This window comes from Callithrix jacchus, chromosome 18, assembly GCF_049354715.1.
Source record: "Callithrix jacchus isolate 240 chromosome 18, calJac240_pri, whole genome shotgun sequence".
In the NCBI taxonomy this organism is placed as follows: domain Eukaryota; kingdom Metazoa; phylum Chordata; class Mammalia; order Primates; family Cebidae; genus Callithrix; species Callithrix jacchus.
In genome coordinates, this window is record NC_133519.1 from 12,154,780 (window position 1) to 12,219,687 (window position 64,908).

Here is a 64,908-nt window from a genome sequence, read left to right on the forward strand (position 1 = left end):
AGGAGAGGGATCAGTCAGCCTCACAACTCTCCAAAGACCCACTAAGTGAAATTCCTTTTGTGGGGTGGGGCAGGGTGGGGTTGCTGCTCTCCGTAGGACACCAGAAGCAGATCTACTGATTTGGGATGCAGAGACATGGTTCTGGTGACCTTCCGCAGACCTGGCAGTGGACAGCTGGGCTGCCTCAGCCTCTGAAGGGCAGCGGTTTGAGATTCAACTCAGAGCTGGAAGGGGGGAGTGTAATTAATTATTGCCCGGCCCTGTTACCCCTTGGGATTCGTTTGTCAGGAGAAGGCAACTTGGAGGCGAGGGGGCTGGAGCCTTTTTTCTCTGCTTCTGTCTGGCTTAGCTACTGAGGGAAGTCTGAGAGGAGGAAAACCCAGAGCTGTAGGCAGCTGCTTCTCCTTTGAATTCCCCCCCTCTTTAGAAGGGACAAAACAAGAGCACACAGCGCAAAAAGGCTGAGGAGCTCCAGGGAGTTGGATCACCCCAGTTCTCCAAGTTGGGTCAGCGTGAAGGAGAAAGTGCCTCCCAGCCTGCCCATGGGTAGAATGGTAGAATCACAGTTCTCCACAATTGGAAAACACTTCAGTGTTGAGGCAATTAAGGCCTGGCTGTACCCAGCATTGATATTCAATAATTCATCAGCCAGAAAGGACGCTGGCCTGGAGTTTTGGAGGACTCTGCGGGGCCAGGCATTAACTCTTTACTCTCTGGATCATGGAGATGTGAGGAGGTCTCAGGCCCTGGCCCAGAGGTGGGACAGGGACACTTGGGGGACTTGGAGGAGCAGCTCCTCCCCCACCAACATGGAAGGGCTTCAGTGTTTGAATCACTAGCATGGTTATGCTCTCTACTCTGGTTGTCTTAATTTTTCAGAAGACAAATGGGATTCCATAAAGTAAGACAACCAGTTTAAAGAGGAACCAAGCTAGGGTTGGAGATCAGAATGAAGTTCCTGCATGATCTCTATGTTTTCTCTCCTGCACACACATGTGCGCACACACGAGCTTGAACCCATTACCCTGACTGAAGTACCCCATGCCCTCCTGCCCTCAGCCTGCCAATTTAGGGCTTCCTACCTCCTCTCATAGGAATTAGGGACCACCCAGGCCCAGAGCAGGGGCTGGGAGACACTACAGTGAGAGAATGGGGGAAGGAACAGTGCCTGGGCTGGAAGGGAGGAAGAAACCTGGCCATGGCCCCCAGATTTGTGATTTCCCTCCCTTGTCCACGAAGCCCTCTCTTTATCTTCCATTCGTCGTGGGAGATGAGCTCAGGTAGAGCCCCCGCAGCCTTCCATAACTAGTCAGGTTTTGGGATGGGGCTGGGTTTGTGATGAGGATGGGCAGAGTTAAGCAGGAAAGGGAGCAGCATGGGGCTTGTCTCCTAGACATGCAGCCCAGTAGCTTAGGATATTCCAACAAATTTGCTTGGGGTAGGGAGGTGCCGTCTTCTTTCCCCTTTGGAAATATCTGTGGCATCCAAGTGGGGAATCAGCAAGGGCAGAGAAGAAAGGAGAGAGCCAGTGCAAGGCTGGGCGGCAGCCACTGGCAGCTGCTCCCTGGCACCTGGAGAACCGGTGTTTTGACCTCCAAGGAGCACATGGAGGAGAGACAGTGGGTGTTGATGATTTTAGAGACTGGGGGTCTCACTCTGTTGTTTTTTAGAGACGGGGGTCTTGCACCTCAGGTTGGGGTGCAGTGGTGCGATCATAGTTCACTGCAGTCTTGATCTCCTGGGCTCAAGTGCTCCTCCTGCCTCTGCCTCTGAGTAGCTGGGACTACAGCTATGTGCCACCACGCTGGGCTAAGGCAGTGTTGTTTGGAGGGGCTCCTTCCCACCTGCAAACACCTAGAGGTGCTGCCAGGGCCTGACTCTCTTTGACTCTTCTTTCTGTGGCAGCAATAGGTAGGAAAACAGAGGGCCTTTGATGAGAAGTTGGCTGGGAAAGTGTATTTTCTCCTGGAAGTGGAAGAGGGAGCTTCAGGAATCAGATGCATGAGGATGGCTGGAAACATAAACTGAGTTGGTTTTTAATTGGGACGGGATGCTGGAGCAGATAAGCCTCCTTGAAAACAATGATGAGATCCAGAGAGGGAGGTGCAGAGCAGGAGCCAACCCTCTCCCTCCCCTCCCCTCCTCTGTGGCAGCAGAAATCCTCCCTAGAGCGTGGACGGTTTCAGCTTGGAATTTGCTATCTGGAGAAAGAAGGAAGTGGGAGGGATGGAACCCCTTTCCACTTGCTTTGCAGGCAAACCTCTCTCCATCTAATGAGCTGTAATTCTGGAAGCCAAGACGCCCTCAGGTTGGGGAAGCCAAGCTGGGCTAATTTCTTGTCAGCAGATTCTCAGGAGCTATGGAAATGAAGCAGCTTGGTGTACAGAGCAGATCATCAAAAGAGGCTCAGTGGGTGGAAGGAATGGAGTATTTCTCTAGTCGTTCAATATTGATCACAGTGGGAGTCCCGGGCATTCAGTCTGGGGGTGTGAGTGCACATGTGCACGTGCGTGAACATGCATGCCTGCAGAAGAGTGTGAAACTTGGGTTAATTTTGTCAGTCTTGACAGTGTAGTGCCAGGTATACTGCACGTGGATGTGACTCTTTAGGGGACGCTTGGAGATGAAGCGGTGTGGAGTTGTCGCTATGAGGTGCTGCAGGGCTGAGGATGTCTCTTGAACCACAGGAAATCTCTAAGTAGGTGCAGAGACGAAGGCCTGGAAAACGGAGAGGATCTGCTTCTTTTCTTTTTAATGGATTGGTCTCGGGACTTCCAGAGTGCCTGCCCCTGGCACTCCCAGCCCCTGCCCCATACACAGTCTTCTTAAGCCCGGGACTGTGTGTTTTTCATGTTTTTGCTCCTGCATCTGGCATATTTCTTAATTTGTTTTTAAGTAGAATGATCATAGCCATGATCTCTTGTGCATAAGATGGTCTACATTTTTGAAAGTTTATAGCTATTATTTCATAGAGTTAATATATGTGCTGGTGAAGCAAACACTGTTATTTCATATAGGTAGAAGGTACCTCATTTACACACGAGAAAACGAAGAGTCCATGACATGACGTCACATTGCTAACTCAGGTTGGATCTCAGACTGCATGTCTGGCCCTGCCATGCTTGTTTCCATTGATGGCACTGCCTTCGGGGCCAGCCTCATAGTGGTTAAGTGACCACTTACTGGACTGCCCTGGAGTTTAGGGCTGCTTCCGCCTCCCCCACACAATCCCCTGTACCGCCTGAGATTTTCCCTTCTCTTGGGCGGGATTTGAGAGATCCTTTTGGATATGTATTCTTGGATTCATAATCATGTGTATTTGACAAATGGAAGCCTTTTGACATCCCAAAAGGAGTAAGAGAGGAAGGAGAACACGGATTACCTATGCTTGTTTCCCTTTTTAACGTTCTGCCTCTTGTAAGTTCTTCTTGGTGTGTAACTGAAATGAAAATCTGCCATACCGTGCAGTTTACTGGCAAAGGGAAAGAGCCCCCAGCTAGACATTCTGTGTGCAGACTTAATTCCGAGGATTTCAGAGCTCCGGATGAGCAGGGGAAGCCCCTGAGCCTTCCTTTGTTCCTACTCCCTCATGCTATCTTTACAGGGCATAGAAGTAATTTAACTTGCAGCTTAAGCAAAGGCTGTGGGAGGCCCCTGAGCTCAGCTTGAAGAGAAAGCGGATATTTTTGCCTTCTAGAGGAAGAAAGCTCATTTTCCCAAAGCACCCCTACCCCCTCCTCCTTCCGTGCAGATGAGCTTAATTTTCTTCTCCTCCTACTGAAGGTGGATTAAAGCCAAGCTACATATTCAGTGGGGATCTAGGGAGGGAAGCTGAGTGAGGGGGCGAGCGGGCAGAAGCAGAGCTTCTCTCATGGAGAGGAAGTAATTAATTTGAAGAGAGAGCTAAGATAGGGAAGCCCTTGGTGATAGAATGTCAACCCCCAAATGCAGGTGGTTAAACATTAAGTCAGGGCTGGATAATTTTTTTTATTTATTCATTCATTCAACAAATATTTATTGAGCACATATTATGCACGGGCAGGAACCTCAAGCGGGCATCAAGAGAGGGCCCAAGAAACTGGATTAGGGACAGGGAGAGGATGCGATCTGAAAACAGGCCTCCTGTCACCAGATAAATCATTTGCCAAAGTCCCAGGAAATAGCTGAATATATTGACCTTCTGGATTTAAGATTAAGCTGTTTAAATATGAGCAGCGGTTGACCTCAGTTATGTTACCAGCTTGTCTCATTATGGGTTAAATAATAATGTCCATTTGTTTTTCCATTCACTGATGACATTATTCCTGATCAAGTGCTTGAACCCAGGGGGCGGAGATTGCGGTGAGCCGAGATGACGCCTTCGCACTCCAGCCTGCGTAACAAGGGCGAAACTTAGTATCAAAAAGCAAACAAAAAAATAGTTAAAAGCCCTGTGTGGAGGACCGCTGATGTACAAAATAGCCCCCTGCTAGACGCCTGCGCTCCGACTAACAAGCACTTAGCCTTCTGAAGAACAAGTGATTAACACCTGTCCCAAAAACAAGTTAAGCGCCCAAAAGCAAGCGATTATGGCGAAGCAGCGGCTTTGCGTATCATTTACACCACAAAAAGCCAGGGGAAAGCACGAACGCAGTCCGCTACTATCACAAATTATGCAGCCGAGTTTTCCACATTTGGGAAACAGCAGAAATCAGCACATCCGGAATGCAACGGATAAGCCTTGCCCTGGGAAAACCACTTTTGTGATCACCGTATCGCCCCTGAAAGATAAGTATTAGTTCCTTTGCCTCCACCCGACACAGCCTCATACGCCTCACCCTTTACCCGCACGGTCACTTGCCGCGGGCACCGCACCCCCAGCCCTCCTAGCCCGGACACACAGCTGGGATCTCGGGTCTGACCAGTGGTCCTGGACTCGCTCCCACAGCTTCGTCGGGAAGCAGCAGGTGGCCAAGCAGCAGCCCCTGCGCTGCCTCATCTACATAGAAGTCGCCCTCTCCGTGATGTCACCGAAGGCGCCTTCCCAGTCCCCGTCTGCTCTTCTGCCACTCAGCCGACCAACCCGGGTAAGTGACGGCCTCTCCCTTTTTTCCATGCAGCCCCTGTCCTTTGGGGCGGTGCGCCGAGACCCCGAATCTGGTCTCCACCAAAGAGGAGGGTACTTGACCTGTGTCCTGCGGAGGACCTTTCTGGCGGCCAGCTGGAGGCTTGTGCACGCATCTGCAGATAATGTCTTTTAATGGGCAGACTAGAACCTTTAGGATTACAAAGAAAACCGGTACCTTTCAAACCTGGTTATCTCTGTGATGTTGAAAGGCGTTCAGTGTCAGAGAGAAACTGTATCTATGAAACCGGAGAGGCTGCTCAGATGACTGCAAACCAGCCTCCCTGACGGCTTTTACCACTGTAAGTGTTACAAAGACAGTTGTCTAATTTCATGAATCTTGAAGGTTTTTTTTTTTTTTTTTTCAAATACAATATCCTGCAAAAATATGTGGCCCCCGCAGAGATGACTGGACAGTCTCAGGCATGGACTTTCGTCTCTTCACGGCCATCTCCAAACCTCACTGCGTGCCTCGTGTTACTATTTCATATTCTTTAAAGACACGAAATAATCCCAATTTGACCAAAAAAAAAAAAAAAATCTGCAGTATGTCTTATTTGAGGCCCTTAACAAATGACTGGATCATCTTCCTTGTATGTAACCCAGAAAACACTGAAGTAGAGCAAAATGAGAACCCGAGTCAAAGACCATGTGAACATTTACAAGTAGATTCCATTCTGTTGCTCAAATCACAACACATGACATGGAGTGTTCTCGGGAAACCATGAAGTCTGTGACATGGTGGCCAGTTAGGTCACTGGAAAACATGACAAAATATCGAAAATGAGGGACTAGGTGAGAGTGTAGCAACTAAATACTAAATGCTTGACCCTGACAGGGAGACAGGCAATATTGGAGAAATGCTTTCTATAGTGTAAACCACAAATAAAATTCTAAGCTGTTCAACTATTTGAATGCACCCTTCTTCTCAGCCAAGGTCATTCCAAAGTTAACCTGAAAAACGAGTCCAGGCTGTGATGGGAAGTGGGCATCAGATATGCCTCATTATACCCTCCTCCCTTTGGAATTCAGGCACAACTGACCAGCACATCTGACCAGGTGCAACTGTATTAAAACGGAGATCTTAAGACTTTTTGTACTAATGAGTCACCAAATGATTCTAGTATAGCATTACATTACAGATAGCAGGCCCTGAAAGAAAGAAAAATACTGTACCCCAAAATATATATTTTTGTCTTATTTTGGAATGCTCCTACAAAGCTGTCTCCTGTGGGGAAAATCTACAGGCTATAGGAAATCCCTTTCCAGGTCTTTTCCCTAATTCAGGCACCTTTTATGTCTGATAAGAAACATTTACAATCTATTTTCTCTGAAGCCTGCTACTGGAGGCTTCATCTGCATGATAACCTTGGTCTCCACAACCCCTTAACACAGAGACTCCCTTCTATGGATTTCAGGACTTCAGATAAACTCTTTCAACCAATTGCCAATCAAAGCATCAGAAAATAATGGCTTGTATTTATTTAATTATGCATACATATCAGTAGAATTTTGGGAGGTGGGCACAGTGGCTCATGTGTGTAATCCCAGCACTCCTTGGGAGGCTGGCAGATTGCCTGAGTCCAGGAGTTCGAGACCATCCTGGGAAACATGGTGAAACTCCATATCCAAAAAAAAAAAAAAAAAAAATTAGCCAGGCATGGTGCTGTGCACCTGTGGTCCCAGCTACTCAGGAGGCTGAGGTAGGAGGATCACTTGAGCCTGGGAGGTGGAGGTTGCAGTGAGCCAAGCTTGCAAACACTGCACTCCAGCCTGCGTGACAGAGGAATGGGCCTTCACCAGATACTGAACCTGCTAGCAATTTAATCTTGGACTGCCCATCTTCCATAACTGTGAGCAATAAATGTTTATTGTTTGTAAGTTACTCCGTGGTATTTTGTTATAGCAGCACAGCTGGATTAAGACATCAACCTGACCTTAAGAATCATCTCAAATCGGTCTTGGCTCTGACGGGAACCAAGAGGCACACTCAGATGTGTGATTTAAAGAGAGTTTTATGAAGGGAATATTTATAGATATACGGACAGCATCAAAATCACCCAACAAAGGACTGAGAGGCACTCAGAATCTGGGATCGGCGGAGAAGCCGTATTGCCGCTAGGACTGGATTGTTGTATTAGTCTGTTCAGGTTCCCGTAACAAAATACCATAGACCAAGTGGCTTAAACTATAGAAATTTATTTCTCACACTTCTGGAGGCTGGGAAGTCCAAGATAACGAAAGGTACAAGCAAAGTGATTTCATTCCAAGTTCTCTTCCTATGGCCTGTAAGTTGCTGTAGTTTTGCTACATGTGGCCATTTCTTTGTGTACCCTAGGGAAGGGAGAGGAGCAAACTTTCTAGTGTCTCTTCTTATAATGGCATTCATCTCAGCAGGAGGGCCCCACTCTCATAACCTCATTTAATCCTAATTACCTCTCAAAGGCCCCAGCTTCGTAAACCATCACATTGGGAGTTAGGGCTTCAACATACACGTGTGGGAGTTGGTATGCATAACTCAGTCAATGGACATGAAAATTGAAATGGGAATGGAGAACTGTAGTTGCCAGAGAGACCTATTGTCTTAGGATCACTGGACAGGATATGGTCTGGAGGAATCAGTGAGTACAACTGACAAAGATTCTTTCTGTGAAAATAATTATTTTAAAATGTAAGATGTTGGAACTCCAGCTCCCAGGAGGCAGAGGTTGCAGTGAGCCAAGATCATGCCACTGCACTCCAGCCTTTGCAACAGAGTGGGACTCCATCTCAAACAAACAAACAAAATCCTGCTACCAATTAATTTGTTGTAACTCTTTTTTTTTTTTGAGACGGAGTTTTGCCCTTGTTACCCAGGCTGGAGTGCAATGGCACCACCGCAACCTCCATCTCCTGGGTTCAGGTAATTCTCCTGCCTCAGCCTCCCGAGTAGCTGGGACTACAGGCGCGCACCACCATGCCCAGCTAATTTTTGTGTTTTTAGTAGAGACGGGGTTTCACCTTGTTGACCAGGATGGTCTCGATCTCTTGATCTTGTGATCCACCCACCTCGGCCTCCCAAAGTGCTGGGATTATAGGTGTGAGCCACCATGCCCAGCCAATTTTTTGTATTTTTAGTAAAGGCGAGGTTTCATCATGTTGGCCAGGCTGGTTTCAAACTCCTGACCTCAAGTGATTTGCTCACCTCAGCCTCCCAAAGTGCTAGGTTATAGGAGCAAGCCACCACGCCCAGGCAAACCCCTTCTCCCTTTTCCCCATCTTTCCGTGGCTAACTCCTCCTCATTTTTTAGGTCTCAGTGTGGACAGCACCACTATCCTGAAGGAGTCCTGACACTGCCAAGCCTCAGGCAGGAGACTAATCTGCTGCTTCCAAAGCTCCCTGTGCTCCCTCATCACAGCGTTTCCCAACTATGTTTCAAATTAGTCTGTCTTCCCCAACTAGACTAAGCCCCATGAGGGCTGAGACAGTGTGAGCCTGTTTTGTTCATGTTTGCACCCAAGTGCCTTGTGCACAAAAGGCACATGATATCAGTTGACTAAATATGTTAGCAGATTTTTTTGTATGGTTTTGAGGAACAGGGAGCTCGTGTGTGTTTTGGAAAAGTCTGGACTCCTATTGATACACCACCATCCCTGCTGCCCACTCCTCCTCGAGAGCTACTGCCCTTTATGCCTGTGGCATGTATCAGATTATGTTTGCAGAAAAATATTTGAAACATCTAAAGGGCTGTATTTGGGTCTGCACTTCTGTGTATCAGATGTATTTGGTCCACCTCTCTTGTAAAGGCTTGCCAAAGAGAAAACTTCAGACAGTAAGGAGGGGGTATTATCCTGAACTTTTTGCTCCATTCTCACAAGGCTTTTCTTGGTTAATTCAAAGCCTGACTCACCCAGTAGGAGCTCCCTTCCCACCATTTGACTATAATGAAAGGGAAATTATAGCTTCTGCTACTACTACACAACAGCCTTTGGATGCAACATTCCTCCATTTATTTGTGCAACAAAATACACTTAATATTAACTGATCTCAAAGGGCTGAGAAGGTTTTAATGTATATCCCGCTAAGGCCCTTCAGGCCACCAGGGACAAAATAAGTGATGAAACCGTCTCCGAAGTAGGGAGATTCCTACGCTTGGACACTAAGGTAGCGTTCTCAGGGGCTGGGGCCTGTCCCTCTTCTCTTTCCCTTCCTCTCCACACCTCCACAGTGGAACAGAAAGCAACAGTTGTGCCCCAGAAAAGTGCCCCTTGGCCTTCAGAGCCCTGGGGTGAAACAGTATCATTCCAGGGAAGTAGCTTCAGACATAACATTTTCTCTTATTACCTGCCTGTGTTCTCTATGTTGTTCTTTAAAATAGGGGCGGCATTTTTGTCTAAAAATTCATGTTCCAAGATGAAAATGAAACACTAATTTATCCAGAATGTTGCACTTATCTGTTCGCCCAATGAATGTATATTGAATATTTATATGCAAGTTCCTGTGGGTACTTAAAGATACAATTCCTGCTCTCAAGTTGCTTATGATCTAGTGAGAAGAAGGAAACAGTTTAGCCTAAACACTATGATAGGATTATGCATTTATGGCCAGAAGGTGGTGGAGGTCAGGGGAAGCTTCCCAAGGGAACCAACACTGGCTTAGTCTTAAAGTTGGGGTTGACTGAGCAGAGGAGGGTGGAGGCAGGTGATGCAGAGTTGCAGGCAAAGTGAACACCAGGTACAGAAGCCAGGAGGTTATAGACGTAAGCCCTTGCTGAGCACTTATCCTGGGATGGACACTACATCAAGAGCTCAACCACAGCTCTTTGAAATAGGTCCTTTTCCCCCTTTCATAGATGAGGAAACTGAGGCATGGAGGGGCTAACTAATATATTGAACAAAGTCACAGTCTTCTTAATAAGTGATGAAGACAGGACTCAAATCAGAAAGTTAGAGTCCAAAGTCGTTGCTCTCCACCACTTCCTTACCTGGAACTTGCTATTGGTGTAAGGTGTCTTTTGTAAAGGGAGATAAGATGCCCCAGAGAGCAGGACAGGAAAAGAGATTAGGCAGTGGGCAGAAAAGCACACCATGAATGTAGAGTTTATGAGCCATGTGGTAACACTTGGACTTATCTTAACAGCAACACAGACCCAAATGATGAATTTTGAGAAGCCTGTGGACTACTCCGTTAGCATTGAATAGTATAGATGGTAAGGGAATAAAACTACCATTAGGAAGAAGACCACTGACAAACTATTACAGTGACCCAGGCAAGAACTGATGAGGACCAGGAAGTGAAAGCTTGAACTAAGGTGAAGCAGTGAGGATAAGGATGAAGAAGTGGATATGGAGGGTGTTTCAGAAGTGGAACCAACAGGACGTTGAAACTGAATCAGTGCAGAGAGTCAGGAAGAAAGAGCAGTCACGAATCCCGTTCTTTGTTTTAGAGATAGAGTATGGAGGAGGAGAAGATTTGAATGAGAAGATAATTAGGGTGTGTTTGGGCGTAATGGGTTACAGATGCTTGTGGGAAGATTCAACTAGGCAAGACAATGGGAAGTTCACTTTACGAGTCTAGAGTTAGGAGTGAGGCCTGAGTGGAGATACACAGTAGAGAGCCATTGGAACATAGGCTGTCATTGAAAGCATGAGAATGATGAGATAAACCAGAGAGGGTCTCAAAAGATAAAAAGACTGAGGGTGGACACTAGGGAAACACCAACACACAGAAGGACAACGGGAGGCAGGAGGCAGAGGAGGAGGAGCTCAAGTCGGAGAAAAATTGTGCAGCCATGCCACCACTGAAGCGCAGAGGGGAAGGAGGTTTAGAGAATCGGGCTGAGTGCGGTGGCTCACGCCTGTAATCCCAGCACTTTGGGAGGCTGAGGCAGGTGGATCACGAGGTCAAGAGATCGAGACCATCCTGGTCAACACCGTGAAACCCTGTCTCTACTAAAAAAAAAAACAAAAATTAGCTGGGCATTGTGGTGCACGCCTGTAATCCCAGCACTTTGGGAGGCCGAGGCGGGTGGATCACGAGGTCAAGAGGTCGAGACCATCCTGGTCAACACGGTGAAACCCCATCTCTACTACAAATACAAAAAATTAGCTGGGCATGGTGGCGCGCGTCTGTAATCCCAGCTACTCGGGAGGCTGAGGCAGGAGAATTGCCTGAACCCAGGAGGTGGAGGTTGTGGTGAGCCGAGATTGCGCCATTGCACTCCAGCCTGGGTAACAAGAGTGAAACTCTGTCTCAAAAAAAAAAAAGAAGGAAAGAAAGAAAGAAAAATATTTAATACAATTATATCACAAGTGAAATGGCAAGGGATTTAAAAGGTGAGGTTTCTACTTTTGTCTCGAACTGATAGAATATGGACACCAGCAGATCTTTGTGGTGATAAAATAGTTCTGTTATCTTGATGGCAGAGGTGGCTGCAAGAATCACAGGTGTGGTTAAATGGCGTGGACTGCACATTGTACCAATGTCAGTTCACCAGTTTTGTGTACTATAGGGCAACATTAGGTGAAGAGCACACAGGACCTCTTTTTACTATCTTTGCGACTTCCTGTGTGTCTAAAATTATTTTAAAATCAAAAATGTTTTTTAAAAGAGGACTTAAGAATAAAAGAGAACTGAAGGGGTGTCAACACAGGCGACTGGGGAACTCCCTTTTCAGTTTGGAGGCCACACATGAGGAGAGACGGTGCTCAGAGGACACAGGTGTCTGGACTGGAACGTTTGGCTCAGACCCTAATGCACCCTCCAGTGACATCGCAAAGCCTCAGAAGCCCCACCCCATCTGGAACTGTCATCTGTGTTTGTATCAGAAGCAGCTGTTCAGCCTTGCTGAGCAAACATCCAGGACTTCTCCATTACATCCAAAGGAAAACGGCCCCATGTGAAGACCAGAATCCGTAGATGTCTGGTCGCTGTGCCGCATCCACTCCTAGGATGTAACAAAAGCAAGGCCGATTCTCTTGGTGTTTCCTTGGTGGTGTGGGCAGTCAGCGTGCACCGCATCTCTATCTTGGCTCTTTCTGGAAGCTTACGTCCTCCCCACAACTTCCAGCCTTCTTCTCGGACATGGGTTCACTCACCACCGCCATGTGTAATCCTGCTCACCTGGTAAAATTTCTCTTCTTCGTTACACTCCTGATGACTCTGGTCACTCTACTTACCCTGGTCTGGAAACTAACCGAAAACAGAAGCAAGAGAAATAGAGAGCCACCCCCAAGAAAGGTGGCAACGTGGCTGGCATAAAGACCTCGACCTCTTGGTGGGGACTCCATCGAGGTAAAGACCCGGCTGTACAAGAGGCAGGGCCCCTAGAGCTGTCTCAGAGCCCAGAGCCGCTTTCTCCCCCTATTCCTCCACTGCCTGATGTCCCCCGGGCCTCATTGCCTTCCTCCACCACCGCCCATCTTATAATGCACGCCTCCTGCAGTTCTTCGGCTTTTCCCAGCTTCTGAGTTTGAACGCCTTTTGTGTGTGTGTGTGTATCTTCAAGACTGAAACAGTAAATGGCTCTTGATTTCTGCACTGAGGAAAGAAGTACATGGAAGAGTAAAAATTGATTACAAAGCCTACATTTTCCTCTATAAATTGGGCATGTGCCGACCATGGGATATTGAAATTATTGGGAGCTCACAGCATCTCAAGTTACATAATGAAGCTATTCTGGACGCTCATTTCCAGGAGATCCTTGAAATGAAATGGCTCACTCTATGCTGAATTGTAGGTAAACTCTTCCTCCTCTTCACTCAGTGCTGGGAGGAAGAAGTATGTGTTTCTTAAGAAATGATTTGAAGCACCATATACTTTTCTCTCCTCTTCTCTCTCACCCTTCAACTTAGCGGGTTGACAAACCTTTAAAATATCGTATTCTAAAATGATAACTTTTCTTTTTCTTTTTTTGTCCTTTCAGAATTTGGAGCAAGTTAATTCTTTTTTCAAATGAAATCCAAATTACAGAGGCAGTTTTTTGAAAAATCAAACTCTTATCCAATTTGATTTGGGTTACCCTAGGGAGCATTTGACCATTTGCCTGAAATGAATGATATTTTTCAAGGAGAGGAACCTCTTTGCCAGCTCTATTGTTAACCCTTCCTTTTGGAAATGTCACCTCAGGTGTCCCCTGGCCTGAACCCTCACATGCACATGACTCTGGAAGTCTTAAACCAGGGCTCTTCCCTCCAAAGCTTTCCCAGTTGTTTACCATCATGGAACTGTGCATGGCCACTGGAAGAATGTGTCACTCCAGGTATGTGGGCCATGCACTCTGCATCTCAAACATGGGTCACTCTTTCACTTGCACTTTAGCCCCTAGATATTTAGAAGCTTGAGCTGGGCACGGTGGCTCAGGCCTGTAATCCCAACACTGGGAGGCCAGGGCAGGTGGATCACAAAGTCAGGAGTTTGAGACCAGCCTGACCAACATGACGAAACCCCATCTCTACTAAAAATATAAAAATTAGCCGGGCATGATGGTGCATGCCTACAATCCCATCTACTCAGGTGGCTGAGGCAGAAGGATTGCTTGAACCTGGGAGGCGGAGGTTGCAGTGAGCCAAGAGATCACACTACAGCACTCCAGGCTGGGTGACAGAGCAAGACTCTGTCTAAAAAAAAAAAGAAAAGAAATTAAGAAGCTTGGTCCCTTGGTGCTGTGGAGAAGCGAGGGTGCTGCCAGACCCAAGGGGAGTCCACCCCAGTGAGGGCTCCCACCTGCCTCCTCGAATGCCTGTTGTCAGTGGTGGTGGCGGGTGTTTGTTTCTGTGGTTGACCAGCTTCGGCAGAAACAGACCACTAAGTAGCTGGCAGATGAAACCAAAAAGCCTCATGGCTGAGAAAGATATAGCCCTGTTGCCTCTGACAGCTGAGGCCCTCCATTAAAAGCCACTAGCATTCCTCCCAAGCTGGCTATCTTATTCCTTCTCAATGGAGCATGGTGTGCTTGGAAAACAGCGTGAGGTAGGGGTGGGATGGGAGTGGTATCTAGACATGAGTGGGCACGGGTTCCATGCCTCTCTTTGTTGGGGAGAATTTCCACCAAAGTTCTGAGCATGTCTTTGAACTAGCAGAAAGATCTTCAGCACTCCTAACACCCTTCAAATCTTTCTTTCCTATCATGCAGATGCCTCTGTTCACGCAGCAGAACTGAGCTCTTACTGTGCACTAGACCCTGTCCTAGGTGCTGGGGATACAAGAGTAACAGAAAGGTGCCCTGTCTTCTCTCTCCTAGAGCCTAAACAGCACAGCGAGAGAGACACATGTTAATGAAACAATTGCATACTCTGAAAAAGGAATCTGGCTTTATGAGAGTATATATGAAAGGAATCTGATCTAGACGGAGAAGCTTACCTGAGGAAGTAATGCCTGGGCTGAGAACTGAGGGATAAGTGGATGAGAAACAAGTGAGGGGTAAAAGGAGAGGGGTCAGGCCCCCCAATAGACAGCACCGGGCAAGGCCTGTGAAGGGAGGAGTCAGCTACATTAATGGGATAGAAAGGCAGTCAGCAGTTCTGGAGCACAGAAATTGAGCACAAAAATAAAGCATTGGCTGGGCGCGGTGGCTCACGCCTATAATCCCAGCACCTTGGGAGGCCAAGGCAGGTGGATCACAAGGTCAAGAGATCGAGACCACCCTGGTCAACAAGGTGCACCGTCTCTCCTAAAAATACAAAAATAAGCTGGGCATGGTGGCGCATGCCTGTAATCCCAGCTACTTGGGAGGCTGAAGCAGGGGAATTGCTTGAACCCAGGAGGCGGAGGTTGTGGTGAGCCGAGATCATGCCATTGCACTCCAGCCTGGGTAACAAGAGTGAAACTCTGTCTCAAAAAAATAAAAAAAATAAAAAATAAAATACAGGGTTCTGTATCAGGGTTCTGTATCTCACAGAACCCTGGTGGGCAGTAATCACAGGTGACTGAGCTGTAGAGGGAAAATGGGGATAGAGCTCTAAGGCTCCTTCCACTTGGTTCATTTCTGCATTTACTAGTTAGGTGCATGTATTAAAAGACTCCTGGGCCAGGCCGGGCATGGTGACTCACAACTGTAATCCCAGCACTTTGAGAGGCTGAGGTGGGTGGATCACAAGTTCAGGAGATGGAGACCTTCCTGGATAACACAGTGAAACCCTGTCTCTACTAAAAATACAGAAAAATTAGCCAGGCATGGTGGCATGCACCTGTAGTCCCAGCTGCTCAGGAGGCTGAGGCAGGAGAATTGCTTGAACCCAGGAGGCTGAGGTTGCAATTAGCCAAGATTACCTCACTGTACTCCAGCCTGGGTGACAGAGTGAGACTCCTGTCTCAAAAAAAAAAAAAAAAGAAAGACTCCTGGGCCACATTGTTTCACACTTCCCAGGGACTAAAAGTTGCCCCCTCCCAGGGAGTCAGAGTCATTTCCTTCCATCCTTCTGGATTTACTTACTCTTCAAACTCCTCAAGCCCCTGACATTCTCCTGTTTTCTGTTACTGGGACTTAATGACAAACCGGCCAGACTGCATTGTAAGCTTATGTCCATTAGATGGCAGCAAAAGATCAGCAAACCTGGTCCTTGCAGTACCAGCATAGGCAGAGACCCAGCTGGGTAGTCAGTCCCTCCCTCCACCTCCATAAAGGACTATAATCAAGTCATCCACAATAATGGGAATCTCTTTTCCAGAAGATCTCCTGGGCTGGAAATTTCCGAATTTTAAAAACATCTGTTATATATTGAGCATCAATTATACACTGGTTCTTTTTTGTTGTTGTTTTTGTTTGTTTTTTATTTTGTTTTTGTTTTGAGATGGAGTTTCTCTCTTGTTACCCAGGCTGGAGTGCAATGGCGCGATCTCGGATCACCGCAACCTCCGCCTCCTGGGTTCAAGCAATTCTCCTGCCTCAGCCTCCCAAGTAACTGGGACTACAGGCGTGCGCCACCATGCCCAGCTCATTTTTGTATTTTTGGTAGAGACGGTGTTTCACCTTGTTGACCAGAATGATCTCGATCGCTTGACCTCATGATCCACTTACCTCGGCCTCCCAAAGTGCTGGGATTATAGGCATGAGCCACCGCGCCCGGCCTATACACACTGGTTCTTAAGATGCGGTATCTTTTTGCTACCTAGCTATACAGTGAAAAGGGCATTATACCTTGTATACAACGAAAATTGAGGCTCAGAACATCAGGGAGTCTGGTTATCTGTTCAAAGGCCCATAGCAGAGCCTGAATTATTTTTCTCTCCCATGCTATGCTGCTCCCAGCATTCATTGTGGAATAAGACATCCTTAGCTTTGAGAAAGCTCTTCTTTCTCTATCAGAAATTGTTTTGTTCTAAAATGCTGCTGCATGAGTTTATGGTATTCTCCTGAGGGAGATCCCCTGCTGGGGGTGCCTTGTGTCTGCCTCCCTTGTCTCCTATAGCTTTTCTCCAACACCCTCTGAGAGGTTTGTCTGCAGCTCCAGCTCCTGCACCTGTAGGCATCAAGCCAACAAGCACTGACCATCAGAAAGCAGCCAGTGAGCAATGGGGGCAGTGGGGGGAGGGCAGAGAGAAGGTGGTGGAGAGGAATGAGATGTTAATCCCTTCTTCGGGGAGCTTTCATTCCAGATGTGGCTAAGAGCCTCCCTTGGGCAAACAGCAGCCGCAGGTGGTTTCTGAGAAAAGCCAAGGATGTGGTGTTGGTATCTAAAGCCAGAGGGTCCTGCGGGCTAGAGCAACCAGGGAGAGCATCCTGAAGCCAGACGGTCCTGCGGGCTAGAGCAACCAGGGAAAGCATCCTGAAGCCAGACGGTCCTGCGGGCTAGAGCAACCAGGGAGAGCATCCTGAAGCCAGACGGTCCTGCGGGCTAGAGCAACCAGGGAGAGCATCCTGAAGCCAGACGGTCCTGCGGGCTAGAGCAACCAGGGAGAGCATCCTGAAGCCAGACGGTCCTGCGGGCTAGAGCAACCAGGGAAAGCATCCTGAAGCCAGACGGTCCTGCGGGCTAGAGCAACCAGGGAAAGCACCCTGAAGCCAGACGGTCCTGCGGGCTAGAGCAACCAGGGAGAGCATCCTGAAGCCAGACAGTCCTGCGGGCTAGAGCAACCAGGGAAAGCACCCTGAAGCCAGAGGGTCCTGCGGGCTAGAGCAACCAGGGAGAGCATCCTGAAGCCAGACGGTCCTGCGGGCTAGAGCAACCAGGGAGAGCATCCTGAAGCAGCTGCAATGTTAGGGAAACAGCTGGCCTAGACTTAAGAGTACAAGGAAGTTCATGAGACATGACAAGGGGACAGCGAGCCAGCTGCATGATGCATGCAGGGGAACAATGGGGAGTCAGGTGAGAAAACAGCACTCGCCCATGGGAGAGACCTTGAATATCAGGCTAGGGTGTTCAGTTTCAAGCTAGAGGGAGCCAGGGAAGGAAAGTGACACATGAACTCAACATTCAAGGTTAATCTGGCGTGGTTGATGAATAGGGATAGGGAAAAATTAAGTCAAGAAGATAGGCTAAAATGCTTTAGTTTTATCATTAACGTGTCCAAAGTTTTATCAAAAACTTACCAAAGTTCTCTAATTTCTCCTATACAAGGAATTGAGAAATTAAGTCAAGAAGATAGGCTAAAATGCTATAGTTTTATCATGAAACGTTCCAAATTTCCTGGTTCTTTCCTGTTTCTCTAACTTTGCCTGTTGTATATTTTCCACCTGAATTGCCCTTTTTAAACATTTCTCTGCTCAGTAGTTTTTTTGAGACAGAATCTCGCTCTATTGCTCAGGCTGGAGTGCAATGGCACCATCTGAGCTTGCTGCAACCTCCAACACCTGGGTTCAAGTGATTCTCATGCCCCAGCCTCCCAAGTAGCTGAGATTACAGGTGTGCACCATCACGCTCGGCTAATTTTTATATTTTTAGTAAAGATGGGGTTTCACCACGTTGGCCAGCCTGGTCTTGAACTCCCGACCTCAGGTGATCCACCCACTTCAACCTCCCAAAGTGCTGGGATTACAAGCATGAGCCACCAGGTCCAACCTTCTCAGTAGTTTTTTAAGCGTGTGTGTGGAAGAGGTAGAAGTGAATTTAGAGGGGGCTATCTTCAGAACTTTGCCAAAAAGCAGGAGATAGCAATGGGGACCTATGTCCACTCCCATATTCCTAGCTTGGAGCTCCAGCTGGCTGGGTCAGTAGCTGAAACAGGTCACAAATTGAGGATGGGTTGAGACACCTAGAAAAGTTTGGGACTCACAGAGTTGTCTTCTCAAGAGATTGGGAGATGCTAACTGTCCCAGCCCACTGACACTCAAAACCTGTGGATTCCCTAAGTGGACAAAGGCAGCAGCTCTAGAATCAGCACTGCCCAGAGCTGCCATCATCCAGACAGACTCATGGAGTGTCAGAGCCAGAAGACCCTCGGGCCACCCAGAATTCCACTCTCATTTTACAGAGACCTCTGGTGCCCAGAGAGGGTAAATGGGGAAGCCTGAGGGTGGAGATGTGGCTCAGAGAAACTGGGAGTGGAATACTGGCTCCACCCTTCATACCAGCTATGCATCCACAGCAGACTACCTAAACCCGTGTTCTCAATGTACAGTTCTGGGATACCCCAAAACCCATGGATCCCAAGTGAAAATTATTTTAATAAAAATATTAAGTTTTTTTCACTCTTATTCTTTCATGAGTGTACAGAACAGCTTTTGAAAGACTGTATGATGCATCTTAGCAGGGCGCAGTGGCTCATGCCTGTAATCCCAGCACTTTGAAAGGCTGAGGGGCAGATCACGAGGCTGAGAGTTTGAGACCAGCCTGGAAAGCATGGTAAAACCCCATCTCTACTAAAAACACAAAAAATTAGCCAGGCCTGGTGGCGCACCTGTAATCCCAGCTACTTGGGAGGCTGAGGCAGGAGAATTCCTTGAATGCAGGAAGCAGAGGTTGCAGTGAGCCGAGATGGCACCACTGCCCTCCAGCACAGGCGACAGAGCAAGACTCCATTGCAAAAGCAAAACAACTACTACCAAAAAAAAAAGAAAGACTAAAAACTGCATGATGCATCTTAAACATTTAAAACACTGTCATTCTTCTTTCCAAATGTGTTCTGTTAATATATAAAAGTTTATCATAGTTATTTTTTTTTTTCGAGACGGAGTTTTGCTGTTGACTGGAGTGCAATGGCGCGGCTCACCGCAACCTCCGCCTTCTGGGTTCAAGCGATTCTCCTGCCTCAGCCTCCTGAGTAGCTGGGACTACAGGCGTGCACCACCATGCCCAGCTAATTTTTGTATTTTGTAGAGATGGGGTTTCACCTCCTTGACCAGGATGGTCTCGATCTCTTGACCTCATGATCCACCCGCCTTGGCCTCCCAAAGTGCTGGGATTATAGGCGTGAGCCACCGCGCCCAGCCTATCATAGTTATTTTTAAATAAAATAAATATTTTTTAAAGTTTAGTGCTAATTTTTAACAAACAGAAGCTCCTTGGGATCCTCCATAATTTTTAAGACTGTAAAAGCAGATTGAAAGTAAAAAGTTTAAGAACCGCTGTTTTAAACCCTTCAGTTTAAATGTTCCATTTCTTTATCTGTAAAATGGGCACAACAACACAGACAGTTAAGGCTTTAAACAGACGTCTCATGTAAAGTGCCTAGGCAAGCTTTTTGGAACACTGCTCTCTCCACCATCACCTCAGAGTGTGCTTGGCTTTCCCTGGCATTCAGAGTTAAGATCTGGGGTCTGGGAAACAAAACGTTGTGGACTATGGAGATGTTTTCCTGCCAGAAGCCAAGGCCTGCGTGCACAAGGTCCCTCTTTATCTGGGGAAGACCCACGTGTCAAGAGCACCACACAGTGGGTGACAGTCCCTCTAGACACACCACAGTGAGGTACCAATCGGCAATAGCTGAGCTCCCCAAACCGGCTAGCACACCTGGAGCTCACCTCTCTCACCACCTGAGGGCAGAAACCCCACACAAATAGAACAGCAGAGAGGGCTCAGGACAAAAAGCAAAATAAGCTCTTCCAAAAAATGGGTACTTCCAGAACAGGGAAAGCCCCTTCAGATAATGTGTCCCTTCAACAGCTGTTTTAGGAGCTGCGACATTTCCCAACCGTGAGTAAATCGGGGCAACGGACCCAGGCATGGGGATGATAAACACCAAGGATGGGGACACATCCCTTCAGAGTCAGTTACCAGTCTTCCTTTAAGCAAGAATGATTTTCATATTGTAACACCTCCCCAGGCTTTTTTTTTTAAATCACTGTCACCTCCACCCCCAAATCTCCCAAATGAGTCTGTCTTTTTTTGTTTTTTTTTGAGACAAGGTCTTGCCCTGTCTCCCAGGCTGGAGTGCAATGGTGCAATCTCGGCTCACTGCAGCCTCTGCCTCCAGGTTTAAGTGATTCTCCTGCCTCAGCCTCCCGAGTAGCTGGGACTTCAGGGGTGCACTATCATGCCAGGCTAATTTTTGGCATTTTTGGTAGAGACAGGGTTTCACCATGTTGGCCAGGCTCCTAACCTCCAGTTTTCCACCCGCCTCAGCCTCCCAAAGTGCTGGGATTACAGGCATGAGCCAGTACCCTCCAGCCGAATGAGTCTGTCTTAATTCTAATTAGACACTGGAAGGAGTCAGAATATGAACTCCTAGACTGACCCGGCCACTAATTCCCTGTATAAGTGAGCTTCAGTTTCCCCTTGTGTAAAATGGAGAGAAAACAACCCATGTTGTAGGATCGTAAGGAGCTAAGGAAAGGGAGAAAGGATCTTTGTGAAGTCTACGGTGTATTTCTTACAACTGTCTCAGGCAGGAAAAGCTAAATAGTTAGATCCTTTTTAATGCATGCAGAAAAATCAGTACGCCGTGGGTTCAGAAGGGGGCAGTGATTTAGCAAGAGCATGTTCCTTGGAGTTCAGTTGCTCTCCTTGATTCAGTCAATGCTCAATCTGAGTAAAATGGTTCTCGAAGACAACCATACAAACGTGATCCGGGAAACCTGTACTTTCCTGTTAATAATGAGTGACTAATGCTTGAGAGTTTAAAAAATGATTTTACCTACCTTATTCCGACTCCGCCTAAGAATACTGAGAGGAAGCTAGTCCTCTCTCTAAAACAACAGGCTCAGAGAAGTAAAGTAACCCGCTAAAGGTTTCAGAGCAAGGCAGAGTTCACCAGATCTGCTGAGTCTGAGACTTGCAGTCTTTCCACTGTTTGACTCCAGAAGACACCACCTCAACTCCCAGTGAGATGATGTGGCAGCTACGGTCACCAGTGGCTTTGTACAGTGAAATTTACCCAGTCTGCCAGAGGAGAACTAAGAGGCCTCTGACCCCCACTCCCTCATCTCCAGTAAATGCCACTGTTGTTTTGGTTCCAAATGAATGGTGACCCTGCCTTTCTCTTCAGCTTGAAGGGGCTTCCATAGCTCCTCTGAGGCCAGGTTCCTCCTGTCACCCAGACAAATATCCCAAGCAAGGTTTCCTCACAGCTGTGCCACAGTGAGCCACATGGGAGGCACCACACAGCATGGAGGAGTAGAGGAGCAGGGCTCAACCAAGGAGGCAGAGGAAGAGGGGGACCCAAGACACCCTGCCCAGGGAGGTGGAGGTCACAGAGGATCAGAGTCAGGGGCACTGAAGGGTTTGAGGCCTGCTTCCCAAGCTTATGCCTTAGGGCTCTTGGACAGGTCCCGGCCTGGTCCATAAAAATGGCCCAGGCTCCATTAAAATGCCTTGTGGGCCGGGCACGGTGGCTCAAGCCTGTAATCCCAGCACTTTGGGTGTCTGAGGCGGGTGGATCACTTGAGGTCAGAAGTTGAAGACCAGCTTGGTCAACATGGTGAAACCCCGTCTCTACTAAAAATACAAAAATTAGCCAGGCGTGGTGACAGGCACCTGTAATCCCAGCTACTCGGGAGGCTGAGGCAGGAGAATTGCCTGAACCCAGGAGGCGGAGGTTGCGGTGAGCCGAGATCGCGCCATTGCACTCCAGCCTGGGTAACAAGAGCAAAACTCCGTCTCAAAAAAGAAAGAAAAAAAAATTCAAATAGTAATTTTCACTGTTTTTTGTTTTTGTTTTTGTTTGTTTTTGAGACAGAGTCTCACTCTGTCACTCAGGCTGGAGTGCAGTGGTGATCTTGGCTCACTGCAACCTCTGCCTTCTGAGCTGAATTGATTTTCCTGCCTCAGCCTCCACAGTAGCTAGGATTACAGATGTGGGACACCACGCCTGGCTGATTTTTGTATTTTTAGTAGAGACGAGGCTTCACCATGTTGGCTAAGCTGGCCTCAAATTCCTGACCTCAGGTAATCTGCCAGGCTCAGCCTCCCAAAGTGCTGGGATTACAGGTGTGAGCCACCACACCAGGCCTTCACTGTAATTTTTAATTTATGATGATTTCATATTGACCAACATGGAAGCTAATCAAAATAAAATAAGGCTATAAGCATATTGAGCTTTTTTTTAAAAGAAAAACAGACTGTTGGAGCCCAGGGATGCTAAGATTCAGTATTAAATCTTCCCAAAGCTGAAGGGCAGCCTCAGCTTCCTCATCAATGAAAGGGAAAAAATGCCGTCTTCCTTGGAGGGAGGGCTTTCCGGGGTGCAAGGCATACTACGTCATTTCCTCATTTATTCAGGGAGCATCTGTTAAGCACCAATGGAATGCCTGGCTCTGGGCATGACATACTTCAGTCTGTATCATCAAAGAGAAGAGCTGAATATGTAAGAGTCCCCCCGGAGGAGCCACCAAGGCAGGAGTGATTGATGTCCTCCACTGGGGGGTCAGGTAGAGCTTCAGTGAGGAGGCTTTGTGATCAATACTTATCTCTTGGGCCATTTTAGCACTGAGCTTGACCTCTTCTAGTCCCTCAAAATAGATTGCTCCCTGCCAGACTCCCTCTCTCACTATATCTGTATAAAGCATCTCAGTTTCTTGCTCACCCTCCCCTCAGCTTTCTCTGAAACCCCAGGCAAGATTAGCAGCCATCTCTGCTCCCACAACCCCACACACTGACCTTTAGCTTATAGTAAAATTACCTGGGTTGTATGTGGTCCCTACAGGACCTCTGGACCTAGGGGAAGGAATGGCTTCCTCCTTCCCCAGCTACAGCCCTCCCCCTCTCCCTCCACCCCAGCACAGAGCAAGTTCACAACCACAGGTGAACCGAGGGGGCCTGTCCTTGGATCAGTCTCCTCTGGCTCTGTCCTTCCTGCTCTCCCTCCCCACTCTGTCCTCCTTCTCCATTTGGCTCCTGCTCACCCTCCTTCTTCCCTGTCTGCCTCCTCCCTGCTCCTTTGTTCTTGTGGGTAAGATCTGTAACTGAGGAAAGATTCCAGCTCCTGGTCGGGCCCATTCATTCTCTTCCCTCACCTGGGCGGGCTCCCTTTGAAACACTTCTCTCCCTGTGGTCCTGTGCCTGCTCTTGGCTCCCTCTTTCCCCAGAGCTAAGAGCTGAGCTTTCACAGGTGCTCCCAAGTCCCACCTGACCTCAACAGCAACCCCGTTCCTGCACAGACCCCTACCCACAAATTCCCATCCAGGCACAGCTGAGTCCACACGTATGCCCATTCCCTAACACAGATGTCACTGTGCACACACGTGCCCCCACACAAACATACATACCTGGGGACTGCCAGCCTTTCAGTGAGGAGCCACTTTTCACTTCTGAAAACGGGTAAGGGACAGAGATACCTTGAGAGTAAACCCACAAGTCCTTTGGAGGACAACCCCTGTACTATTGAAAATTCCAGCAAACCTCAGGGAACAGGGTCCTCAGATAACAACAGACTTGGAGGAGACTCAGCACAGAAAGACCAGGTCCCCCATAATACAGCTCTTCTCTGCATTCAAAGCCGCATGTCCAGGAGGCTCCTGGTCCAGTGGTCCCTGGTCAAGTCCTCGTCTGGTCACTATTCCTCAGATTTCTCCCAACCAGCACAGATGCTTCTGGTTCTACCTGACACTCCCTCCTAGCTTCTTGCTCCCCTGAGAGCCTTCTGACTTCCTCCACATTGAGGATGTCACCTCTGGGGTGTCCTGAAGCTCTGAACATCAACACCCAGCCCTGTCCCCATACTCTTCCTGTGGCTCCCCTGACATTCCAGCCCAGCCCCTCTTGCCCAGAGCTGTTCAACACAAACCTACCCCAAGCCGTGCCTGCTCCTCTTCCTTTCCTACCCCCAGCCTACTCTACCATGCTCTTCTATAAAGAACCTTCCTAAGTCCACAAAGACACAGAGGACACTCTCTTGTTGGGATATTCTCCTTTGCCTCTAGCCCTAACATAATCATAGATGAACAAAGTTTGCAGACTTCTGAGTCCATGCAATGCAACCTCCTTATTTTACAGAAGAGAGAATTGAGACTTGAGAGGTGAGGTGGCCGGGCGCGGTGGCTCACGCCTATAATCCCAGCACTTTGGGAGGCCAAGGCGGGTAGATCACAAGGTCAAGAGACAGAGACCTTCCTGGTCAACAACGTGAAACCCGTCTCTACTAAAAATACAAAAATTAGTTGGGCATGGTGGTGTGCACCTGTAGTCCCAGCTACTCGGGAGGCTGAGGCAGGAGAATTGCCTGAACCCAGAAGGCGGAGGTTGTGGTGAACCGAGATCGCACCATTGCACTCCAGTCTGGGTAATAACAGCGAAACTCCATCTCAAAAAAAAGAAAAAGAAGTGAGAGATGGTATGAGGTGGATAACCTTGCAGGATTATATAAATTAAGCTATGGACAAACAACAGGATACTTACAGATTCGAGTCACTGCTGTGAAAAATCATAAGGCAATGTGTTGCATCAGAGAATAAATGTGTGTGTGTGTGTGTCTGTGTGTGTGTGTCTGTGTGTGTATGTGTGTGTGTCTGTGTGTGTGTGTGTTTGTGTGTGTGTGTATCATGCCTCTTTAGATTGGGAAAGATCTGAAGGATGGAAAACAATACAGGCAGGTGAAGACCCTGAGAAACAGCATTTCGACAAAGATTGAAGGGTTGAATGGGTGAAGTAACTCACAGGAGAATTTTGGAGAAGGAAGAAGACCAGGCCAGAGCCTTGAAGCACCTCAGCATTCATTGTGTCAGCAGTGAGTGAAGCCGGCCGAGGAGCCCAGTGAAAATCATCCTCAAGAGACAGCTCATTGTTGGCAGCTGCCGGGAGCTCCTACCGAGCTGTGAGAGCAGCGGAGGGGAAATAAAAGGGAACAGCTCCGAATCTGCCCCAGCAGCCGCTGTCAGACCTCAGTGTCGACATCGGGACACCGACTCGGCACGCCAGGAAGGCCCCCTCTATGTGCTGCTGAGCCGATCCTGGACCCGAGGATCCCGCCCTCGGTCTTGGGAGCAGAAATCGCAAAAATGGAAGGACTGCAAATGGCAGACCATATGATGGCCATGAACCACGGGTGCTTCCCCGACGGCACCAATGGGTTGTACCACCACCCTGCCCATCGCATGGGCATGGGGCAGTTCCCAGGCCCCCATCACCACCAGCAGCAGTGGCCCCAGCGTGCCTTCAATGCCCTGATGGGCGAGCACATAGAGCGGGCAACAGGAATGCCACAGCGGCATCAGGCACGCCATGGGGCCGGGGACTGTGGACGGAGGGCAGCCCCCGAGCGCACTGGCCCCGCGGCCAGGTTTAACAACTCCCAGTTCATGGCCTCCCAGGTGGCCAGCCAGGGAGGCTCCCTGCCGGCCAGCATGCAGCTGCAGAGGCTCAATGGCCAGTGTTTCAACCATCACCCCTGACCCCGCAACCACTGCATGCCAGATTTGCACCCTGCTGCAGGCCACCAGATGAACGGGACAAACCAGCACTCCTAAGATTGCAACCATGAGCACGGCGGCGGCAGCGGCGCCCCGGCGGCTTAGGCAGAGGCTCAGGCGGCAGCGGCGCCCCAGCGGCTCGGGCGGGAGCTCAGGCCCCAGCGGCTGGGGCGGCGGCTCGGGCGGCGGCGCGGGCAGCAGGAGCGCCGCCGGCGGATCAGGTGGCAGCTCGGAAGGCAGCAGCACCCTGTCAGCTCCGGCGGCGGCACGGGCAGAAGCAGCAGCAGCAGCAGCACCCCAGGCAGTTCAGGCGGTGACTCAGGCGGCGGCTTGGGCGGCAGCAGCACCCCGGCAAATCGGGCGGTGGCTCAGTCGGCAGCAGCACCCCGGCGGCTCAGGAGGCGGCGCGGGCAGCGGCGGGGGCAGCAGCAAAAGCGGCGGCAGCAGTGCCCCGGCGGCGGCGCGGGCAACAGCAACAGCAGCGACAGCAGCGCACCGGCGACTCAGGTGGCGGCTCAGGCGGCTGCAGCACCCCCGGCGGTTCGGGCGGCGGCGCGGGCAGCAGGAACAGCGGCGGTAGCAGCGCCCTGGCGGCTCCGGCAGCAGCAACAGAGGCGGCGGCACGTGCAGCAGCTGCAGCAGCAACATGCCCGCCTCGGTGGCCCACGTCCCTGCTGCAATGCTGCTGTCCAATGCCGCTTCATTTTTTAAACTATGCGTTTGAGTACACACTAATTTTTTAAATATGCTAAACTGGAAGATTAAACAGATGTGGGCCAAACTGTTAAAAACAAAAACAACAAAAACTTCCTGATGGGAAAACAGTTCGTGATTTCTATTTTCAGGGTTCTTCAAATGACTAAAAGCAAAAGGCGACGACGCATTCGTTTGACAAGTCCTAGCCGTGGGCCTTGGTGAGTGCCAGACCCTGATCCTCGAGAGAAGACCCACCAGCAACCCTCACCACATCCCTGCCCTGGTGGAGCCCGGGATCGGGGCACAGGATCCGATGACGGCAGCGGCAGCTCTGCAGCGCCCCAAAGGCCACTGAGCAGCGTGGGCACAGGCTCCCGTACTAGGTGAAGGTGGAGCAAAGTACGGGAAGAGCCATTCCAGGAGCCCGCCGGGCGTTCAGCTTGGCTTGGGCCACGAGGCCGCTTGAGCACGTTTTGGAGGGGGGTGTTTCCGGGAACGTCTGAAGCAGGCCAGGCGCAGGGTGGGTGAAGGCCCTTTGACTGTCCTGGAGGGCTGCTATTGAAATGATCCATTACAGCAGAAAGACGTTCGTGTTTTTACAGGTGTTTCTACAGCCATAGTAAATGTTTCTCATGTCATGCAAATGCCCTATCCCTTGGTACTTTCAGGTTCCTGCTCTTTAATTTTTATTATTATTATTATTTTTTTCTGAGACGGAGTTTCGCTCTTGTTACCCAGGCTGGAGTGCAATGGCGCGATCTCGGCTCACGGCAACCTCTGCCTCCTGGGTTCAGGCAATTCTCCTGCCTCAGCCTCCTGAGTAGCTGGGCTTACAGGCATGTGCCACCATGCTCAGCTAATTTTTTGTATTTTTAGTAAAGACAGCGTTTAACTATGTTGACCAGGATGGTCTCGATCTCTTGACCTCATGATCCACCTGCGTTGGCCTTCCAAAGTGCTGGGATTACAGGCTTGAGCCACCACGCCCGGCCTCCTGCTCTTTTAAATTGAATTTTTCAAAGCAGGAGAGGAGAGGCTCAGGATAAAAAGTCTATATAGAAAAATCAGTTGTATTTCTATATACTGGCCACAAACAATGAAAAAAGGAAAATTTAAAACACCATTTATAATAGTGTGAAACTAAGGGATAAATTCGACAAAGGATGTGCAAGGTCTATACACTGAAAACTATAAACGTTGCTGAAATAAACTCCAAATAAAAGGAGGAAAATACTGTTTTCATGGATCAGGAGACTCAATATTGTTAAACTGTCAACTCTCCCTATGTTTTCAATGGATACAACACATTCCCAACCAAAACCCCAGCAGATCTTTGTAAAGTTGACGAGCTGATTCTAACATTCACATGGGAATTCAAAGAACCCAGAAGACCCAAAAGCTTTGAAAAAGAACAGCTTTGGAGGATTGATACTACCTGCCTTCAAGACTTATTATAGAGCTACAGTTATCAAGACAATGTAGTGTTGGCATAAAGACACACGTGTAGATGAATGGAACAGAATAGAGAGTTCAGAAATAAATCCACACATTTTGGTCCATTCGTTTCTGACAAAGGTATAAAGGTAATGAAACAGAGAATGATTGGCTTTCAATGCATGCTGCTGTATTGCTATGACACCAAACAAACACATAACAACATCGGCCGGGCGCGGCGGCTCACGCCTGTAATCCCAGCACATTGGGAGGCCGAGGCGGGTGGATCACGAGGTCAAGAGATCGAGACCATCCTGGTCAACATGGTGAAACCCCGTCTCTACTAAAAATACAAAAACTTAGCTGGGCATGGTGGCTCGTGCCTGTAATCCCAGCTACTCGGGAGGCTGAGGCAGGAGAATTGCCTGATCCCAGGAGGCAAAGGTTGCGGTGAGCCGAGATCGCGCCATTGCACTCCAGCCTGGGTAACAAGAGTGAAACTCCGTCTCAAAAAAAACAAAACAAAACAAAAAACAACCTTAACCCTGTCATCAAAGCATTAACTCAAAACGGACATAGACATAACTGCAAGGTGTCTAGAGGAAAACACAGGAGAAAATCTTAGTGACTTTGCATTTGGCAAATATGTCTTAAACATGACATAAAACACACCAACTACCAAGAAAAATCAATAAATTGAACTTCATCAGAATTTAAAAGTTTGTTCTTCAAAAGATACTGTTACAGGCCAGGCTCAGTAGCTCATGCCTGTAATCCCAGCAATTTCAGAGGCCAAGGTGGGCAGATCACTTGAGGTCAGGAGTTAAAGACCAGCCCAGCTAACATAGTGCAACCCTATCTCTCCTGAAAATACAAAACAGGTGTCACGCACCTGTAATCCCAGCAACTCAGGAGGCTGAGTCAAGAGAATTGCTTGAATTCAGGAGGGGGAGGCTGCAGTGAGCTGAGGTTGCACCATTGCACTCCAGCCTGGGTGACACAGCAAGACCCTGTCTCAAAAAAAAAAAAAAAAAAAAAAAAAAGACATTGTTACAAAAACAAAAAGATAAGCCATAAACAGACAGAAAATATTTGCAAAATGTATAATAGACAGGACTTTTTTCTAAAACCTACGAAGAACTCTCACAACTTAGTATTAAGATAGCAAACAACACAAGTGGATCACCTGAGGTCAGGAGTTCAAGACCAGCCTGACCAACATGGAGAAACCCCATCTCTACTAAAAATACAAAATTACCCAGGTGTGTTGGTGGGCACCTGTAATCCCAGCTACTTGGGAGGCTGAGGCAGGAGAATTGCTTGAACCTGAAAGGCAGAGGTTGCAATGAGACAAGCTCGCACTATTGCACTCCAGTCCGGGCAACAAGAGGGAAACTGCATCTCAAAAAAAACAAAATAATAAATAAAAAAAATATATATATATAGCAAATAACACCAAAGAAGATATACAAATGTCAAATAAGGTACATAAAAGACAGCATCATTACTCAACAAGAAAATGCAACTTGAACTACTATGAGCTATCTCTACCCATACCCACTAGAATAGCTAAAATCAAGGAACTAACCATATCAAGCACTGGCAAGAATGCAGAGGCATGGGAATGCTCATATACTGCTGGTAAGAAGAGAAATGGTACATCCTGCTTTAGAAAACAGTTTCCCAATTTCTCAAAGAGTTTAAACATCCATCCATCATACAACCCATTGACTTCACTTCTAGGCATTTATCCCCATAAAAATGAAAGTCTATGTCCACACAGTGACTTGTACACAAATGTTCACGGCAGCTTTATTTGTGATGGCCCAAACTACAAACAACTCAAATGTGCAAGACATGAGTACAACGTATGTACTGATGCATACAACAGAGTACTACTCAGCAATAAAAAGAAATGAACTGGCAGGGCGCGGTGGCTCACGCCTGTAATCCCAGCACTTTGGGAGGCCGAGGCGGGTGGATCACGAGGTCAAGAGATCGAGACCATCCTGGTCAACATGGTGAAACCCCGTCTCTACTAAAAATACAAAAACTTAGCTGGGCATGGTGGCACGTGCCTGTAATCTCAGCTACTCAGGAGGCTGAGGCAGGAGAGTTGACTGACCCCAGGAGGCGGAGGTTGCGGTGAGCCGAGATCGTGCCATTTACTCCAGCCTGGGTAACAAGAGCAAAACTCCGTCTCAAAAAAATAAAATAAAAAAGAAATGAATTATTGACATATGCAACACAATGGATGAATGTTAAATGAAATAGTTACATGGAATAAAAGGAGCCAGGCTTTCCTGAATGAAAGTATATACTGTGTGATTCCATTATATAAGATTCTTAAAAATGCAAACTAATCGATAGTGACAGAAAGCAGAACGGTGCTGCCTGGGGCCAGGGTGGAGGGAGGGATCACAGAGAGGCAGGAAGAAACTGGGGAGTGATAAATACATGTTAATTATCTTGATTGTGGTTATGCTGTCCCAAAATGCACCTAATTTTACCCTTTAAATATATACAATTTATCATGTACCTCAATACATCTGTAAAAAAGAAAAGCCTTCAATTGAGACATTAGAACAACGACTCTTATTGCTGGGCACAGCCATTATGTTTTACATGGTGATGGAAGGAGGGTGGGAATGGGCAGGGTTTCCTCATGACCTGCTTTAGTCTGACAGAAGTGCTGGTTACAGGCAGAGATGAACATGGGTCCTGAATCCACCCCTTCTCTTCTCATGGATTTAGATCGAATAATGCGGCAGACCTGAATACGGTCTTAATCAAAATAAGGGATTATTTGTTCTGTGACAGAAGGGAAAGTATCAAAATCCTTTACGGTTCACAAAGCACTCTCATTATTATCCCATTTGGTTATTTTATGGTCTTATGAGGTAGGCAGAAAAGTGTGAGTACCACCCTCATTTTACAAAACAAAATTCCTCAAGCCAGAAGTGGTGGCTGAGATAACCCACCTCATATACCTGAGGCAAGGCTAAGCTCAGGGTCTGTTAACCTCAGTCAGAAGCTCTTTCCTCAGGGCACAAGGAGCTGCCCCGGCCTGGACACCCACCTATGTCCTTTGCCCTGGCTGATGCCCACCTGTGTCCCTCGCCCTGGCTGATGCCCACCTGTGTCCCTCACCCTGGTTGATGCTAGTCTGTGTCCCTCGCCCTGGCTGATGCCCACCTGTGTCCCTCATCCTGGTTGATGCTAGTCTGTGTCCCTCGCACTGGCTGATGCCCGCCTGTGTCCCTCCCCCTGGCTTGCAATGCTCACCCAGCACTGGGCAGATGCTCCCAGAGTACACCAGTGACAGCACCTGAGGGACTGCCGGGATGGATGGAAACAGGGTTGGAACAGGTCAGCTAAGGGGAGTACTGCAAGACACGGAAGACTGATAGACATGAGGGGTGCAGAGTCTAATTAGATCACACATTTGATGTGGAGAGGGGGAAAAAACAACCAAAGGCCACTCCCAAGGGGGAAGTCTGGAGGCTGTGGAAGCAGCTGGAAGCTGTTAGAGAGCTCCCAGCCAGACACAGGGCTGCGTTCCAGGCCTCTGTACCCTCCCCTCCCACCTCTTCTCTGTCCCCTAACCTTCCTCCCCTGACCTGGAGCCCTACCTCTCTCCCCTAACTTGCTCTGAGGGTAGGATGAGAGGGAGAAAGCCTACCCTGTGGGGGAAGGGGAGGGGGCACAAAGTTTAAGGGGCATCCAAAAACTCAGTAATCAAGGCTTTTGTTTTGAGATGGAGTCTCGCTTTGTTGCCCAGGCTGGAGTGCAGTGGTGTGATATTGGCTCACCGCAACCTCCGCCCTCCAGGTTTGAGCAATTCTCCTGCCTCAGCCTCCTGAGTAGCTGGGACAGACAATAGGCTTGTGCCACCACACCTGGCTAATCTTTGTATTTTCAGTAGAGATGGGGTTTCAGCATGTTGGCCAGGCTGATCTCGAACTCCTGGCCACCTCAGCTTCCCAAAGTGCTGGGATTGCAAGCTTAAGCCACTGTGGCCAGCCAGTCAAGAATGATTTTAATGCAATATTTTTGAAATAAAATTTAACATTAAAAACCTGTGATGAAATATCAACATTTCACATAAAGACAGGACCAGCATGACTGGATTTTCCCTTTTGCCTCAGCCTCCAATGTGGCTTAAAGTGGCACTGTTTGGGATCCTGTCTGTTTCAGATATTACTATTCTGTTCTTCATGAAATGTTTGCATTGATTTTGATTTTTAAAAATATTACATTGAGATGTTATATCAAGTTTTTTGGCACCCTCTTACATTTTGCACCTAAAGGGAGTATCTTAATTGCCTTACCCAAGTCAGCCCTGCTCAGCGATAAGAAAACATGGAACAGGGCTCAGGAAGTCCCAGAGAGGACCCTGTGCTCTTTAAGAAAACTTCGATGCATGAACATGGAGGAGGCTGAGGGACTTTCCAGACTAAGGGGGAGGAAAGAGGCATGATCTTTAAGGTCGTTAGAATTGGGTTCTAACGACCTTATTAGGACAACTGGTGAAATGTCAATATGAACTGAATATTAGATAGTACAATTGTAGCGACATGATGAAGTTTCCTAAGCCTGTTCATTATACTGTGGAGAGAATGTCCTTGTTTTTAAAAGGAAAAAAAAGAAGGCAAAGAAAGAGTGTCCAGAGGGGGACAGCTGATTGACAGCTGCATGAAGCCAAACTCTTCTCTCTCTCCAGCCCGTCTCTCCTCCAATTCCAGGCAGTCCCAAGAGGACACGGAGGAAGTGGCGATGGCAGGAAGTCTTGTCCAGAAGATAGGGTATTTGTTAGAGGGCAGGTTGGACATTTCTTCTTGAAATAAGAATTAACCTTGAATTCCCAAATGACCCCTCACTCTCCCAGGAAAACTTCACAACTGGCACAGAAAGAAGAAGGAAATGAACACCTACTCCAGCCATGGCGCTAGGGATTCTCCGCTTAAGCCTCAGAGATGGGGATTGCAGTCCTGCTGTTACCAAGGAAGAAGCTGAGAGGGCAAGTTCTTAGCCCAAGGCCACACAGTTAGGAAGTGAGAGGACTGGATTCCAGCCCAGGACGCAGCCCACAGCCAGTCTCTTCCCACTTTATGTCAGTTGTGCAGCTTGAAATTCCCTTCTCATGCCTCATCCTACCAGCGAATCCTTTCGTTTATTTTCATTGAGTTGAATCGCATTAGCCTTGAGATTTTTGGCTCTGGAGTCAGACTGTCCCAGTTCCAATCCTGGCTCCACCAGTGACTACCTAAGGGACTCTGGGTGAGGAACTTAACCTCTCTGTGCTTTCATTCCCCCATCTGTGAAAAAGGGATAATATATGGACCTTCTTCATGGGCTTGTCAGAGGAGTCAATAAGATTATGCCCATAAAAAATGGATGAAAGTTCCTGGCACTTAGTAAATGTTCAATAAATGCCAATAATCATTATTATCTGTCTGCCTCTGCCTTGGACTGTTCATCCTTAGGAGACAATGGCTCAATCTTGTCTATAAAACCCCTCAGCACTTTGACACATACAGATGGATGCTTAATCATTTGTTCCTAAAGAACTTATCCTTCCAGATGGCACCGTCTCCCCTGTACTCAGGAGCCAGAATAATTAACACCTGAGAATCTCAAACGTGCGGGAGGTCTGCTCCTAGCATAACTGGAACGGGGAGGTGGGCCTCTGTGTGTGTCACAGTTGAAAAGCATGTCCATTCTAAGGATCAACATTACTGGACAGAAATAGTTGACTAAGAAGACCCAGTTCTAGGCTGGTCATGCTGGCTCACACCTACAATCCCAGCATTTTGAGAGGCCAAGGCAGGTGGATCACCTGAGGCCAGGAGTTCAAGACCAGCCTGGCCAACATGCTCAAACCGCATTTCTACTGAAAGTACAAAAAGTAGCTGGGCGTGGTGGCACATGCCTGTAGTGCCAACTACTCGTGAGACTGGAGGATCGCTTGAATCCGGGAGGCGGAGGTTGCAGTGAGCCGAGATCGTGCCACTGCACTCCAGCCTGGGCAACAGAGCAAGACTCTATCTCCAGAAAACAACAACAACAACAACAAACCCAATGCTACTGCTTATGGTGTGCAAATCCAACAGTATAATGCACACAGCAAGTCCCTGTTCCCTTGGGGCCCGCTGGACATGAGAGAGGGAATCTCATTGCCCCTAGATCAAATAACAGGACGAAAGAGCTGTCTATCCTGAGCATCTTGGGTTCTTCAGGGAAGCGCTCCTTCCGAAGGCTGACTGCTCATCTGAAACGCTTGCCCTATTTTAGAAGCTTAGATTCAGCTGAGGAGGATCCACAGCCCGAGAAGGAAAACAAACCAACAGATCATGCATCTAGGTGGCCAGAGCAGGCCAGGCCAAGGGCAGGGTGGCCAAAGGTCAAGCAGCAGTCAGATTGAGCCAACACGAGCCTTCTGTGACAAAGCCAGAGCCAGAGCCGGGCAATTTTCTAACTATAAACAGAAACTCAAGAAGCCCGAAGCCACACACACGCATACTGGAGGATGTAGGTAAGGCATAGAAGCTACGGGGTGCACGCGTGCAGAGCAAGGGGCTTCGGACCGTGCAGGCAGGGGACCAAGGAACCGGGGATTGTGTCAGTGCCATGGATGCAGCGACAGATTCGGGTTTTGGGAAGCCTAGAGCTTATACAGTTTGTGGTGGGAGGGGTGTGGTCCTGATGAAGAAACAGACTACAGAGACAAATCTGTGTGTTACATAGGGCTTCGGAAGGGGCCGGTGCAAGTGCGCCCCCCACCCGTGTGGACTTCCGAACACTGGTGCACACTTAGGTGCGTGTGTTTCTGTGGCCTCCTTGTTCCTGCCTCAGCAGTATTTCTCTTTCCGGTCACACAGTACTTTGCCTGATTGTGTGTGTGTGTGTGTGTGTGTGTTTGTGGCAGAGAGCATGAATTAAAGCCCTCACACCTTGAATTAAATTCCTTTCTACCACCTGTGATGGGCATTTGGATTTTGCCCGCCCTCCTCCACCCTCTCCAGTGCTCTGCACCATCACCGTCTACCAGGGCCGAGTCCCTCCCCACTCCACCCACGTTGCTGTGGGTAGCCCCACCTTCCCCAAAGAGCATTGCCGAGGCCCTCTAAGCTGCCAGAAAGGGTGAAACCACAGCTCCCCCCAGCTGCCTGGCCCCTTGCATTCCAGCCCTGCACCGATTTGACCTTCTCTGTGGCTGGCTGCAGATGTGCTCTGCGTTACAGAAATAGTCCTGGGCCCCTCCAGGCCCTCCCCCTGCTTCACTCAGAGACACCCCCACCTCACTGGATCCAAGACAGTCAGCAGCATCAGAGAGAAGTGCTCAGTTCTCCAGCTTCCTCCCACACACCACTCACAGAGCAGAGAGTGGGGCCTGCCTGTGCCTCTCCAGCCCCTTCCAGCCTCAGTACTGTGTGTCTGCAGAAAGCATGGATGGAAACGAGAGGTTTGAGGGATCACCGAGTGAATGGGGAGCAGAAAGGAAAGGCCTGCAGCAGTGTGGAAAGCTTATTCAATTTGACCCAAAGAAGGCAGGTCAGGTTTAGGAACACGGCTATTACCATCGTAACCAGAGAGCCACCCTACCCATTCCTCCAGATCCCTTTTTTTCAACTACCAGCTCCATGGAGAGAGAAAGGAAAGAATTTAGTGACAAGAGCAGCGACAAAGATGAAATCTAATGGAGAAAGAGACAACCTAACATATCCTTCTTTCCAGATAGAAAAATCTCCTGTCTCTAACATTGGTCTGGGATGGGACATTTAACTCCTTTTTTTTTTTTTTAGGGAAAAAGAGAAAAAGAAGGGGAAAAAAAGAAAAAGGGGGAAAAAGGAATATTACTTCATTCCTAAAATGGGTTTCAATAATGGCCGATCAATATTTTGAGTGTTTAAAGTGGTTAATGTATATTTTATGTGTTTAAAATGGAGACCTCTATTGTGTTTATTTGTTCTGGCTCTGAGTTCAAATCCTGGATATCATTATCAATTTGTTGTCTCGTTGAATCTAAATCTATGTGTCTTATGTATCTGGGTGTTAAGATCTCTTATTGTTACATTAATCCTTTTACCCTTGTATCCTTATAGCTTTGAAATCTATTTTGTCAAATGTGAAAATTGCAACTCCTGCTTTTTATTTATTTATTTTTGCTCTCCATTTGGTTGGTACGTTTTTTTTTTTTCCAACCCTTTATTTTGAGTCTATGTATATCTTTGGATATACCGTTGGATTTTGTCTGTATCTTTTGATTGGGAGATTTGGTTGATTTAACTTTAGGGTTGCTGCCATTTGATATTAACTGGCTATTTTGTCCTTTTGTTGATAAAAATTCTTCTTTATGTTAACGCTCTTTACTTTTTGGTGTATTTTTAGAAAGGATCATACTGGTTGTTCCTTTCTGTGTCTAATGCTTCTTTTAGAAGTTCTTGTAAAGCAGGCCTGGTGGTAATAAAATCTCTGAGTACTTGCTTGTTCCTAAAAGATTTTATTTTTCCTTCAAATGTAAAGCTTAAATTGGCAGGATATGAAATTCTGGGCTGAAAGTTTTGTTCTTTAAGTATATTGAATATTGGCCCCCACTCTCTTCTAGCTTGTAGGGTTTCCGTTGAGAGATCTGCTGTAAGCCTAATAGGCTTACCTTTATGGGTAACTTGATCTTTCTCTCTGGCTGCCCTTAATATTTTCTCCTTCGTTTCGATCTTGGTGAATCTAACGATTATGTACCTTGGGGTTGGTCTTCTTGAGGAATATCTTTGTGGTGTTCTCTGTATTGCCTGGGGTTGAATAGTGTCCTGCTTTGCTAAATTAGGAAAATTTTCCTGGATAATGTCCTGGAGAGTATTTTCCAGCTTGACTTCATTCTCTCCGTCACATTCAGGTACACCAATCAAGCGTATATTAGGTCTTTTCACATAGTCCCATATTTCTTGGAGACTTTGCTCATTCCTTTTTATCCTTTTTTCTTTATTCTTGCCTTGTCGTTTTGTTTCATTAAGTTGGTCTTCGACCTCTAATACCCTTTCTTCTGCTTGATCCATTCGGCTGTTTAAGCTTGTACATATTTCACTCAGTTCTCGTGTTGTATTTTTCAACTCCATAAGTTCATTTGTATTCCTCTCTATATTGTCTATTCTTTTCAACATTTCATCGAACCTTTTTTCCAAGTTCTTAGTTTCTTTACATTGGGTTAGAACAAGTTCCTTTAACTCCCAGAAGTTTCTTATCATCCACCTTTTAAAGCCTACTTCAGATAATGGAACACAGTCCTTTTCCATCAGGGCTTGTTCCGTTACTGATGAGTCCTTTTCCATCAGGGCTTGTTCGGTTGCTGATGAGTCCTTTTCCATCAGGGCTTGTTCCGTTGCTGATGGGTTCTGATTTTGAGTATACTCGGCCTTCTTAGGCTGTTTTTTTCCCTTCATTTTAGATGAACCGCCTTTCTAATTAGTTTTCTGAGTCGACGTCCGACTTACTGATTCCCAGTGCTGGGATCCGAGCCACCCACTGTGGCAGCCTAAATAGCAGTGATAAGACTGATGGTGCTCTTCTGCCCGGGAATCTCTGGTCTGGCTTCCCTCTTGAGTCCGCAACAAGCGGCTCTGACTTCCCGGAGCTCCAAACTCCGGTCAGTAGGGGAAGCAGTCCCGTTGGCTCTGCATGAAGAGCTGCTGCGCCGAGACGCCGGCAAAACCGCTGCAGCGGCCACAAGAGTCGCGCTGGCGACCAGTGGGGCTCCTCCACTGGGAGTCGGCTAATCGGTGAGTGACGAAAATTCGTCTAATGATGTGGTGTCGTCTCGTTCTCTGAGCTTTCACTGGGAGCTACAATCCTGAGCTGTTAGTGGTCGGCCATCTTGGATAGATCTCTCGGGACATTTAACTCCTAAACACTACCTCTGATAGGAAAATACATGGATACAGGAATGTCTAAATGTAGATTTCTCTTGTTGGAAAGTCTCAAGACAAAGACTAATCCTCTTCCCGTTTTAATTTCCCTCTTTCCAATAAGAACTCCTACTGGGTGTAAGGCACATGGCTAGAAAGGACAGGGTCTCTGGCCTGGAGGAACTGACATCAGATGGGGTTTTCTGGGGTTTACCTGGTGTGGTACCTTCTGTTTCCCAATCCATCAGCGAGGAAAGGAAGGATGGCCAGGAAGCCACACTGCCTGGATTTGAATCCCAATTCTACTCCATACTAGCAATGGGACTTTGGACATGTTATTCAGTCTCTCTGTGCCTCAGTTTCTTCATTGGCAACATGGGGGTTCGGTAAAAGCTTCTACTTCATAGGATGTACTGTGAGGATTAAGTAACTTAATACACATAAAATGCTTAAAACAGTGCCCGTTATGTGCACGTGGTTATCATCATCTCAACACCCCAGCTCGTGGAACCACCAGAACACAGGAACGGAAATTTGCTTCCTTCTACATTGCTAACTGTGACCTGTTTCTTATCAGGGATCGAAAGGATTTAGGGTTCTTTGCAGGGTCTGATTGCCCATCGATGTGGGTGATGGAAAGAAGACGGCCTCTTGGTCTAGGACCCCTTTGCTGTCTTCCCCCCGCTCCTCACATCTCTGCCCCTTGACTTGCCTGAACCTCCATACCTTTCTCATGGTTCACAGCTGGCTCTGGTCCCATGGAGCCTGTAGCTGGGAAAGAAGAATCCAGAGGAGTGCTCTTGGCCATTTCTACAAGTAGTCAAACATGTGTCTCTTCTCCTCAGGGGCTCACTTCCATGAAGGGCAGCAGTCAGTCAAAAATGCTGCCAAATCCCATCGAGCTTGGCCCAAGCCCCTGCCTTCTCATGCAAAAATACTTTCATATTCACTAATTCAATCTTAACCTAAGCAAGATGGCAGGCCTCGGTCTTCCTCATGAGCCCCAGATGAATGAGAGACAATGGATGAACTTAGTTACATCAGGAAAGACTGAATTTAGAAACAATGATGAGCTTTCCAACAGTGAGACTTTTAGATGTTGACTCCCTAGTGTCAAATGGAACAACCCAATGGTTTATGAAAGACTTTACTAAAAGGATAGAGTGGTGCCTGAGGGGAGGGTGAGGGACGGAATGGCCTTCAAGGTCCAGGTTCCAGGTCTTTTTGGTGCATGGGAATGGCAGTGACACACAGCCATGCCCAGGTTCAGTCAGTCAGACTGCCCTGCTCCATGCTAGCCCTTGCTAGTCCTCATGCCAGGCAGGAGAAGAGCCAATCGAGAGGATACAGGGTGTATAAACTCCCAGGCAGACTCCCCTAGGCTTGGAGGTCCAAGAAAGGCCAATGTGCAATAGGAAGTACTAACCCCTTTCTAGAAACCAGCCCCATCCCTAGATCCACGGTTACAGCAGAAATAACCATGTTCCTGAAACCTTCTCACTGCATGGGGTAGCCGCCTGATCTCAGCTCAGCCAAGATCCCTCCCAGGGCTGAGAACTGAGAGGGAGAGAAAAAAGAGATCAGCCCTTCTCCAGGCAACTGCTGGTGATGTGCACAGGAAGGAGCTGCTTTTCCATCTTTTCTTTCCTGTAGACTGACCAGGAAGCTGAAAGGCCTCTCTGCAGTGAGAGAAAAAAACAAGACAGCACACAGAGAGGGGCAAAGACCACACCTGTGGCATTCAGCTTTTGCTGCTAGTCGGTTCCTGTGGTCCAGCCACTTCTTTTACCTTGAGCTCTGAGAGACACCCTGGAACCCATATAATTAAATCCCCTCTGGAGCTTAAGCTGCTTTGAGCAGTCAGTAACTTACAGCTAGAAGTCACAAATTAATCCCAGAAGGGACAAGATGACTTCCGGAGGACCTAAAGTCTCCATCTAGTCTTTGCACACATGGTTGACATGAGGAAGACAAGGAAAGCAAACAGGAGGAAGAAGGGAAAACACTGGGAATTTTGTCTAAAGACAGCAGAAAAGGGTGATGGGAGACCATGACCAGTCTAGAGTCCAGGCGATCTGAGAGGACAGGAAGAAAGAGGAGGGCCAGAGAAAGCAGATGAGCTTCCTACCACCCAGTGCAGGAGAGCTCCTGGGATGTTGAAGAGGGAGCTGGCAGCAGAAGTGGGGATTGTCACACAGGTGAGCTAAGCTCCATAGGGAAGGTGAGGGGAGGACTACTGACGAAGGACTCAGGAGCTCTGAGCTAAGGTCCACAGGGAAAGTGGAGGGGAGGACTGCTGATGAAGGACTCAGGAGCTCTGAGCTAGGGTCCATAGGGAAGGTGGAGGGGAGGACTGCTGATGAAGGACTCAGGAGCTCTGAGCTAAGGTCCATAGGGAAAGTGGAGGGAGGACTGCTGACGAAGGACTCAGGAGCTCTGAGCTAAGGTCCATAGGGAAAGTGGAGGGAGGACTGCTGATGAAGGACTCAGGAGCTCTGAGCTAGGGTCCATAGGGAAGGTGGAGGGGAGGACTGCTGATGAAGGACTCAGGAGCTCTGAGCTAAGGTCCATAGGGAAAGTGGAGGGAGGACTGCTGACGAAGGACTCAGGAGCTCTGAGCTAAGGTCCACAGGGAAGGTGGAGGGAGGACTGCTGATGAAGGACTCAGGAGCTCTGAGCTAGGGTCCATAGGGAAGGTGGAGGGGAGGACTGCTGACAAAGGACTCGGGAGCTCTGAGCTAAGGTCCACAGGGAAGGTGGGGGAGGACTGCTGACGAAGGACTCGGGAGCTCTGAGCTCAGCCAGCAAGGTGACACAGCTCTGAGACACAGTTCCAGAGAACAGACATTATTGAAGGGAGAAAACATCTTGCATTCTTTCTCCTGCACTTTCCAAAGCAAATGTGGTTCTTCTACTGTCTTAGGGCTTCACAACTCTCAGCTTTAGGAGGTTTAACCTGCTTCCCTGCCCAAGGCCTGGCTGAAGAAGTGTTGCTTGGAGTGAGGACCTATCAAGAGGCTTCATCTGCCCCTTCTGGCTGAGCGCAGTGGCTCACGCCTGTAATCCCAGCACACTGGGAGGCCAAGGCAGGCGGATCATGAGGTCAAGAGATCGAGACCATCCTGGCCAACATGGTGAAACCCCATCTCTACTAAAATCACAAAAATTAACTAGGCGTGCTGGTAGACGCCTGTAGTCCCAGCTACTCAGGAGGCTGAGCCAGGAGAATCACTTGAACCCAGGAGGCGGAGGTTGCAGTGAGCTGAGATCCTGCCATTGCACTCTAGCCTGGGTGATAGAGTAAGACTCTGTCTCTAAAAATTAAAAAGTAAAAATAAAAAAACCCTGGCCCCTCATGTTTTCTTTAGAAGGGCTACTTCCCTGGCACCAATTCCATGAGCTAATGGCCCCTTTAAGAATATTTTTCCCCCATCTGTTCTCTAGCTGGCTGGAGCAGATGTTCCTTGTTCCTATGGAAACTAACCTACCACCCTTCCTAAAGGGTGGCTTCCTAATAAAGCATGGGCCACTCCCCTGCCAGAGCGACCGGCTCTTACACTGCTTGGAGTTCACAGACAGCAGGCTCCTCACCGCAGAGGAACACCATGGACTCTTGTGCCTGGATATTAAGTGTCCAGATCTTGCCTGACCTAGAGATGACCCAGAAATGGCAGCCACCATCTGACAGTACTTAGAGGATAGGAGAGGGAGGTTATCTATGCCATTGCCCAGACGGCAGACCAGGGTCCATCTTTCCAGTGATGTGTTGAAAGCAGGGTGTGTCTGCAGCAGATTGAATTAGCGCTTCCTGGGACTGTTTTTTCACGTCACTAATGAAGACCAGAGAGACTCCCTAATTGAATTCTCCCTATTCCAAGCTGCTCATCACTCTCAAGCTTATCCAGCGCTCATGATCCTTGAGGACATTCCTTCTCTCAAGACACGTCCCCACTCAAGACAACACTTGTCCAGCCAGGCAATGGGTGGGGAAGCAGGAAGCACTGTGCATTTCACTGGCTCGATATGGGGGTTGCTTCCCCTGATGATGATGCATCTCTCACTAAATCCAACTTGACCCCATTTGTTCTTGGCTCTCACAGCCCCCACAGAGCCAGCTGGATTCTTCTTGTGAGCCACGAAGTTGACCGAACTTCAGCTTCCTCTCTTCTGAGCCATTAGCCTACTGGGATCCCAGCAGTGCATGCGTAAGTAAGAACAAGATCACATGATCCCTATTAGATACCCAGAAAGTACCCCCTTCATCAGAGAAGACGTCAGAGTCAGAGCTCCCTGTGCCCACCCCTGAGCCTTCTTCATTCGTTCTGAAGAGGTGTTACCTTGGAGGAAAAGCCTAGCTCTGCAGGCAGACAGACCTGGATTAGAATGACAGCTCAGCCCACGTAGCTGAAAGTCAATGGACAAGTTACTGGTCCTCTCTAAACCCTAGCTTTCTCCTCTGTAAAATGAGAAGACCAGTTCCCACCTTATAAGAATACATGAGGCAATACAGAGCCACATGCTTTCGTAGCATCCCAAGACCTACGAACATCTGAACTGAAAGTTGTGTCCTAACTGGCAGCCAAAGTCAACCTGACTTGAGCATATTTAGCAGCAAACCGTGACCTGAACAGGCATAGACTTTACAGCCTGTATCTATTCCACTCATGCGACTCTCTCACTCCGGCTGCAGGATATTAATATGTTTGATTTCGGAGCTGCTCCAGACCCTACCGATGGTTTTTTGTAATAAACAGAGTGTACCCCTTACTTTACCACTCTAAAGTCCATAGGCCCCAGGGATTTCAGATAATGAAGTAGAGAGCTATACAAGCCATGTCTCTAGCTCCCAAAAACAGGCGTTTCAGGAGAGTCACCAGAGGTGTTCAAGCTAAAGATGCTGGCAGCCAGTCAAAGCACTTGCCTCATCACCAGCCTGGAGAGCCTCTGGGTTCCTGCAGCCTGGAGTTAGTTCCTGGGAATGCATGTTGCCATGGGGTAGGGGAGAGGATTCAAAGACCAGCCCATCAGCCTACAGCAATCTGCTGCATTTCTACATTGAATAGAGCTGGCGGAGGCAATGTGTTATTTGGGCGGACTTCAGGTATAGACATGTCCACAGAGTCCAAACATGCCTCCCAAGTCCCCACCTCACTGGGCTTCCAGCCCTGTCTCCACCCCACCACCACCCTGTGGCTTCATCTGTACCCGCTACTACTCCCTAGAGGCATTCCCAGGGGATGAATGACAGAGCCTTGGGGGTCTCTGAGTTTATGGGGAGTTGAAGGAAGGAATTCTAACTGTGAGGGGGATGATGATGATGGGACACTAGGGTGAGAAACAAACATATCACCACACAGCAGAACAGGTTCGGCATGTTTCTCCTGGTGCTTCACGGCCTCAGGAGGCTTTTCAAATGGGAAACCAGCCCTGGGCAGTCATAGTGAAAAATGTTGGGTAATTCTCGGATCTCTTGGCTCTAGTCGTACATTTGAGAGACTTACTGATGATTCTTATGGACTCAACCCACTCGAAGGCACAGTCATCCACGTGTACTTCTCGGTTCTGACCCTGGATCTGCTATCTAGAGAATACCCAGCTCCATTCTGCCACCTTCAGCCTCGTTTCCAACGGGCATACAACTGCTGGACAATAGAGCTGCAGCTCATAATGAGGTAGCGGATGCTTCTGTTCTTGGGGTGATAAGGTCTGCATCAGATTCTTAGAAAGGCCCTACTGTGTAGCAAATGGAGACCTGAGGCATGCAGAATTAAACCAAGAGGAGGTGGCAATCAAATTCAATTCCCTCATGTGACAAACGAAGAAGCTGAGGCCCAGAGAGAAGGACCAAGTTGCCCAAGACCATGAAGCCAGTTAGAGACAAAGCTGGCCCTAGAGTCCAGGCACTGCTTTCCGTGATCTCACCACGATAAGGATGGGGACAGCTTCAAAGGTCCCAGGAACGTTCGTGTTGAGAAAGCCATGCTGCATGATTAACACCTTCTTCCGTCTGGCTTGAACATCTCAGAAGAGATTCTAATCTCCTAGAATTTAGCTGTGCTCCCTAATGCTGTGTCCCAAACCTATCCAAAGTTAAGACGAGATTCTCCTTGGGGAAGGCCACCCTGGAGGGGACCAGAGATGGGCTAAGCAAACCGCTGCCTGTCCCCGTCGTTCATCTGCCCACCCCTAGGTGGAGCTATCCATGACCACGGAGGGGTCCGCCCTGCCGAAGCTCCCCAAGTGGCAGCTATCTTTAATTTACACTTCTTGGATGCTTTTCCTTCTTTCCCCACTCTGCTAGTTTGAACAGGCCCATGGTATCCATCATCAGCCACAGATGCAGGCTTTCCGGCGTCACTGCTCTTAAGGGCTGTGCTGCTGGGCTGACCCATCACTATCTAGAAACCGTCAGGAAAAGAGAATCTCATGCACCTTGGTCTGGTCTTCCAGATCAGAGGCTAATCTTCCCTGTAGTCATTTTCCCTTGGCCTCTTTGCTCTGAGAAAGCTTGAGAATCTGCCACCTTTCCCCCGAGTTTAACAACCTTCCTAATTTAGGACCCTCAACTGCTTTCCTAGGGAGGAGGGCTCTTGTTTCAGGACATGAAAATAGAATGAAAAAAAAATCAGAAAGTTTTCTTGTATAAAGAAGCTCCCGGGTATCTGCTTTTAGGAAACGGGTCCTAGAATGAACCTCAAAAAAGAGCATCTAGTTTAATTCCTAGGGTGGTTTCAGACTGAGTTTTTCCTAAAAGCTTTTGCTCGCGCAAGTCTGCACACATGTGCACACCAACCATGTGTCTCAGATTCTGGCAGCTGGGACCTGTCTGGGGTTTCCCACATATTTGTTGTAATTCCAGGTATGAATCCTCAAAAGGTAGAAGGCTCAGACACTCCAGTACCTCCAGGAGTCTCCACATTTACAAAAGCTCCAGTCTATATTGTTTTGGGGGTACAGTGGGTGTGGTGAGAGGGTTTCACTGTATTGCCCAGGCTGGAGAACAATGGTGCAATCACGGCTCAGGGCAACCTCTGCCTCCTGGGCTCGAGAGATTCTCCCACCTTAACATCCTGAGTAGCTAAGACTATAGGCATGTGCCACCATGCCTAGCTAATTTTCATATTTTTTGTAGAGCCAAGATTTTGCCATGTTGCCCAGGCTGGTCTTGAACTCCTGAGCTCAAGTGATCCACCCACCTCAGCCTTCCAAAGTGCTGGGATTATAGCGTGAGCCACCATGCCAGTTTTAACCTATATTCTTGAGAGTTTAAGAAGACCTGCCATTTGAAAAATTGATACAAGGTTTTTAAATGTTCTTTACTTCAACCACCTAGTTAAAAATATGTTTCCTTGTGGCCGGGTGCTGTGGCTCAGGCCTGTAGTCCCAGCACTTTGGGAGGCCGAGGCGGGCAGATCATGAGGTCAAGAGATCGAGACTATCCTGGACAATATGGTGAAACCCAGTCTCTACTAAAAATACAAAAATTAGCTGGGTGTGGTGGTGTGCACCTGTAGTCCCAGTTACTCAGGAGACTGAGGCAGGAGAATTGCTTGAATCTGGAAGGCAGAAATTGCAGGGAGCCAAGGTTGCACCACTGCACTCCAGCCTGGCACCTAGCAACGGAGCAAGACTCTGTCTCTCTCTCTCTCTCTCTCTCTATATATATATATATATATATATGTATGTGTGTGTGTGTGTGTGTGTGTGTGAGTGTGTTTATGTATATACATACATATATACAGACATATATGTATATATATACATATATGTTTATATATAGAGATATATGTGTATATATATACACATATATGTGTGTGTGTATATATATATATGTGTCTATATATGTATATATACGTATATATGTTGTCTCACACTGTCCCCAAAATCCAATCCCCAGCTCTCCTTGGTCTTGTCTAAGGATAGAAGATGACCTCCTCATTTCCAAAAGATGATGGTGGAAATACGAACGGGAAAGCCCTAATCCCAAAGACCTGCAGATGATAGAAAATCTGCTATCCCTGCTATTCAGGACAAAGGGGAAGAGAAGCTGAGAGTACATTTGTTTCTCCCATCTCGCTCTGTGGAAGGCAGACGCCTTCCAGGTAGAAACCTTCCACAAGTAAGAATGGAGAAGGACTCAGTGTGCATCACTTTATCACATTCTAAAGACCCACAGGGAAAGATGATAGTGACAAGCTCAGAATTCAAGTTTGCAGGAATCTGCCCCACAAGTGACCTTATCAGGGAGCGTCTCCTCTGTTTGGAAATGGTCCTGCCTGGAGGCAAAATTTTTGGATTCCATGAACCAACAAAACTTCAAAAAATGAAGTTTGAGGAACCAACATAAGGTTGCCAACTTCTAATTTTGCTAAATAAGGACATTTTAAAAGCTGATTATCATCTACTCTCATCATCAGCTCTGAAAAAAGATAAGCTATAACCTCAGAGGAAATAGTTCCCCACATCTGCCCAGAGGATATCCTTTAAACTCAATACATTTTGCTTTCTGAAAAAAATTGGTATATTTTCCCTATTTTTGTTATTTCACCTCAGACTGGTGAAAACTCTGTCACAGACCAAAACTTGGGAATCACTGGACCAGATGATGGCTCTATGTCCCTTTTAACTTAAGCCGAAAAATTAAGAGAAAGATCCTAAGCTTTTGGGATTCAGATCTTTCTGGAAAACCTGAGTGGGGCAGGTGTGGAAGGGAGGGGGAAATCAATACACATCTACCACCATCCTGAAACTTCTTAAATTTCTGTAAGCCCCTGAATTTTACCATACCTTGCCTGTTCAAATCATTCAGGGAGAAGAGAGAGGAACACAATCTACTCCAAGTCAAGGATTATCTGAGAGATAAAGTAGGCCTCTGGTGCATGGGAGAGAGCATCAAGCTGGCAACATAACATAGACACAGACCCAGTGATGCCATTTCAGTTGCACAGTGAGGAGCCCAGAGAGGACTGGTTCCATACCAGGGAGCAGTTTTCCACTCTGCCTTCCATATCACTGCTTCTTTCTCATTACTCTGATGCAGAAAGTATGGGGGATGAACAGGTAAAGGGAAGTGCACGCATTGCTGGGCAGTGGGTAGAGGGAGGGGCAGGCAGTACTGTGGCACGCTGGATTAGGAGCTGGGTCTTGATTCTAATCCTTCCCTCCTGCTGACTAACCATAGCAGCATCTTTTGGTTCCAGCTTCCTCATCTATGTTGTAGCAATATTTTTCCCATCTTCCCTACAGGATTGCAGTTAGACTGAAAGATCCTAGAAGGTGCCGATCCAGTTCTTTTCCATCTCTGTATGCTCCAGATCTAGCACACTGCTTAGGGAAGGAGAAGGGTCAGGAAGCACCTGCTAAACTGAGCTAGAATGGGAGTGTGGCTTTGCAAGTGCACTTGTCCTGAGCTGCAAAGCACTACACGATTGAACAAAAGGAAGAAATGATGGCTCTGTGGGCCAAAATTATGCACAGCAGCATCTACCAAATACATAAAGATGCTATAAATTCTTTTTGGAAGTAGCTGGTGATATAAATAAAAAAATGTTTAAGGCCCATAGTTTCAAAAATGACCAGACTGTACAACCTATTAGTTACATTGCCTAATAAATGGCGGTGTGATTGCCTCCTAAATTCAACTGCACTGTCTGATTTCTTAGGCTTAAAATGTATTTTTGTTGCACTTCGCCCAGTCTGCATCACCTCTCATACATCTCCCATTATATTCAGAAGTCAGGAGGCAAACTGGTTTTCTCACTTATTCTGGATTATATCTACATTGAGAGTTGCGATCTCTTGCCTGACCACAGCTGTGGAATGTATCAGAGTTTAGGTCTCCCAATCCCTGTTTTTGTGTCTTTCCATCCACCCCATATTCTTTCTCCAGCTTTCTCCACCACATTCCTCCCCCAATGCATCTCTCACCACCCCAAATCTGCTTTTCAAAAACCACCTCCAGCCTCTGGCTGCGTCTTATTGAGCCTGGGCCACCCACCATTCCTGCAAGACCCTGCCTCACAGCGTGTGCTGCCCACAGCACTGGTGACTGCTCAAATGGCAGCCAGGCCAGGCTGCCCACCCACCAGCCCCTGCATGAAGCAGCCAGGCCAGGCTGCCCACCCACCAGCCCCTGCACAAAGCAGGTCTCTGATCTCTGCTCCTTGCCACCAAGAAACACCACACAGACCCTGGGAAGATGGGGCCACATTCAGCCAGCTTTACCCACTCCCCACCAATCACCTGTCCCACCCAAATTTCTGCATTCCACAAAATGGCAATTCCTCCTCCCCTTCTCCAAGGCTTTGGCCTCCATCCTGCCCAATTCTGAGGCACTGGGAAGAAGGTGCTTCTGACACTTGTCCCTCATAGCTTTGATCCCTTGGGTTGGTTCACGCTAATTTCACACGGAGACCATGCTGGAATCCGTATGGATTTCACTTCCCAGCAGACAGCTACAGGGCTTACAGGTAGCTTTATCAGAAATGTTCCAGGACATAAAGATAACCACAGTAGACAGACACTGGGGACTCCGAAATGGGAGAGGAAAAGATGGGGGCCGGGGTTGCAAACCAACGTACTGGGTACTATGTTCACTCTTTGGGTGACCGATTCGACAGGGACCCAAACCTCAGCATTATGCGATATGTTCATGTAACAAACCTGCACGTGTACCCTGCACACACCATCTGAAATTTAAAAAGAAACAAGTGGTCTAAGCACCTACAAAATCCAGGGCTTACCCCAGGGGCATCAGTCCTCTGGATACACATGGGTCTGTACTTACGACCCTAAATTCTCTCTGCAGCCCCCTACCCCCAAGGGAGGAGGTAGCCACCTTCCAGAAATTAGACACTTTCTTTTACCCTGAGGAAGATGAACATTTATGCAATATTCTTATTTGCTAGCAGAGGAAGGGGATAAATGAAGGAAGAAGAGGTAAAAGATGTGCCTCCCAACTGTTAACAGAAGTACCTGCACCAAACACACACTCACACGCTCACTCTCACGCACACACACTCATTCATATCTGCCTTACTGTGAAGTATTCCTCTTTGCCCAACATCTGTGTTTTCCTCCCGGATTCTCTCCACTGAAAGTTTGGCTGGACCCAGTTCTTCCGAGCGGAGATCCCCAGGACCCTAGATTTTACCTTCCATGCTGGATGTCAGGACCCAACTGGGAGACGCAGACTGCCAACTGGGAAGGAGTAAAGCAATACTCCTGATCAGAGGAAACTGCCAAGGGTGGCCGATGCAACACCCATGAGAAGGAAGGAAACAGGGAGAGAGCCCGGGATTCCAGAATTCCTCCAGCCTTCCAGGAAGACTCTGGTGTCAGCTCTCTGCTTGCTTCAGGGCTAACTGAAAACCTAGACGATGTCTCCCAGTAAAGCTGGCTCTGAAATCTGAAACTGCAGGTTGGCGAGTCCTATAGAAACACACTCACACCCCCAGTTTCTCAGGTCTGGTGGCTTACAGGCCCTCACATTCCCCTCACTCCCCACCCCTCCTGCTCCTTGGAAACATCAGTCAGCCCTCTAGCTGCAGCTCCTCCTGAAACCCTAAGCCCAGCAGGCCCAGCCGAGCTGAGCCCAGAGGAGCAGGCATCGGGAGAGAGACCTGCCAGGTACGTCCACGGTCTCTCCCAGCCCCAACCCCTCCAGCAGCTCAAGTCCAGGTGATTAAGTGGCACTCAGGATCCTGATAAAAAGGGCAACAGGCAAGTTTGCAGCTTGGGAGCAGAGATTTTTAGATGATTCCTTCATATTAGGGAATATTCTCCCAAGGATCTGATTCCAGATAACTGGGACTGACATATACAAATTGCTAAATTCGCCTTCCTCACCTCTCCCAATTTTCTGCATATCATTCTTATGGCGCACCCCTGACCCTTACGTTTGCAACCCTGACCCTTACGTTTCCACCCATAATAGAATCAGGCCAGGTGAGACTCGGAAGGGACTGTAGCAATTGTGGTAACAAATGCCTCATTTTGCAGATGAGAGAGCTGAGGCCAGGACGATGAAATGGCTTGGCAAAGCCAAGGAGTGACTCCCAGCCCGATTCGGCATCTTGGATGGTAGGAGGGAAACAAGAGCCTTAAAAGCCAGCAGTGGCTCATGCCTGTAATCACAACGCTTTGGAGGACTGCTTCAGGCTGGAAGTTCGAGGCTCCCAGGAGCTATGATCCTATGATCATGCCATGGCACCCCAGCCTGTGTGACAGAGCGAGACCTTGTCAATCAATCAATCAGTCAGTCAAGGTCAGTTGGAATCGTGCTTTAATACAACGAGATACTTACTTGGATCACGGATTGCAAGAAAAAAATCACTTCACCTTTCTGAGCTTCTATTTCCTCATCTGTAAAATGAGGCTAAGAATCCCACCTGAGTCACAGTAAATACGGTAACATGTATACAGCAGCGGGCATGCAGTAGGCACTCAGTAAATGCCCATTGTTCTTCCCACTGTGCTCACCAGTCACCAGCTGACTCAGGATGGTCATTCTAAACTGCCTGTGGTATTTGCTGTTCCCTCAGGACTGGTTCATGTTTCTCATTCACTGTTTCTGTCACTCCATTAACATCCATAGTGTACTCTGTACAGTGCTCAGCATGTAATGCTTCATTTCTGTTCAGCGAAACCTTTGACCTGCAGGCTGATATCACAGAGAGATTCACACTGAAGACTCCCTGCAGGTGTCCTCACATCTTAACCTCCAGGTTCCAAGCTTCAGTCCCATGAGCCAAACCACCTACTGAGCATTGTCCTGCGGGTAACCCGCCTGCACCTTAAACTCAGCATGTCTACAATCAAATTAAGATTGACCAGCCACTGACTGATGATTTCATAGTGCAATCATATGCTGCATAAGGTCGTTTCAGTCAATGATGGACCACATATGCAAAAGTGATCCCATAAGATTATAACACTGCATTTTACTGTACTTTTTCTTTTCTTTTCTTTTGAGATGGAGTCTCACTCTGTCACCCAGGCTGGAGTGCAGAGGTGCAATCTCGGCTCACTGCAACCTCTGCCTCCCGGTTCAAGCGATTCTCCTGCCTCACACTCCTGAGTAGCTGGGGTTATAGGCACCCACCACCACACCTGGCTAATTTTTGTATATTTAGTAGAGACAGAGTTTCACCATGTTAGTCAGGCTGGTTTTGAACTCCTGACCTCGTAATCTGCCTGCCTCAGCCTCCCAAAGTGCTAGGATTACAGGCGTGAGCCACCGTGTACGGCCTTACTGTGCCTTTTCTATGTTTAGATACACACACGCTATTGTGTTACAGTTGCCTACAGTGTTCAGTACAGCAGTATGCTGCATAGGTTTAAGCAATAGGCTACACCATGAAGCCTAGGTGAGTAGCAGGCTAAGCCGTCGAGGTTTGTGTAAGTATACTGTCATGTTCACACGACAACAAACTTGCCTAAAAATGTACTGCTCGGCCTGGCGCGGTGGCTTAAGCCTGTAGTCCCAGCACTTTGGGAGGCCGAGGCGGGTGGATCACGAGGTCAAGAGATGAGACCATCCTGGTCAACATGGTGAAACCCCGTCTCTACTAAAAATACAAAAAATTAGCTGGACACGGTGGCACGTGCCTGTAATCCCAGCTACTCAGGAGGCTGAGGCAGGAGAATTGCCTGAACCCAGGAGGCGGAGGTTGCAGTGAGCCGAGATCGCGACATTGCACTCCAGCCTGGGTAACAAGATCGAAACACCCTCTCAAAACAAAAATGTACGTCTCAGCATGTATCCCCGACATTAAGTAACGCGTCACCATATTAGGCAGAAACTGTCCAAGGTACGGTCAATGAAGATAGTATCAAGTTTGTATGACATTTCTTGGACTAACAAATCATTTCTATTAACAACTGCCGATGTCACTATGTTTGCCTAGAGCCGGAGTCAGCAAACTTTCTCTGTAGAGGGTTAGATGGGTATTTTTTAGCTTTGTAAGTCCCTGTGGTGCTCAGTGTTACCATCATAGGGCAAAAACAGCCGCCATAAGTAAACAAATGAGCAGAAACAAAAAAGCACGGATAAATGAGTGTGGCTACGTCTCAATAAAACTCTAGTCATGGGCACTAACATTTGAATTTCATGTGTCACAAAGTATCATTCTCCTTTTGATTTTTTTTTTCAGCACCAAATATAAACACCATTCTTAGCTCAAGAGTCATGCAAAATTAGGTAGTGGCTGGATTTGGCCCATGGGTCACAGATGGCCGACCCCTGGCTTACAGCTTCTCAGGAAGGACACAGTAGACACTAGTAACAGTGACCATCTCCAAGGAGGGGACTGGGTGTAGATCAGAGATGGATCAAGAGAGGGACTTTCACTGAACACTTTTCTGTGTTGTTTGACTACTATGCATGCATGGTTAAAAAAAAATCAATTATGAAGGGGCTCTCCCTCTAACTTGACTCTTACTTCTGTCAATATCAACATTAACTCTCCCAGTTAAACAGGCTTATGACCGCCAGGTCAACTTTGGCTCTCCTATCTCAGTCTCTCATTCCAACAGCAGTCAGGTCCGAAATCCACTGGCCCAGTTCACCAAAGCACCTCAGCCTCCTGCTGGCCATCATCCCTCCCCTTCTCCTACTCCTGCTACTGTCTTTACCACTCAACAGTTATTTACACACAACCCTGACCCTCAACTGACTTTTTACTCCAAAAAAGTCTTTCTAAAAGAGGGACTGAAGCTCTTTAAGGATTGGACTCTCTGTCGCAATTCCTTGCCTTCCCTCTCGGCTCCTATACCAGTGCCTTGTGCATAGCAGGCATGCAATAAATAGTTGCTTGATTGTCAAACCCTCATCCTGCTAGAGACGATTAGAAACACAGAGCAAAGACTCACCTACAATAACAGCTCATTCTGAGACATGCAGCAGGGCAAGAGTGCACAAAAACTCAAAGACTTTGGGGGCGGAAATCATAGTAAAGGACATTTAGGGAGGAAAAGAGGCTCTGCTTTGGAGAAGGAAGTCAGGAAGAAGGCCTCCGGTGGTGGTACGGGTTGGGGGAGGACCTTGCCCTAATTCCAATCTCTAGAGCATTAGCATACAGTATAGGGAAACCCCTTATCCTCAGCTGGGAGATTTTGGTGATACCAGAATGAGAGCCTCCCACATTTTGGAGGGATCTCAGCATCAAGCAGTCTGCCCTCCCACCTACCTGGTGTAGGAAGAGGCCTCTGCAACAACTATGAAAGATGACTATCCCTGGGCCGCTCACACTCTTGGGGGACAGCACACTCGCTCCTTTGTAAGGTAGCCTGCTCCACTGTTGAAGAGTGCTGATAGAAAGTCCTGCTTCTACTCATTGCTTCTACTTCCAGAACTAAGCAGATTAGGGCTTCTTGAGTGTGTAATAAAAATACAAATGATAATTGCCAAATATAATACAGTTTTCAATACTTCTTTCTTCCAAGACGTTCAAAGGGTTTTTAAACACCCGAAATCATCAACTTTTTGGAACTGAAAGTCCCTTTGCTCAAAAATGTTTATTGAAGGAAACTGAATATCACTCCTTTTCCTACTCCCCAATATGAAAGCCCTAAGGCTGGAGTGCAATGGCGTGATCTCGGCTCACTGCAACCTCCGTCTCCTGGGTTCAAGCAATTCTCCTGCCTCAGCCTCCTGAGTAGCTAGGATTACAGGCACATGCCACCATGCCCAGCTGATTTTTGTATTTTTAGTAGAGCCAGAATTTCACCATGTTGGTCAAGCTGGTCTTGAACTGCTGACCTCGTGATCCACCCACCTTCTCCTCCCAAAGTGTTGGGGTAACAGGCATGAGCCACCGTGCCCTGTCTCCCCTATTTTCTTTCTTTCTTTCTTCTTTTTTTTTTCTTTTTCTTTCTTCTCTCTTTTTCTCTCCCTTTCTCTTTCTCTCTTGCTTTCTTTTTCTCTTTCTCTTTCTTACTTCTCTATGTCCTTTTCTTTGATCTCCCTTCCTCCTCTCTTTCTCCCTCTCTCCCTCCCCCACTTCCTTCCTTCCTTTTTCTTCCTTTCTTAAGACAGTTGCCTTATGTTACCCAGGCCAGTCTTGAACTCCTGGCCTAAAACGTTCCTCCACCTCAGCTCATCAAAGCACTGAGATTACAAGCGTGAGCCACTTTGCCCAGCCCTTAGCCCATTTCCAAAGCGCAGCTCCAAATCCCAGGATGGTTCCTGACAAATCTGTCCAGTTGGAGCTCACCATCTTCCTGACATACTCCACACAGCAGTCAGGCCTCCCCACGCGGCTCATCTTTTCAACCTAATATACAGGGTGCTGGAAAGACACCCGGTTGTCCTCCACTCCAGGATGCCTGCCTCCAGAAACATGCAGGTTCCTGGGCTCATCTGGCCTCAGTGACTCCCTGGACATAGGGATGACCTCTCCATTTCTCAAGAGCACAAACCACAGCCAGGAGTTCAGAGCTCACACAAGATATTACTATTGAAGACAGAATCAGACTTCGAGGCTACTGCTTCTTTGCTTAGTCCTGGGGAGAAAATGGTCTCTTTGACAGTCTATATTCCAGATTAGCCCATGGAAATCACATGATGCTCCACCTCCATTCCCCCATCCTCAGGTGGCTGTCCCGGAGAGCTTCACCTGACTTCTGCAGCTACCCATCTATCTGTCATCTCCCTGGGAGACATGGTCATTAGCAGAGAGCACCATGTAGATATCTAGTTAAGCAAGCAGCAGCAAACGCAGAAACCCGTTCAAGCCACCCCACAGAGCATCCACCAGGGGATCCTCTTACAGGCAGCTCCCTCCCCTGAGCTTCCTGGAAAGGTCTCTATTGTTTGCCTAGAATACAGAAAAGTGTCCGATCTGCCCTCCTACTTATCTGCTGGCACAGACTTCCTGGCCTCCGCACAACTCCAGGGGGTACTATTCCCATATAGCACAATATAAATGGTGCCCCCAGAATTGTGGGACACAGCAGCACTGGTGGGTGGGAAAGTGAGGGTCCCAAGATGGGGAGGGACCAAGGTCTTCTGAGGGATGCCCTCTTACCTGGCTTCTTTAGGAGTCCCATAGCCATATCCTGTCATCCTAGCATTTTGGGATCAGGGCACAGGAAGCAAGAGGTTAAGAAGATGGCAGAGGCAGAGGTGGGCAGAGTGAGTGGCTCAGCCACTCCCCTCACCTGTGTCTCGGTCTTGCTGTCTGCACTGTAGCTCACCTGTTCCTGTTTCACCCTTTAAATGGAATGTTCCACTTGCCCTGTGAGCCCAGGGGAGAAACGAATTTCCTGTTCAAGAAAAGCTTTCTTCTTTAGAGACCGAGGTCCTTGGAATTCCATCCAATACCCCTTCAGATGACAATGGAGTGACTGGCCAACAGCAAACGCAGAGAAGGACCTTGGAAGGACAAGACTGACCCTAACCCGCCACCACTCCCCCTGGCCTGGGGATGGTCTAACCAAGGAGACTGGAGGGGAACAGACAGACACCTGCTGCCTCTGTAGCTCCTGGCAGACCTCACTCTCAGGTGTCAGACGGGTACCCCAAGCAAGCTGGGGTGAAAATAGCAGAAGCAGCCGGGCACAGTGGCTCATGCCTGTAATCCCAGCACTTTGGGAGGTTGAGGCAGGTGGATCATGAGGTCAGAAGTTCAAGACCAGCCTGGCCAAGATGGTGAAACTCCATCTCTTAAAAAAAAAACAGAAAATAGGAGAACTCTCCTTAACTTCTTCTCCTGTGCCCTTCCCTGAATCAAGCTTGCTTTTCTCCTAGGTCCTCATCTCCCTGCCTCAGAGACCTTTATCCAGCTCATCTCCTACCTCCACAATGGTGCGGGGCAGTAGAGATGCCAGTATGGAAGCCGACAAGCTTTTCACAGGGACAGCACGTATGCCGGTACTGGGGAGGAGGGAATAGTACCTCAGGGACAGGTCCAGGGGTTCTCATTCCACGGGGGCTTCAACTGCTCTAAACCCAACCCCTAGAGGTATCAACACAGGCCTCAGTGCCCTCACGTGCCCCAGAGCTCTGCCAGCTTGGCTCGGAACCCTGACCCACAGTCTTGCTCCACACCAAGATATGTGGGTTCTCTCTGGCAGAAATAGGAGAACCACAGCCCTGTCCAGCAGTTTTCTGACTCCCGTGAGATGAACTGGACTTTGATTACAGCAGGACTGATTTAGGTTAGACACCAAGAAGCACTTGAAATGGGTGATGACAGGACATTTAGGACTCTGTCCTTGGGCTTTAAAATTAAAGCCAACTTCCCCTCCATTGACCACAGCTTAATAGCTGTTTTCATCACGTGACTCTCCTGCTCAGAAATCCTCAGGGGTCGTCCCTCCCCTGCCTGCTACAGAAGGGTCTACCTCCAGGGCTTGGCACCCAGGGCCCACGGCAGCATGTCCCCACTCATCTTTCAAACGTCATCTTCTACGGCTCCATGTGGCAGTTTTCTAGTTCAACCTGACTGAGTTTTGCAATATTTCCCGAAAGACCTTAGGCATTCCTGCTCTGGCTGCGTCTTTCCCCTTCCCTCTCCCCCAGATGCCTATCAATCCAAATCTCCCCGGAGAAGGAAGGTGGACACCATGTTAAGGCTGAGCTCGAATGCCACCTCTTCCAGAAAGCCTCGGTTAAGCACCCGCAGCCCACAGATAACCCCCTCCACGGTGAAGCTGTAGGCATAGGTTAGCCAGTTATTCCCTAGAAATGTCCTGAGCATGACAGTGCTAGAGACTGAACAGAGAGGTGGGCCCTGCCCTCAAGGAAACCCTAACCTAGAGAGTGGATACTGACAAAAGCAAACCAGCAAAGCCATCCTCCCATCAGAGGCAGCCTGGGATGAGGACAGCATTGAGTGGGGAGCCGGGGAGGCCCCAGGGGAGGCCGCAGCATGGCCACACAGCATGAGAGGAGGAGGCTGGGTGTTCCAGAGGGAGTCACAGGAAGGAGACGGGAGATGGCTGGGGTCCCTGGACTAGGTCAAGGTGCGTGTTGGGAAGAAACAATAATTCTAGAAGCATTTACTCTGTGTTTACTATGGACACGGTGGGAATGCTTCTTATTTAAGAGCTTGATTATTCCTCACAACCAAATGAGGCTGGACGGGTATTTGGGGACCAGACTGTGGAGTCTCAGGATACACATAATGCAATGCGTGAAGTGGCTCCCGCTCAATAAATATTTTCTCGTTGATCAATGGATAGATGGTCTTTGAAGGCTCACTCCCAGTGGGAGGAAGCTAGACTTTTTCAGGAGCAACTAACGCTCTGAAAAGTATTTTTCTAACTTTTTATACTATTAAAAGAAACACCCGGACTGAGGAGGGGAGGAGAGGCCCTGGTTGGGTAAGAACCTGGCTTTCTCGATACAGGATGTGGAGAGTGGGTGTCAGAGCACTCCCTGTGCCCACAAGAAACCCAAGTTGGCTCAGGGAGACAGCTGCCGGGAAAGACAGCTGCAGGCCGCTCAGAATAGGGACATGGGAGAAATGCTTCCAATGGGTGAGTCCAGGGGTACCCAACCCCTTGTTCCCAGCACCAGTGCAGGATTTGCAGGGGTAAGTTTCACTCAGCACCACCCAGAGCTGGCTGAGCCTCCGGAGCTGAGCTTGCCCCGCCTCCCCACTCACTGACACACTGACTTAGCTAACTTATCCGCAGAGATGGAGGGCCTTCTAAAAGCTCAGTTTCCCTCGGTTTCCATCTTTCCTGGCCTCCCAGTCTTTGATTTAACTTCTCTCTGGCCGACTGCAATGTAAGCCCATTCCCCACTGGAGAACTCAAGACAGATATCAAACGTACCTATTTAAACCCATTTCCCACTAGGGAATCAACAGAGATATCAGCTCATTCCTCTTTCCTTTGGCCTCAAGTTAGAATATCCCAGGGTGGGCCTCAATCAACCCTACTGTATTTTGCCAGGGGCAACTGGGGCTGAAGAACAGAGGAGCCAGATGACAAACCCCAGACAGGTAAAGTGGCCGCCTCTATTCCTTAAAGGTCTCCAAGGCTAATCACATAATCCACCGCACCATCTGCAGCAGCGATAACTAGAACTGGATGTCTGGAGGTGCCTTCCAGTCTCCTACAGCCTGGACCAAGTCACCGAGCATCTCTCAGCCTCTTCTCCCCACCTGTAGAATGGAATGGAACCTACGCTTGCCAAATTCAGCTCTTCTGAGCATAAAATAACTTGGTAAATAGAAAAATGTCTCAAAAAGTTAAGCATAGGGTACTACTGATAGGATACCAGTCCAGGCCGAAAGAGGCCCCCAGGCACAGCAAGCAGCCCTGAGCCCTGAGTCCTAGCTCCGGGCAGGGGCTCCAGCTTACAAGGCCTTTCCTGATTTCACTCTGGAAAAAGATAAGATAACAACCAGCACGTGCCGGCAGCCAGGCCTCTTCCGAAAGTTTATCAGCAGCATCTGCCCAACCAGGAATGCAAGCCTGGCCCCATCTGTAGCCTTCACCTCCTCAACCAGCTCTGAGGGTCTGGGCCTGTTTTCTTTAGAATCTCACATCTGAAAACAGGAGGCACCTTCTGATCCATCTCAGAGCCCCACCCACACTCCCGGCCAGAGCTCCACCCACCTTCGAACACAGGCCACACGGAGGAAATCTGCCATTTCTTTTCCTCGAAAGTTTTCCTCTCACTACCCTGCCTTTCAAACTGTGGCTTTGGAGTCATCAATGGGCCGGGAGCCCAGATTAGTAAAACAAAATCCAAATTGGCACATAGGAGAAATGCATTTTTAAAAATTGGATGGAACAGAATAGAACCTAATGTATACTGCACTTGGTAAGGATAAGTATTATTTTGGGATCCTTTTGTTAAAACACACACACACACAGTATCAGAATCCTGACTCAGCCATTTAGTCCTTCTCTGCTTCCATCTCTTCAATTTAAAATGAGGATGATAACAGCATCCACCTCACATTGCTGTTGTGAGGACTGCGTTTGTTAATATTCGTGGAGCATTTGGAAAAGTACTTGACACAGGTGTTACATAAAAGTGTTATTTCATACACTTATACACACAGGGGTGCATGTGGGGTACAGCTGCGTGCATGGGTATCTTTGCTGACAAGGTAAATATCCTTCTGCAGCCTGGGGAAGCTGAAAGTCGCTATGTGGGAGAAGCTAAGAAGTGTTTCTCCAAAAACAATATGTTCTTAGAGTCCAATTCCCAGTGCTTAGGAGATTTCACAGGTGTCTGCCCTGGCTTTAGAGAAGGAGACAGAGGTGACTGGAGGAGCAGTGGCTGGACAGAGCAGGTAGAGGATCTCTGAGCACAGGGTCAAGTGCTTCAAATGGACTCAGTTACAATTCAGCGGGGTCGGTGCTATTATCGCCCCTGCTGTGCAATGAGGAAGCTGAACCACAGAGAGGTTAAGTTCCCAAAGAGCTAAAAAGTAGCAGCACCGGGCGCGGTGGCTCACGCTTGTAATCCCAGCACTGTGGGAGGCTGAGATGGGCAGATCACGAGGTCAGGAGTTTGAGACTAGCCTGGCCAACATGGTGAAACCCCATCTCTACTGAAAATACAAAAATTGGCTGGGTGTGGTGGTGCGCACCTGTAGTCCCAGCTACTCCGGAGCCTGAGGCGGGGAAGTGCTTCAACCTGAGAGGCAGAGGTTGCAGTGAGCTGAGATGGCGCCATTGCACTCCAGCCTGGGTGACAGAAAAAGACACCATTTCAAAAAAAAAAAGTAGTAGCAGGGCCGGGATTTGAATGCTGCTCCCAAGTCTGGGCTTGGAACCACTGGACTATAGCATCTGTTTCACCTTGCAGCCAACTTCTCTCCTAGAAGGGGAAGGCTGGCCCTATGAAGTTTTGGCCACTGAGAAGCCGGCCTTGTCAATGAGAGGGGTGGCTTCATAGGGGTGGCCTGGTAGGCACTCGCTTTAAATCCAAGCAATTTAATTTTCAAGTGGCTCTAATTCAGGAAACAATACCTGCAGTTTCCCACGATGAAGTCCAGAGCTTTCTACTACAATAGCTGGCGATAATAAACGTGGTTAACAGGACTCATAACCATATAATGCATTAAGGACTTGATTACTTTGAATAGTATAAACCTGACTAGATGATATTACATCTCTCCCACACCCTTTATTCTAGAAGACTTGGCTTCTTTCTGAGCATGTCTTGTTTCATTTTCTCCATGGCCCAGACATGTCAGGAGGGGAAGAGTCTGGTTTAACAGCCCTGAGAGACCCGTGGCTCACCAGAGGTCACTCTATGAGTGAGCCCGCAGTGGAGACAGGGAAGGTTTCTGGTCCGGTCAATGGGAGAACAGAAAGTCAGGTGATCTGTCTCCAGGCTCCTGTGGTCCCTAGCTCTCCCAGGCTGCCCTTGCTTCCTTCCCATCTTGACAACCATGCAAAGTCCCCCAAAAACAAGGTACTTGGTTCATCTCTAGAATTGACACTGTGCCACATGAACACAGTGGATACTTCTCGTGGGAAGGAAAGAGGAGACAGAGGACAGGAGTGGGCTGTAACTGTGGATTCACTCTCCTTTCCCTGCGAGGCGCCCACAGTCCTTTCCTGGGCTACGGAACATTTCATAACACAGGATGCAGGAGGAGGAGCAGCCTGTGAGCCTCCAAAATTTCCAGTGTCCTATTCGCTGTCCTTACAAATGAGAGCTGGCTAACTCCTCATACTGGGCACAACCCATGGCTTTTTATATCTTTTCGTTCTGTGGTAAGCTCCAAACAAACTTTTTTTTTTTAATTACTGATTAAACTGAGATCAGGAGACATTAAGAGACTTACTCGTGGTCACAACCACGTGAACGTAAGCGAGGGAGGGTCCCGTTAAGGCAGGCTTCTTTCAGAGCCAGTAGGCACGTCTAGTCCCCATACATCCCCTGTCCCCACCCAACAGGAGTGGCCCTCCCTCCTGTGCACTTTGTAAGTCAGACGCAGGTATTTCTGAGTCACCCTGTGGTCCCGCCCTGCAGCCATTTGTCTACACGTCTGTCTCCCCCGTGGCACTCCGAGTTCCTGCAGCCATTTGTTTCCACGTCTGTCTCCCCCGGGGCACTCCGAGTTCCTGCCCTGCAGCCATTTGTCTACACATCTGTCTCCACCTCGGCACTCCGAGTTCCCGCCCTGCAGCCATTTGTCTACACGTCTGTCTCCCCCGCGGCACTCCAAGTTCCTGCCCTGCAGCCATTTGTTTCCCTGTCTGTCTCCCCCAGGGCACTCCGAGCTCCCGCCCTGCAGCCATTTGTCTACACATCTGTCTCCTCTGGGACACTCCGAGTTCCTGCCTGCAGCCATTTGTCTACACGTCTGTCTCCCCCGGGGCACTCCGAGTTCCTGCAGCCATTTGTCTGCATGTCTGTCTCCCCCGAGGCACTTCGAGCTCCCGCCCTGCAGCCATTTGTTTCCAGATCTGTCTCCCCGACAGCACTCCGAGTTCCTTGAGGGCAGTGGCCGTGTCTCACTCATCTTTGAATTCCTGGTATCTGGCATATAAACATTTCTCAATAAATATTTGGGGAAGAAAGCGAGGAAAGGGAGGGCAGAAGGGAGGCACAAAGAGGGAGGAAAGAGAGAAGGGAGAAAGGGACAGGGCAGGCAGGGAAGAGGAGGGAGGGAGGAAAAGGGTGAGCGGGTACCAGGAGCACATGGTCACTTCAAGCCAGTGCGGCTGAATCACGGCCCATCACTCCCTGTGGGTCTAATTCTAAATGGGACAAGTGGAGCAGGCTGTCCTCCTAGAATCTATCTGGAATGTCAGTAGAGAGCATGACTAGCAGAGTGGCCTTTCAGCCACCAAGGGGCCAGGAAGCCACAGGACTTAAGGCACTGTTGCCCCATGTCCGTATTCTCTCCTTTCCCACCACAAAGGAAGGGAAGAAAGGACCGGCTGCCTCTTCCCTGGGGGAATGCTATGCTCCACCCACCTTCATGTCTCCATGCCCACCCATTCTGTGGAGGCTCGGTGCTGCCTTGGGTGACGGAGGCAGATTTAGGAGGATGGCAGCGTGCAATGTACACTGGGTAGACCCCTCCACTTGACTCCCAACCCCTGAAGTGGGGTGAGCATGGGCGGTGCTTCTCAGATGGGGAGCCAGTGCCAGCAGTGCCCTGAAGAAGGAGCCATGGCCTCCCCAGGAGCCTGTGGGTGGGAGGGAGGAGTGGCTTCTACAGGAAGGGGCTCTGAGCAGGCTTGGTGCCTGCATGACTCAGGGAAACAACTAGAAAGCATAACTTGGCAACTTAGCTTCTCTCGGGAATTTCCCTGGGGCAGAGACATAGGGAGACTTTCTGGTCAGCCCTATTTATACTGAGCCCCTGTGGGGCCCCACAGCTCCTCCTCCTTTTCTGGAAAGTGCTGGGTCCCCTATCTCTCCCCACATGGCTATTGTTTAGGTATCAACCTCCCCCTCCACATGCTCCGTGGATGCCTCTGTATGCACAGCACAGTGGCTGGCCGGCGGCACTCTTAGAGCTGCATCTCCGGAGTATGTGTGTACAGGATGAAGAGGGGGGCAGAGGGTTTCTTAGCTTTCCCCAAAAAACCCAGAATAATGCCATTACATTCTGCAAAGCCTGCCTGATCTTTTTTGAAAAACACGTTCTTGAGCCAGGCCTGGTGCATGCCAGGCAACCCGGCACCTGGAAATGAAGCAGGAGGCTATTTCCAAGGGAGGTTGCGGCTTCTTTTTTGAGCCAAAGAAGGGGGCGGATGGTGAAGTGGGAGGTCCATGCTCCATCACACTGAGCTCTTTAAATGGAGAAGGCTGCTCCTTCGGGTCGGAATATGGAATAGTGTTACCCAGAGGCCATGGCTGCCCACAAGGATGATAGAGGGAGTCAAGCAACACCGTCAGGACAGTCCACTACCTGAAGCACCACTTAGGGGAAGCCAAAGGCAAAGGCACTGGACTCTTCCTCTGACCTCACAGCTAATATGCTGTGCACTCTCAGGCAGGCCACAACCTCTCTGATCCTCAAGTCATCTGTACATCACCATAAGGATGGGAGCAAGGAGAGGAAAGGAAGCAAATTGATTGTGCCCTATGTCTGCTTACAACTTTTAAAGGATTAAGTCCAGTCTCCTGTGTAGAGCTGTCAAGGCTCTTCACAAGCTGGTCCACCTTCCAGCCTCCCCACTGGCCCCTGGAGTGCGCTCTGTGCTCCAGCCTCTGACTCTGCTGATCTAGTTCCAGCGCACGTGCTTCCTCCTGCATCTCAGCCTCTGTCCCTGCTGTGTGTTCTGCTGGAACCTCATCCCTTCCACCCCACCCTTCCCATACTTTAAGGTTCAACCTAAACCTGACCCTGCAGCCCCTTTTTACTTCTACCCAGGCAGTCTTCCTCCGTGTTTGCAAAGCACTCTATGCATCTCATCTTATTTTTCTTCTTCTTTTTTTTTTTTTTTTTTTTTTTGAGACAGAGTTTCACTCTTGTTACCCAGGCTGGAGTGCAATGGCATGATCTTGGCTCAACGCAACCTCCGCCTCCTGGGTTCAAGCAATTCTCCTGCCTCAGCCTCCCGAGTAACTGGGACTACAGGCGCCCACCACCATGCCCAGCTAATTTTTGTATTTTTAGTAGAGACGGGGTTTCACCATGTTGACCAGGATGGTCTCGATCTCTTGACCTCGTGACAACCCGCCTGGGCCTCCCAAAGTACTGGGATTATAGGCGTGAGCCACCGAGGGCTTTTAACAATTCTTAACAAATTTAGTGTTGTCCCGCCATCCCCAGAAGTTAGCTCTTAGATGGCCACTGCTGGAGCAGTGGCACGATCTCGGCTCCAGCAATCTTCCTATCTCAGGCCTCCTGAGTAGGACAAGCACCCGCCACCACACCCGGCTAGGATATTAAGTGCTTTTTGTGTTTTTCTCCCTCCCTCCCTCCGCTCCCCTCTGCTCCCCTCCCCTCCCCTCCCCTCACCCCTCCCCTTCCCGTCTCTCTCTTTCTTCTTTTTTTTTCTTTTTTTGAGATGGAGTCTCGTCTTTCGCCCAGGCTGGAGTGCAGTGGCGCTATCTCGCTCAGCTCACTGCAACCGCCACCTGCCAAGTAAGTACAAGCGATTCTCCTGCCTCAGCCTCCGAGTAGCTGTGACTACAGGCGCATGCCACCACACCCAGCGAATTTTTTTGTTTATTCAGTAGAGACCGGTTTCACCACGTTAGCCAGATGGTCTCGATCTCCTGAGTTCGTAATCCACCGGCTTCCGCCTCCCAAAGTGCTGGGATTACAGACGTAAGCCACCATGCCCAGCCTCCTTTTCTTTCTTTCTCTTTCTTTTTTTCTTTTTTCGTAGCGGTTTCAACATGTTCTCAGGCTGGTCTCCAACTCTTGGGCTCAGGTGATCCGCCCAGCCTGCTAAAGTGCTAGGATTACAGGTGTGATCCATCGCGCCTGGGTAGCTCCTGCTTTTTGCCGCAGTATTCACGGGAATTTGTAGGATTTCTGTGCTGGGGAAACGTGTACTCAGCTAACAGAGCCAGGTAGAAGTTGTGTTCAGAACTGGTGGTTTTCTTTGGAATAAAAGCAGTGCTTTTTGGGGCTGTTAGTGTCCTCGTTTGGTTGTAGACATAACACCCTTTCTTTGTCTAGGGGAAGGACTTTGACCGTGCACTGGTGCTCCTGCGTAGGGCGTGGAGGCCTGCAGATCAGAACCGCAGTCTCCCCTATGTCTTCGTGGAATACCCTATTTTCCCTGGAATATAAGATGGGAGTTCTTGTGAGAAGATTTCTACAAGTAAGAAAACAAATTTTCATTCAGTTTTTATTCAAAAATTTAAAATTACCATAACTGAGTCCAGCCTCTCAGATGACAAATGTCTTTTGCATTGAGATCCCGGAACTGCCGCTTGCCTCCGCAGGTGCAGGTGCAGCCCTCGCTGCCCTCCACACTTTCTCCACAAGAGGGAGACAGCGTTCCGCAGGACCACAGCGCTCGCGGCCTTCCAGAGCCAAAAATCGCGGAGCGAGTTGCCCCGTCCTGGGTGCACCAAGCAACTGTCCTGGCTGCACCTTGCCCTGTCCTGGCTGCACCAAGCAACTGTCCTGGCTGCACCTTGCCCTGTCCTGGCTGCACCAAGCAACTGTCCTGGCTG

At 48.6% G+C, this 64,908-nt stretch overlaps 2 protein-coding genes and 1 non-coding gene across 3 annotated transcripts; 2 read left to right on the forward strand and 1 right to left on the reverse strand.

The window, feature by feature from the left end:
- Window positions 1-4,612: 4,612 nt before the first annotated feature.
- On the reverse strand, window positions 4,613-4,775 carry LOC118149384 (U1 spliceosomal RNA). The gene has a single exon (XR_004736760.1). It is a non-coding gene; the product is annotated as a U1 spliceosomal RNA (small nuclear RNA).
- A 7,269-nt stretch (window positions 4,776-12,044) lies between these two features.
- On the forward strand, window positions 12,045-19,080 carry LOC144580116 (small integral membrane protein 42-like; the record flags this gene model as incomplete). The annotated part of the gene is made up of 1 exon (XM_078355181.1): window positions 12,045-19,080. A coding segment is annotated over one exon (300 nt), but the record flags the coding sequence as incomplete, so codon positions are not given.
- Window positions 19,081-25,166: 6,086 nt separating this feature from the next.
- LOC144580218 (cbp/p300-interacting transactivator 2-like) lies at window positions 25,167-26,397 on the forward strand. The gene has a single exon (XM_078355708.1). It carries the CDS (start codon window positions 25,393-25,395, stop codon window positions 25,783-25,785), a length of 393 nt encoding a protein of 130 aa, XP_078211834.1. The 5' UTR covers window positions 25,167-25,392; the 3' UTR covers window positions 25,786-26,397.
- The last annotated feature ends 38,511 nt before the right edge of the window (window positions 26,398-64,908 follow it).

Excerpts from the sequence above, each read along its gene's own strand:
- LOC144580218 (XM_078355708.1), top strand. The coding sequence starts at position 25,393 with ATGGAAGGACTGCAAATGGCAGACCATATGATGGCCATGAACCACGGG.